The sequence below is a fragment of the Ochotona princeps genome, chromosome 27 (genome assembly GCF_030435755.1).
Source record: "Ochotona princeps isolate mOchPri1 chromosome 27, mOchPri1.hap1, whole genome shotgun sequence".
NCBI classification, from domain to species: Eukaryota; Metazoa; Chordata; class Mammalia; order Lagomorpha; family Ochotonidae; genus Ochotona; species Ochotona princeps.
Genome location: NC_080858.1, coordinates 4488576 through 4558107, shown reverse-complemented (window position 1 = coordinate 4558107; position 69532 = coordinate 4488576). Strand labels below are relative to the sequence as shown.

The 69532-nt window shown below is 46.7% G+C and overlaps 3 protein-coding genes across 11 annotated transcripts; 2 read left to right on the top strand and 1 right to left on the bottom strand.

Moving 5' to 3' along the window:
* Positions 1 to 23336: 23336 nt before the first annotated feature.
* On the top strand, positions 23337 to 46549 carry PHC1 (polyhomeotic homolog 1). Of its 4 annotated transcripts, XM_058655708.1 has the most exons (16): positions 23337 to 23669; positions 26223 to 26380; positions 27685 to 27795; positions 30235 to 30315; positions 30808 to 30957; positions 31539 to 31694; positions 37556 to 38048; positions 39278 to 39510; positions 39886 to 40047; positions 40516 to 40663; positions 40898 to 41109; positions 41594 to 41708; positions 43558 to 43666; positions 43886 to 44036; positions 44706 to 44937; positions 45867 to 46549. In XM_058655708.1, exons 2-16 carry the CDS (start codon positions 26267 to 26269, stop codon positions 46019 to 46021), a joined length of 2622 nt encoding a protein of 873 aa, XP_058511691.1. In that variant the 5' UTR covers positions 23337 to 23669; positions 26223 to 26266; the 3' UTR covers positions 46022 to 46549. The 4 variants fall into 4 exon arrangements, with proteins under 4 accessions (XP_058511691.1, XP_058511689.1, XP_058511688.1 ...); XM_058655706.1 differs by having other exon boundaries at positions 31563 to 31694; positions 39278 to 40047; XM_058655705.1 differs by having other exon boundaries at positions 23338 to 23669; positions 39278 to 40047.
* Positions 46550 to 46815: 266 nt separating this feature from the next.
* On the bottom strand, positions 46816 to 57045 carry M6PR (mannose-6-phosphate receptor, cation dependent). Of its 6 annotated transcripts, none has more exons than XM_058655709.1 (8): positions 56926 to 57045; positions 56220 to 56295; positions 53667 to 53891; positions 52193 to 52359; positions 51190 to 51299; positions 50755 to 50885; positions 48688 to 48814; positions 46816 to 48273 (listed from the first exon to the last, which is right to left on the bottom strand). In XM_058655709.1, exons 3-8 carry the CDS (start codon positions 53882 to 53884, stop codon positions 48151 to 48153), a joined length of 876 nt encoding a protein of 291 aa, XP_058511692.1. In that variant the 5' UTR covers positions 53885 to 53891; positions 56220 to 56295; positions 56926 to 57045; the 3' UTR covers positions 46816 to 48150. The 6 variants fall into 6 exon arrangements, with proteins under 6 accessions (XP_058511692.1, XP_058511695.1, XP_058511693.1 ...); XM_058655712.1 differs by having other exon boundaries at positions 56220 to 56291; positions 56926 to 56947; XM_058655710.1 differs by lacking the exon at positions 56926 to 57045 and adding an exon at positions 56610 to 56758.
* A 4867-nt stretch (positions 57046 to 61912) lies between these two features.
* Positions 61913 to 68528, top strand: KLRG1 (killer cell lectin like receptor G1). The gene is made up of 5 exons (XM_058656012.1): positions 61913 to 62017; positions 65571 to 65675; positions 66743 to 66912; positions 67998 to 68098; positions 68393 to 68528. Exons 1-5 carry the CDS (start codon positions 61936 to 61938, stop codon positions 68499 to 68501), a joined length of 567 nt encoding a protein of 188 aa, XP_058511995.1. The 5' UTR covers positions 61913 to 61935; the 3' UTR covers positions 68502 to 68528.
* The last annotated feature ends 1004 nt before the right edge of the window (positions 68529 to 69532 follow it).

Here is a 69532-nt window from a genome sequence, read left to right as displayed (position 1 = left end):
TAAGCCTGATTCAAATTGTATTATACCCAATTCATAGTCTTACATATCCTGCTTTTTGTACCCTTTTTGCTGAAATAGTCCTCTACCAACACACATGTGTATCATCACGTGTTGTATGTTCTCTGTCCATACAGCTGTCCTCTTTCATTCAATCCACCTGTCAGTTGGTTTCAGGTGCTGTGCTCCCTAAAATCTCGAACTCTGTCACTTCTTGGTTTGACATTTTTTAGGAGTTCCTGGGAATAAGATTCTCTCTTCGGGGCCCAGCACAGTGTCTCAGTCATCTAAATCCTCCACTTTGCAAGCGTCAGCATCTCAACTGAGTGCTGGTTTGTGTCCTGGTTGCTCCACTTCCCTTCCAGCTCTTTGCTTTATGGCCTGGCAAAACAGCCTTGGGACCCTGCACCCATGTGGGAGACCTGAAGAAGTTCCTGGCTCCTGGTTTCAGGCTAGCTCAGATCCAGCCATTGCTGCCATTTGGGGAGTAAACCAGTGGATCATTTTATCTCTCCTTCTCTCCTAAATCTGATCTTCCTTTCCAATAAGAATTTTTTAAAAATCTTTAAAAAAAAAAGATTCCGTTTTCTTTGCCAGCTATAGGCAACTGCTTAGGTTGTACCTACGCAAATGTTTCACTGCTGAGAGAAAAGCGGTCAGTGGCTAGTGGGCATTCTGGGCCTAGTTAATGTCAAATTTGTGTTAACTATATTAGTGTGCCAGTATATTTGCTTATCCTATTTACTATCATTATTATTTTTTAAAGATATGTGAGAAAAGGGGGCAATGCTGGGCCAGGACATGCCACCCCCGCCCACGAGTCAAGGGACAACAGATTCCCCAGGAAAGGGGATCTGGGGACACTTTAGAGCAGGAGCAGCTAAGGGCATGCTTGGCAGGGCAAGTATGAGTTCTGGGGGCTTCCACGGACCAAGCCATTGCACTCACAGGTAGGTAAGAGAGCTGAGATGGAGAGGTTTACAAGGGAAAACCAGTAGAGGATGTCTAGATCAGGCCAAGGCACCTGCCCACATGGAACTCCTGGGCTAAGCATCAATACATGCTGCTCTCTGGTGCATGCAAAAGCTGGGGCTGGGGACGTGCCCAGCTGGGTTAGGCCACAGTACCCACCTACAAATGTTAGGACAGGTGGGCTACATCAGGCTGGGCCACACAGCACCCACCAGAACATGAGAAGAACCAGATCTGGGGTCAGATTCTTAGGGGAATTGTGGATTTACCTCTGTCAGACTGCAGCACATACATGTTTGCCTGAGAGGTGGGAGTAGTGACAGACCAAACCAGGTTTGACCACAAAACTCACCTGACAGTGGCTGGGGTTAGAAGGAAGCCAGACTGGTCCAGGCTGCAGTACCTATTGGCATATATCAGGGTTGAGACTGAGGACGAACTATGCCAAGCAGAGCTGTGGCACGCACTGGCACACATGAGATTTGAGGCTGAGAGCTGGCTTGGTAGGCCAACTCTGGGGACTCCCCCCGGTAGGCTGTAGCTCCCACTGGTGAGTCCAAGAGCTGGGACTGTGAGCAGACCTGGGTGGGCAAGTCTGCAGTACCTACTGACATGTGTGGGCTAGATCTGGGGCTGGGCCAGCCTGGGTTAGGCTCCAGCACCCACTGGAGCTCATGAGAGTCAGAATGAGTGTAGGACTGACTAGGGAATGGCCTAGGCTTAGCCAGACTGTAGCACCTCCAGTGAGTGCCAGAACTGGGGGCTGGCCATGTTAGACTGGGTCACAGTACCTGCTGCCACTTGTGAGATCTGGGGCTGGGAGCAGGCCTAGGAGGGAAATTTCCTTGTTAGGCCACAGTTCCCACTGGTGAGCACAAAAGCCAGGGCTGAGAACAGACCAGGCTAGGCTAGGCAATGCTGTTGTACCCATTGGCATGTAGAGCAATTGTGGACCAGTTAGGTTAGGTTCAACATCTGCTGGCAAATTCTGAGCCTGGGTATGAGTCATGTCAGGCTGGACTGCAGCATCCCTTGGTAAGTGCAAGATCCAGGACTGGGACTGGGAGTGGGCCTGGAATAGGAACTGTTGTCACTCCCTTGCTAGGCTATACTTTCCACTGGTGAGCACAAGAACCAGGGCTGGGGATGGGCCAGGGTGGATAAATGAATATTTTTTAAAAATTAAAAATGGCATGAATTAAAATAAGCATGAGGACAGTTTTTAGGGATGTTCGCTGTGTTGACTGAAGTGGTAAATCTATGACAATATACCCATGTCAAACAGTACACTTTAAATATGTGCTTTTGATAGTACATCACTTTTGCATTATGAAGGCTGGTACAAATCTTTTTTTTTTTTTTTCAAGATTTATTTATCTTTATTGGAAAGTCAGATTTTACATAGAAAAGGAGATAGAGAGAGAGAAAGATCTTCCATCTGCTGGTTCACTCCCCAAGTGGCTGCAACAGCCGGAGCTTCTTACTGGTCTCCCACATGGGCACAGGGTCCCAAGACTTTGGCTGTCTTCAATTGCCTTCCCAAGCCTTTGACATAAAGCCGCCTTTGCTACAATGTCTCAGCCTCTCTCCCCTGTTCAAAAGTGCTTAGTGCTACTTGGATAATCGCAAACTAACCTCTTACTAAGACACCAATGTGCTGAGAGGAAGGAGTGGTGGGTTAGGTCTGGCTGACCCCACAGGATCTAGGTCACAACACTCACCTGGTTCATTTATTTCCTCTATGGGATTGTGATGTAAAGTCCTATATTATAATGTTTGGTTTGGACTTTGTTATCTTTCATCAGAAAACTCAGGCCCTGAATAAACAAAGTAACAATCACCTATATATAATGCCCAGGTTGGTGAGAGCCCATTTTTCCACCATCAAAATTCTCAAAAGAATAACATGGCTGGAGACTGGTGCTGTGGGGAAGTGAGTAAAGCCACTGCTTGTGGTGCCGACATCCCATGTGGGCACTGGTTTGAGCCCAGGCTGCTTCACTTCCAATCCAGCTCCCTGTTACTGTGCCTGGGTAAGCAGAAAAAGATAACCCAAGTCCTTAAATCCCTGCACCCACATGGGAAAACCAGATGAGGCTCCTAGTTCCTGGCTTTGGACTGACTCTGGTCATTGTGGCCATTTGAGGAGCAATCTAGTGGCTAGCAGATCCTCTCTCTTGCTCCTTCTATGCCTGCAACTCTGCCTTGAAAATAAAGAAACCAAAACTATATTTTAAAGCATACAGCATGGCTGTTCTATCACTGGCTAATAGAAGGAGAGTCTGGAGCACCGTGCATCCCCCGAAACCTATGCAAGAGCCAAACATGCACCTCTCCACTCCAACTACAATATGTAAGGTCTTTACCTGTAAGCTTTCCAGGAGTCCAGTAATTAACGGACATCTGCCTATACCCTTTGTCTGCACTTTGCAAAAGTAAATACCTACCTTCTTCTACTGAACCAGCAGCAGTAATTAGCCCATTGTGTGTCAAGCAAACAGACCCAGGTTTGGGGGGGTTTGCAACAAAGTGGTTGCAGAGGGAATCCTAGTCCTAAGTAGATCTTTTCCCCATGGCACACCAGCCCCGGCCAACAGTTGCTGCAAGGAGCTATCCTGAGCTTTCACATCACGTGTTAGTTTTGGGGACAGCCCTGATAGGTGGCTGTCCAAGAGGGGCCATTGACTCACAGTACTTTTGGGTGAAGGAAACGAGATTTAGGACTTGGGAAGATATTGTTGGTAGCAAGTTCACGCATAATGATACCAACATAATCACTTTATAAAGATTTATTTGGGGGCTCGATGCGGCATGGCCTAGCAGCTAAAGTCCTTGCCTTGTACGTGCCAGGATCCCATACAGGCGCCGGTTCTAATCCCTGCAACTCCACTTCCCATCCAGCTCCCTGCTTGTGGCCTGGGAAAGCAGTCGAGGACAGCCCAAAGCCTTGGGACCCTGCACCCATGTGGGAGACCTGGAGGAAACTCCTGGCTCCTGGCTTTGAATTGGCGCAGCACCGGCCGTGACTCAGAGCCCAGATGAAAGTACAAGGACTCCATACAAGTGAAGCTGAAGCCTGGTGTTGAGCTTCCCATCACCAAGTACTATCCTGGAGCTGACGTTGTGGTACAGTGGGTAAAGCTGCCATCTGTGGTAGTGGCTGCCAACCCATATGAGTGCTGGTTTAAGTGCTGGTTTCTCCATTTCTGATAAATCTCCCTGTTAATGCTCCTGGGAAAGCAGCGAAAGATGACCCAAGTACTTGGGCCCCTGCCACTCCTGTGGGAGACCAAGTGGAGTTCCACGCTCCTGGCTTTGGCCTGGCTCAGTCCCGGTTATTGTGCGGAATGAATCCGATGAAAGATTATTGTGTTCATCTCTTCTTACTTCTTTCTGTAACTCTGTCTTTAAAATAAATAAATCTTTTTAAAAAGTCCTTGAGTGAACAAGTGAGAATGGGAACATGACTCTTGGCCATAGTCTTTCTGATATAAACTTATAAACTCAATTTCCTTCGTATGATCACAACACTCCTATTGTGACTACACAGAAGCTTGGCATTCTGTTCGAGATTTGAGATTTATAAATCACATAATTAAGGACCATTACCCTGTGGGTCCAAATGTATATACTCAATTTTTAAATTGTATTGTTTATGATTTAGAAGGCAGGGTGGGGTGAGAGATAAAGAGAGAGGGAGAAAAAGCAAGAAAAAGAGAGAGAGAGAGAGAGAGAGAGAAAGAATTACCCCACTCCCCAGATACCCACGACACCTGGAACTGGGACAGACGAAAGCCAGGAGCCCAGATCTCTCACTTGGGTAGCAGGAGTGCAGTTACTTGGGGTCATTGCTTCTGCTTCCACAGTGCATATTAACAGGAAGCTGGAATTGGAAGTAAATCTGGAACTCAGGTTCAAGTGCACCAATGTGTAACGGAACTTCTTGGGAGATATCTGAACCATGATCAAACATCTGTCCTAATGCACAAAATAACAACCTTCCTGGAAATTTTTGTTGGTTCAATGTGTGAAATTTATAACATTCTGTACACCTTTGAATCCCAGGTCACAAAAGATATTTAGAGGTCTTTGATTGGGAGGAATCAGAGACCAAAGCTAGCTACTGTTTTTGCCGCAGGATTTCAAAACTCCCCTACCCTTTTGAAAGAGGCGCTTAATAAGACTTTTAAAGGAACTGTGTCTCCAAGATGGGATGCTGCTTCAATATGTTGATGACATTTTTGGCATCTAGCATCTCTAAATTCTATTCAAATTGAAGCACCATGACCACTTTATTTTTTTAAAATTTATTTATTTTTATTGCAAAGCCAGATAGATACAGACAGGAGGAGAGACAGAGAGAAATATCTTCCATCGATGATTCACTCCCCAAGTGGCCACAATGGCCGGCGCTATGCCAATCCGAAGCCGGGAGCCCAGATCCTCTTCCAGGTCTCCCATGTGGATGCAGGGTCTCAAGGCTTTGGGCCGTCCTCCACTGCTTTCCCAGACCACAAGCAGGGAGCTGGATGGGAAGTGGGGCTGCTGGGATTAGCCACTAGGACACAGCGCCGGGCCCACCACAACCACTTTTTTTTTTTTTTTAAGATTTATTCATTTTTATTGGAAAGTCGGATATACACAGAGGAGGAGAGACAGAGAGGAAGATCTTCCGTCCGATGATTCACTCCCCAAGTGAGCCGCAAAGGGCCGGTACGAGCCGATCCGAAGCCAGGAACCAGGAACCTCTTCCAGGTCTCCCACGCGGGTGCAGGGTCCCAAAGCTTTGGGCCGTCCTCGACTGCTTTCCCAGGCCGCAAGCAGGGAGCTGGATGGGAAGTGGAGCTGCCAGGATTAGAACCGGCGCCCATATGGGATCCCGGTGCGTTCAAGGCAAGGATTTTAGGCGCTAGGCCATGCCGCCGGGCCCATCCACGACGACCACTTTAAATATCTTGGCAGAACAGGTATATGAAGTGCCTCAAAAGAAATCTCACATTCCCGTGTCTTTAGTAAAATATCTGGGTTTTAAATTAACCCAAGTCAAAGAAATCTGCTTCCCAGCAGAGGTGGGAATAAGAGGTGGTACACAGTAATTTTGAGAATGGCTTTTTTCTGGGTTTCTTTTGAATCCTGATGTCCATTCCGGGTTTGTTGTACAATCTTTGCATAAAGCTGCATAAATAGCTCAGTAATTGCATAGTTGCTACTCACATGGGAAACAGGAATTGTCTTCATGGTCCAGGCTTGGGTCCAAGCCCAATCCCAGTCATCATGAGCACTTGGGGAGTGAGCAAACTGATGGAAGTTCCATGCCCCGTCCACTGTCTCTTTCAAATAAATTAAAAAAATAATGTCATTTTAACATATAGCTCCATTGCTCCCAGACCCCCTCTGGGGAGACCACGCATGACTGTAGAGAAATTATTGAACACATGTATTCCAACAGGAACTCTTCATGGACAGAAGCAGCTCCATAGGCCAGGCAATTCCAAAGTCTGAATGTGCATTAGTAACTCATGGAAGACTTTGGAAGTGGACATGTCGCCATTGGTGACCTCAGTCCAAACAGTTAAACCTCAGTCCAAAAAGTAGTCACATGTACTCTCCAACTTGGAAGAGGTAAGAGGCTAAACATTTCCACTGATTCCAAGTATTTTTTTTTTCTGTATTATATCCCACAGGGCTATGTGTAAAACAAAATAAAAGTTGACTTCAGGGAAGGGGAAACTAAAGTATACTCAAGAAATCTTAAAGTTTCTGGAAGCAGTACAGGAGCCAAGTAAGGTGGCAGTTACACAGAGTCCTAAGCATCAGACATCACTCTCTCCAGAGGAGAGAACAGGGCTAAACAGGCAGCGAAAGCAGCAGCAAAAACCAAGAACAATTTTGTGATGATGTTCACGGTAACAGACTCAACTCATGCCAAGCCAGACTATTTCCAAAGTGACCCAGATTGATTCCAGCAAGGAGGGTCTTACTTGCAGTCCAAAAACCTGATACATGCTTAATAAATAATTCTGGTGCTTAAACATTTGTTGATGATATGCCTAACCCTATACAAATCATGACACACTCTATGGATGGGCTGAAATTCTCCTAAAGGATTCAGAAATACTTGACCAATCAAAACATGCAGAGAATCGTATCAAAACGCATGACTGCATGACCTATGTTAAAATCCATCCTGAGGCAGGATTGTACCAACTGAGAATACCAGCTGAAGGAGTGGATTCCTAAAAAAAAAAAAAAATCAAAATACACCTACAAAGACTCTTCTCCAGTCCTGCAGCATCTTGCTTTACGCTTAACAGCAGGAAATATTCCTTACCTGTTGGCCTCTCGGAGTTGAAGGATTACAAGCACTAGGAAGGACTGAAACTGAATCCAGCATCAGAGCCTGCGATGGAGATATCTATCTTGGGCCCTATGCTCTCAGTCTCCTTCCATTAGCTTCAAGTTACATTGCCCTGCTTTGGAGACTGTAAAGCCATCTCTTATTGAAGTTTCTTCACTCTCTGGAGGGAGTGATGCATTGGTTCCAACAGGTTCCACTGGGTTCCAGACTACAAGACTTCTGAATCTATTTATCTTCTCTAGAGATACCATTAAAAAAATAGTTTGTCAACTTTCAACATTAACTTACTTTCATTTTATCTGAAAGGCAGACAGAAAAAGACAGTGAGATCTTCTTTACATGAGTTCACTCCCCAATTGCCTACAACAGCCAGTGCTAGGCCAGACCAAAGCCATCAGCTTGTAACTCAGTGTGGGACTCCCATGTGAGTAGCAGGGGCCTAGGTATTTGGGCTGCCACCTGCTGCATTCCACGGTGTGCATTAGCCGGAAACTGGAATTAGAAATGAGACTGTGGGACTGACCGTGGCATAACAGACTAATCCTCCACTTGCAGTTTTGCCATCTTATATGGGTACTAGTTTGAATCCCAGCTACTCTACTTCTGATCTAGCTCCTATGACCTAGGAAAGCAGCAGAGGATGGTCCAAATCCTATGGCCCCTATAACCGTATGAGAGACCCAAAAAGAAGCTTCTGGTTCCTGGCTTCAGATCAACCCAGCTCTGGCTGTTGTGGCCATCTGGGGAATAAACCAGCAGATAGAAGATCTCCATCTCTCTGTCTCTCCTCTCTGTAACTCTTTCAAATAAAAATAAGTACACTTAAAAAAAATAAGAAGCGAAACTGGGAGGCAGATCTCTCAAATGGCATTTAACCACTGTTGTCAGGTTCTCTTTTTGCTCTGTAAAGATTTATTTATTTATTTGATAGGCAAATTTTCAGAGAGAAGGAAATCTTTCCTCCACAGATTCACTTCCCAGAGGACTACAAATGGCTAGGCTAGGCCAGGCTGAAGCCAGACTTGCAGGGAGCAGCTCTGCTTATGCAGCACGATTCTGGCCCTGTTTCCAGAGGGCAGGAATTGAGCAACAGCTGCCTGAACAACTTGCTCTGCACTGTGCAGAACAAATACCCACCTTTCTCCACCCCCGCCCCACCCCATCCATGGCATCGACTCCCTGAATATGTGTTGGACAGTGGATCCAGGTTTTAGGGTTCCTATAAAAAACAATTCCCCCCCAAACCAAAAAGATCTAAAACATAGAAAATAAAAATATGGTGTCATTATGAGATAGTAAATGATTGGATGGTAACATCTTTTGTAAATACATGATTTCACTATTTTAAAAAGACTCATTTATTTTTTATTGGGAAGTCAGATATCCAGAGAGAAAGAGAGAGAAAGAGGAAGATCTTCAATCTGCTGGTTTAATCCCCAAGTGGCTGCAATAGCCACAGCTGAACCAATCTGAAGCCAGGAGCCAGGAGCCTCTTCTAGGTCTCCCACGTGGGTGCAGAGTCCCAAAGCTTTGGGCCGTCCTCAATTGCTTTCCTCGGCCGCAGGTAGGGAGCTGGATGGGAAACGGGGCTGCTGGGATTAGAACCTGCGCCCATATGGGATCCCGGTGCATGCAAGGCAAGGACTTTAGTTGCTGAGCTACCATGCCAAGCCCCATGATTTCACTTTTATGCTTCATTGAAATGTGATCTAATTGAATTATTAGCTAATAGATCACCACAAATATTTTTAGAAAATATGTATTTGTTTATTTTGAAAGTGTAAGTTACATAGAGAGTCAGAAATAGATCTTCCATCCACTGGTTCACTCCCCGATGGTCACAACAGCTGGGGTTGAGCAGGCTAAAATTATTGAGCTGTCTTTTGCGCCTTCTCCCAGGCCTTCAAGGGAACTGTACTATAAGTGGAGCAGCTGGAACATGAACTGGTATACAAATGGGGTGATGGCGTGTACTATAGCAATGGCCCTAAACACACACATATATGTTTGTATATATGTGTATAATACATGTGTGTATATATATAAATGTTTATATATATGTTTACATAAATTATGTATAATTTGAGAGGTCAGAGAGAGCGAGACCTTCCATTTGTAGGTATACTCCCTAGAGGACCACAACAATGCCCAGGACTGGATAAGGCAAAGTCAGGAGCCAGCACTTTCATCTGCATCTCTCAAATGAGTTTAGGGCCACAAACACTTGGGCCATCTTGTGATGCTTTTTCTAGGTCATAAGCAGGGAGTTGGATTGGAACTGGAGCAGCTGGGACAAGAACTGGTGCCCATATTGGGATGTTGGTGTTCTCAGGTGGCGACTTCACATGCTATGCCATAATGCTGGCCCCTTGGTGGTAATTACGATGGTCTCTTTTTCTTTTGAATTCTGGTCACCTTAGCTGCTGTGGAGGGTATTTCATTGTCAGTTTGATTTGAATTTGTGGTGTGCTTTTTAATGGTGTCTTAATAAATAATTGCACTTAATCTTAATGTCCAATATTCAAATCTTCTGTCACTGAATTTAATAACCTGCTTAAGATCACCTTCCTTCCTCTTAAGACCAAAATAGTTTCTTAAACTCTGTTTACCAAATTTTATGATGTTTTGTACACTTACTTTTGTAATCTGTCAAGAATTATTTATTTATATACGAATTTCCAATTTCCCCAGCTCACTTTACAAATACCACACTTTCTTCATTTTTTTATGATACAATGCTTGTTGTGAACATCTGCTGGTTTATTGCCGAAATGTTGGCAGCAGCAGCAGGCAACTGGGTCATGTTGAGCCTGGGACTCCAGGGCAGATCCTGGTCATGTTTTTGCACAATCTTGGGAAAATGCAATCCAAGACATCACCCACGTGATCAGGGTCATGGCTCCCAAGGGAGACAGAGGGCAGTGGATTGGGGACATGCTGCCCATTCACAGAGGCTCCTCTCTGGATCCGGCTGCTTGAGAGGCCTCTTGGGTAGGTGAATGAGGAGGCAGTCTCTGAGTATAGGCTCATTAACAATCCCCCCCTCAATTCTACAGAAGAGACTGTAATGATGACATCTCAGGATCAATGGAAAACTGAAATGCACAATTAGTGTAAATACGGACAATGGAATCCTTGAGTAGGTATAATCTTCTAAAAATCTTCTTATCACAACCTGTTGTATGTTCTAGCTGTTCATTAACAATAGCTGTCAGCTCTCGGTACTTTACTGAGATGCCTGCCTCACCTATTAGAGGCTTCGCTAAACTTTTCTACCTTGCTTACCACTACTTTCTAGTTTTGTGGAGCAGGCAGCTAGTTCAATGCCACAAGCCTGGAAGCCACTCCCTCCCCCCCACCACCACCTAGGTGTTCCCTCCTGCCCACCTGTGACACTCACCTATCACCTGAGAGGGGGCGGTTTTGCATTATTGTGGAACCACTCCCCTTACAAACCCCCCTGAAGGCTCATGATAAGGAGTGGCTCGCCCTCTTGGTCCCATGCTTCCAGTGCTCTGGCACTCCGGCTTTTGGCCTCCCCAGTACCTGCTTGCTCTCTGGCTTCCCACGGACAAACTCCGAGGACAGGTATCCCCTGAGCATGGCCCCTGTATGTCTGTATTCCTCACCCTCTGTTCATTGCTTGGGCAGGACAGTAAAGATGTTAATTCTAAGCTGCTTTGTATTTCTGATTTGTGTACTATTGGGAGTTCCAGGAGAGATGAGGCCTAGCAATAATGGAATGTGGTCAGAGAAGCCAGGGAACGGTGAATGCCTGCAGCTCTGTAAGTGTGCCCCAGGTTATTTGTTGCATGTCTCTTAGGATGACTTATATTGCTGGGGAAACTGGGACATAGGTCTTCAGTTTAATGGATGGACTTGAGGGTCATGACCATTTGTTCCTCTTGGGGTTTCAATTGACTGGATTGCTATATAGATTTGTGATTTGCTATTTCTAGTGGGCCGTGTTATTACCAAGCTTGGTTAATAAAGACTCCTTAGTATATCTTAGACTTGTCTGGCATGATCTGACTTGCACCTTGCAATACTACCTTATAGCTCCAATTCTTTTCTTTTGGGAAATAAGGATCTCTAGCCCAGCTATCCTCTCCCCAAACCCCCACCAGCATCTTATTGGCAAAGCCAGACGGATGAGGAGAGGGTCAGTGAACACAAGCTATCCAGCTTCAGATAATCACGAGGCAGGGCTTCTCGCCTATCCTGTTGGGTTATCTCACCAAACCAGCCCTCTGCTCCGCACAGAACAGTCTTTTCCAAGGCCACTCTCAAATCCCATAGAACAGACAGCAAGAGAAGAATACCCACAACCAGCTCTATGCCCATTTGCCAACTTGAAGAAGATGAATAAAATAGAGTTTCATCTCTTCTACCCCCATAACATGATGGGTAACTTCTCTTGAGGTGACAAAGTTAGGTAGTAAGACAGAAATTAACTTGTGTGTATGTGTGTGAAATTAACCTATGGAAACCAAAATACCTGGAGAAAATAATGTAACAGCCTCAGAAGCACACCTTGGAAGCAGCTCAGTATTTTACACTACCAAATCCTGTCCACACTCTGATAATACAACAGGTGTTCCTAACCAGCCTCTGCCACCACAAGGAAAACAAAACACCCCAGGAGAATCCTCTCTGACTGAAATCAAGTGGGCTACCAATAAACCTTGGAAAGAATTTCAACTATTTCACACCCAGAAAACCCTTTGTCTAGGAGAAGAGGGTGGAGGAAGGGAAAACAGCAGGAAGATTTAGGCCCAGTATCTTTGGAAGCCCCTTTCTATATGCAAACTGGGCTTTCAGCTCTCAGTTCTTTGCTCACACACCTGCACAGCCTGTTGGGTAGATTCTCTTCATTAAACTTTGTTACTTTGCTTACCATCAAAAACAAGCAAACAAACATCTCAAAATGAATCAGTGTTTAGTCAGTGCTGACCAATGAGAACCAATGGGCTCCAATGGGTTCTCACAGCAGTCCTGATAGGTTACAGATAAGAAAAGGGAGGCTCACAGAGGTTATATTCCAGGCCCATGGCCAGTTAAGCAGTAAAGTTAGTGAGTAGCAGTCAGATTTCAAACCCAGATCTCAAAGTTCTTGCTGTAAACAACAGTAGGCTCAAACCATATATACGCTTGACTTTGCTTGCTAATGTGCTGTCTTTGTTCATCTTAGTATGTCCACAGTGTAATGTATGTGTATGTATTTGAAATAGTAGCTGAGAGAGAGAGAGAAGGGAAGAGAGATTTCACTCCCCGAATGGATGCAATAACTATGGTTTGACCATACAGGTCTCCCAGGTGGGTCGCAGGGACCCAAGCACATGAGCCATTTTCTGTTGCTCTCTCATGCCATTAGCAGGGAGCTGGATCAGAAATGGAAAAGCTAGACTGTAACTAGGAGTTCTTATCAGATGACAGTGTCATAGGCAGTGACTTTACCTGCTATGCCACAACATCAGCTTCATGAACTCAAGTTGTCTGAGTTATACATTAAAAGCTAAAACACCAGGCTATCTTTGCATGTTGAGACAGTAACATAAGGCTCACAACTGGCTAATTAAGCTACAGCAGGCACAGCCTGTGCAACACCAATGTGTTGCTTTCACTGCTTGAGTCATCAATAGAAATTATTCTCAATGCAAAAATCAAAGGCACTCTGGACATCCATGCATTTTTCGTATCTTGTTAAATTATAAGGGTAATACTGACAAAATTCTCACATTTCTCATGAATACTTTTGGTGTCAGGATCCATTAGGTTTACTTTTTCATTCAGTAACTTCAGTTAACATACCAATTCACATGCATAACATTCATTCATCATCAAATAATGTACCTCTAACTTTCCCCAGCATGTTGTAAACCTATGTTGTTGATCCAAGAGAAGCAAAAAGCTTAGTACAAATTTGTTACTACAAACGAAACCATCAACCAAGTTCATTATATTGATAAAACATACGTTTCTCTGAGAAGTACTGCCTATCTTTAATTAAAAATTGTCCTCAGAGACATGTTTTCTATATGTATACATAGTTGGGTGGATTTTTGAGTGCGTTTATACTCAGTTGGAAGTGGAGAGAAAGAGAAAAAGATTTAAAAAGAAGACAACTGTGAAATTACAAAGCTTAGAGAAGTCGTTCAAAGCAAAGATTCGTAACCATTTTGCTGCTGCAACACTTATGAAGAAACATATTTTAATATGCAAGTTTTCTCCTGACTCCTCTCTCCTGGGGGCCCAGGCTTATTTCTAATTCTAACTGTCAGTATTATTCTCCCAACTAAGAAAATATGGAGTACGATCTTCATAGACAGCAATTTTTGCAATAGTATGTGAAGGATTAAAAAGAAAAAAATACACATACTTTGACCTAACGACTACACATCAAAAACTTATTCTACAGTTAGAAGTGTAACTATTCATTAGCCTTACTGTTTTATGGTCTTGGGCACGTAATCTAATCATTGTGAGTGTGTGTGTTTGTCTACACTGATACCTGTTCCAATGATACATTATGAAAATCTAAATTTACAAATAGCAAAAATGTCTATCAAAAGGGAATAATTCAGGACATCTATTCAAGGGAATTCTGGGCAAGAGTTTAAAAGGAGTATGACACCGCTAGAGAGCATCCTATGGAATAAATTCTTAGGTCAAAATCCTTGAAGACACGTTAGCAAATACTATGAACTCCACCTTGAAAGTATACTCAGTATTTGAGCACTTCTCATCGCTTCCATTGTTATCACACCAGTCATGTATAATAGTCCCCTAACTGATTTTCCTTTTTTTAACCTTGTCCTTCTTGCCTATTCCTAATGCAGCAGCTAGAACAGTCATGTTAAAATTTAGGTCAACTGGGCCCGGCGGCGTGGTCTAGCGGCTAAAGTCCTCGCCTTGAAAGCCCCGGGATCCCATATGGGCGCCGGTTCTAATCCCGGAAGCTCCACTTCCCATCCAGCTCCCTGCTTGTGGCCTGGGAAAGCAGTTGAGGACGGCCCAATGCTTTGGGACACTGCACCCGCGTGGGAGACCCGGAAAAGGTTCCAGGTTCCCGGCATCGGATCGGCGCGCATCGGCCCGTTGCGGCTCACTTGGGGAGTGAATCATCGGACGGAAGATCTTCCTCTCTGTCTCTCCTCCTCTGTGTATATCTGGCTGTAATAAAATGAATAAATCTTTAAAAAAAAAAAATTTAGGTCAACTCCCCTGTACCTGGGTGGGAGACCTAGAAGAAGGTTCTGGCTCCTGACTTCAGATTGGCTAAGCTCTGGCCATTGCAGCCACCTGGGGAGTGAACCAGTGGACAGAAGATCTTTCTGTTTCTTCTTCTTCTCTCTGTAAATCTGCCTTTCCAATAAAAAAAAAATAACGAATATTTAAAAATATTTAATTCAAATCACACTACTCTCAAATTCTTCCACTAGTTCTCAGTTGGAGGTAAAGTTCAAGTTGGGTTCTCTCATTTGATCCATCCCATCCTCCCACACTCTTACAAGTCCTTGAGGCTCTGACCTAATCTCTAATTTCTGTCTCCCTCTGGCCCAGTGACTTTGTGCTTCTTGTTCCTCTTGACACACTGGGCGCTGCCAAGCTAACGCAAGGAGCCAAGAAGTCCACCCAAGTCTGTGACGTCGGTGGCAGAAATTCAAGTCATTGTCTACTGCTTCCACAGCACTTCACAAGGATCTGGTTCTCAAGTTTGGGGTAACTGCGACTCGAGCAGGCACTCTGAGATGGGAAGCAGGTGTTGTAAGCGGTGGTTTGATCTGCCACAACACAATGCCTGCCCCTAGTTGCTGCTTTTTGAAATATGTTAATTGTCCCTTGTATGTTTCAAGATTTCCCAGAGAACACTGAAAAAAAAAGTACCAGGTCCTCTATATACTATGTTTGTATCTATTCATACATACTTATGACAAAGTTCAATATTAGCCACAGTAAGAGATTAACAATAACTGCTAATTATCAAGAACAATCATGATACACTATAATAGCTGTTCTGTGAACATAATCTCTCATAATTACACTTGTGATGATGTGAGAAGATACAATGGCTAGGTGAGGAGAAAAAATTGAGCGAAGGATACAGGCATTGTGATGTAGCCTTAGACTAGTGTGTAAGGGTTTAGAACCAGCACTGTTTTAGTCCATTTGATAGCTGAGATAGCCACTAAGGCACCAACACTGTGCAAACGCTGCACAAAGCAAGGCTTCCCGCCCCAGGCAAGACAGGGTGGATGATGCAAGACTTCTTTACGCTCCTCAAAATGACATGCAATTGAAAGCTTATAAATTACTTACTTCTAGAATTTTTTCCATGTAACAGATTTTTTTTTTGGATATTAAAACTAAGAAAACAAAAACTATGTCGTTACCCAGAACTCAACGAGCAACTTCAACTACCAGTGTGTTCATAGGCTCATGTGGGTGATGGACAGAGCTGAACCCCACACTGGAAAGCACACACAAGAGTCAGGTCTGGGATCACTTCAGGTCTTCGGGGATTTCTCCCCAACCGAACTGCTGGACTCAGAACTCCAACCACGAGGAGAATCGCAGGATCTGTGATCTGACTGTGGCGTACACATGTCAGAACTGGGCCTCTTCAGTGGCTTAGATGCAGTAGTGGACAGCATACCCAGATGAACATGGAGGCTATGGCAGTCCACTGGGGCCTGCAGAGGACATCAGGTACCCTAACAGAAGAAGGAGGGCAGAACAAATTGGTCTATTACCCCAGCCAAGGGTTGACAGCAAATATCTGGACTGTATCAGCCAATGGGCCTTGGAAGAATTTCCTCACCCTTGGATTGGTGAGATCGACTGCATTTCAGAACTATCAAACCATCTGAGCAGAACTCTTGGTGCATGCTACACATTGGGGATCCTGGGGTGACACTGGGTGGTCGTCGTCCATTGCCAGTACTGAAGCTGTTGGGATGTGGGTGTGTCTTCTCCCCTTTACTCTCCCCTTCCTCCAGATACAAGAAGAAGAAAAAGAAAACTTGGGAACAATGATCCTACCCACTTTCTCGATCCTTCCCTCATATGTAAAGTTCATCAAAAAAAAAAAAAAGTAAAATAAGCTATGTCATTACCAAAAGAGACTTTTTAGGTAAAAATAATAAAACTCACATGCTTCATAGAAATGCAGATAGTTCAAATAATCCAGTCAGTGGGCAGAAAGCAAGCACTTGAGTTCTGCAGCTCCGATCTTCTGCTCATTTCTTTTTGCTGGAATTTTGTGTTCATTTCTTCTGACTGCACGGTGTAGTGATGTTGACATTTACTCATCCTGGCTTTGCTCAGTGCTGGGAGCCAACCTTTTCTTAGTTGCAGGATCTGCTACCTTTTTTTGCCTCTTCTGCCACATTGTGGTTTAGACTTCTTTGGGCCTCTCAAGTTGTGGCCCTCTAAAGTTGTGGTGATTTTGACATTGATTGACGTGGCTGCTGGCCTTGGGTTTCTTTGTGTCCATCACTGCGGACCCCTCCGGGCAGTCTGGCAAGAAGGGCCTCAGTGGCACATAGTCCTCCTCTCACTGGTCAACCTTGGCCACCTTCCATCACTGCTCATGGGTAGGTTCTTCTTGCCTTAGGAAGGTGGGACCCTTCACCTACCCTAGGGCCAGCATGGTGGGGCCTGGCCTTCTGGAACGTTCTGCCACCTCACCCTCACTGCTCATGTCATTCTGTTAGTCACGGCATGGAGGGCCCCTACAACAATAACGACGCTCAGGATAGTGACATCTGATATGTGTTTACTGCCTCGCACAGGTGCTCAGCACTGCCTCTGCACTCCCTTTCTCCTCCAAGCATGTTGTGCTCCTCTGGTCTCGGCCTGGTTGCTCGTGTTGGCTGCAGTGATGGTGGCTGAGGTGGGCGGCAGTAGCTGCAATTTCTTGCGGCATGCAATAGCAACGGCGGCCATGGGGAGGCCCAGGGCCCTCTGAGGTCTCCTCTCTTCTCTCGCTATGAATCGGGCTCTTGTCAGCTTAATTTTCAAGCCAGACACAGAAGCCAAGCATGTAGAAGAAAGTTTTACTTCCCTACGTCAACTGAAATGCTAGTTTTGTATTGCTGCTGCAATGATCTGCTACAGATGCACTAGTTTTTAAAACAACAGGTTGGAAGTCTGCACGCACCTTAATGAAGACCAAGGCTTGGGTGCTCTTCCCTTAGCTTCTGGGGAAGGAGCTGTGTCTGTGCTCCTCTAGCTCCTTACATCTTCAAAGCTAGCAGCGGCAGGCTGAGTGCTCTGACATCACATGAGGCCACCAGCCTCTTCCGCCTTAATTCCAATCGCAACTTTCATTTCCTTTTGCTACGTGGCATAGCAAAATTATGGGTCACAGACCGGGACATCTTTGGTGGTTGAGGAGCCCAATTATTGTTCCGTTCAGCACTACTCATTAGTAGACCGTGGGAAAATAATATGCACATCTATGTCTTTTCCTTTTTTTTTTATTTTCCAATTTTTTGCATATATGTTTCCCTGGTATCTTCGTGGATCTATAAACAGAGCTGTTTTCCTGGTTAACAAAGGCAGAGTGGGCCTGCTGCAGCTGGCATTTACAAGGGCATATGCCAACCTCCTTTGTGCAAATATTTCTGTGTGTGCTAAGCATTTTAAATATTGTTTGCACTACGGTATTTTCACACACTGTGAAGGACGAAATACACTAATGGGTTTTGGAGTCGGGCAGGCAATAAATCGAACTCAACTTTTGGTGATCCCTTGGACCCTGAGCGATTTACGGAAACATCATGAGCTTTAATTTCTCATGTATAACTAGCTAAAAAGATTGTTGAGAGGGTTGGTTTTGTTTTTCCTTTTAAATTTTTTCCTGTATGCTTAGCTTTCTTGGCCCAGGGCATAAAACTCCAGACAATAAAATATTGTGGTTGGTCCCAACATGGGATTGTACCTGCAACTGAAGATCACAGCACATATATATTTTTTTGAGATTTATTTTATTTTATTGCAGTCAAATATATAGAGAAAGGAGGAGAGACAGAGAGGAGGATCCTCCGTCCAATGGTTCACTCCTCAAGTGACTCCAACGACTGGAGCTGTGCCGATTCAAAGCCAGGAGCCAGGAGATTTTCCGGGTCTCCCATGTTGGTGCAGGGTCTCAAGGCTTTGGGTCATCCTCGACTGTTTTCCCAGGCCAGAAGCAGGGAGCTGAATGGGAAACAGGGCTGCCGGGATTAGAACCAGTGCCCACAGGGGATCCCGGCGGGTTCAAGGTGAGGACTTTAGGCACTAGGCCACTGCTTTGGGCCCAGCACATATTTTCTTAAGACAGAAAATGAGCCTTATTTCTTACTTACTTAGATCTGAAAAGCCAAAGAAAGAGAATGAAAGAGTTATCTTTCCTCCACCGGTTCTACAAATGCCCACAATAGGTGATGCTGGGCAGGGCAGAAACCCAAGCACCTTAGCTATCACATGTTCCCACCTATGGTGCTTGTTCGGAAGCTCGGGCAGAACTTGAACCCGGGTCCTCAAATAGGACGCAGATGTCCCAAGATGCTTCTTATCTCCTGTGCCAAAGACTCAGCCCATCAGACACATTTGAAACCTAAAAGAGGTCAACTCATTACACAAGGGAATGCTGTTTTCATATAGAATGGATACATGTATTAATTAAACCCATTAATGCACATGTTCATTAACTAAATTGGGACTTAATAAAAGTCATGGTAAGCTAAATACAAGCTAGAGTGAGGGTGTTTGTTGCAGTTAAGCGGCAGCTTAGGACACTTAGATCCAACACTGGAGTACTGATTGCAGTCCTAGCTTCCCGGTAATGTTCCTGAGAAGGAAGTAAATGATGGCCCAAGGACTGGGGTCCCTGACCCCCACGTGGGAGACCCCGATGGAGTTCCTGTCTCCGGACTTCGGCCCAGTCCAAACCTGGCGTTTGGGAGCATCTGTGAAGGGAATGAGTGGATGAAAGGTCTGTTTTCCCCTTTCTGTAACTCTTTCAGGTAAGTTAAATTTAAAAATTAAAAAAAAGAGAGAGAGAAAGAAGAAAGAAAGAAAAAAAAAGAAAGGGCCCGGTGCAGTAGCCTAGTGGCTAAAGTTCTTGCCTTGCACTTGCCCTGGGATCCCATATGGGTGCCGGTTCTAATCCCGGCAGCTCCTCTTTCCATCCAGCTCCCTGCTTGTGGCCTGGGAAAGCAGTTGAGGACAGTCCAAAGCCTTGGGACCCTGCACCCATGTGGGAGACCTGGAGGAAATTCCTGGCTCTGGATCGGCGCAGCACCGGCCGTTGTGTTCACTTGGGGAGTCAATCATTGGACGGAAGATATTTCTCTCTGTCTCTCTTTGTAATAAAAATAAATAAATCTTTAAAAAAATATACTGGGTTGCTAAAGAATAAGGATTGTATGAGATACTTCATGAATATCTCGTTTATGGCCAAATGTTATTCTGATGCCGAAGCCTCTGTTAGGCTCAGGCTACTGAAGGATGTACGGCAATATCTCTATCATTTGACTGCAGTGAAGAATGGTGTATTGGGCTAAAAACAAAGAGTTAGTTTAATTTTTACTTTGAGGAAAGGGATTATGGTCTTTGAGTGGTGCAGGATGAGATTATATTTTCCATTTGACATTCTTTCATTTGAAAAAAGGGCGAGAACATTCTTTTAACTGACTACTATTTATTGGAAATCTACTTGCTGGTGGAGCGGTTACGGAATGTCCCTCTTCTACATATATCTTTCCCTTTTCTTTCCTTCTTCTTTGCTTTTTCCTCCTTCCTTCCTTCTTTATTTGAAAACAAGTGTGAAGTGACAGAGATCTTTCATTCGCTAGTTCCCTCTCCAAATGCCCCAAGAGCTGGGCCAGACTGAAGCTGGCAGCCAGGAAGGCGTTGAGTCTCTCAGGAGCATAACAGGAACCCCAGTGTTGGGCCATCACCTGCTGCCTTCCCGTGTGTACAACAGAAAACCAGACCAGAGGAATAAAGCTGACAGAACTTGAGCCAGGCGCTCCAGTACATGATGTGGGTGTTCCCAAGTAGCAGCTTTGTCTGCTGTGCCACAACAACCCACCCCTAAAATTATTCCTCTTTTAGGCTACAGTTTTCTCCACTGAAAATTGAGGGACATGGATCATTTTCCAGTTCATTACTTCTTCAAAAATCTAAGATTCTAGGTATTCGTTTAGTGTTCATTTTACTTCCTCCCAACTAGAACTCAAAGTGGCATTCAGAGCTGTGGTGGGATGGCATTAGGGCAAGTAGAGAGAGTGTGGGTTTCATACTGTTTTAGAGTGAAAGTTACTACTTTTTTCTCTATATCATCCTACCCATATTTGTATAAGAACACTGCCACACAATCTCACTTGATCACGCTAATGTTACTAATACCTCTAGACCTCCTAGTCACAACGTATTGCACCAGGCTGGGTGTAGCAAAGACATTTAAAAAAATGTTTCTTCACCCTCCGGTTGATGTGCAAAATTACACAAGCTGTCCTTCCATTTGCTTCAGCTGCTGTCAAATCGTTGATTTCCTGTTAAATGCTGATCTCTGCTTGTTCAGGTGTCCCCAGGACAGGCGACCTAGGTAGGTTTCTACACCACACTGTGAATGCATTTCCTTGTCACCCATTAGGCAAATGGCCCTCAGTGTTATGCAAAGTAAAGAAAAGTTCCAGCTTCTATTCAGAACAACTCTTTGGTTTGAAAAGGGAAAGCCTAAATCCAGCAGCATCATTAAATGAAAATGGGAAAGTTCAGCAAAGGTTAAAAAAAGAAGGCAGTTGAAGATTCTGTCAGAAACCCAAATTGTTTGGCTTTGTTTAGTCTGAGGTAAGCTCTTCGGTGCGGTCTGTAGCTAATTTAGTTTCTGAAAATAACTTTCTTATGTTTGGAAGTTTTCCTCTAGCTTCAGCTTGCTGTTGATATTTTCTTTTTTTTCCTACTTAAAAAAAAATGTTTTACTTAGATCCGTGACTTTGGAAAACTGGTCTATTTTGGAGCGAAAATGAACTTGAGTCCTATGAAATAGAACTTTCACCAACAAACTTGCTGATAAATCACTCTCAGGCTAGTTTTTTTAATCAGGTGCTTAATAAAACGATGCATCCCTGTGTTATTCCCTAAGGGCATCTTAGTCATTCAGCTTTTCCCAAGAGGTACACACACAATAGGAAAGGTGGGCGGTAACTGTGTTCATGGTACTGGGAGTTCCACTTCTAGCAGGTCTGAAATATGCAATGGCCATGTACCCCCTCTGGACGCAAGTTCTACGGGCTACTGGGAAGACTGACGCACATCCGGGGTTCTTATCCTTGGAAGGTCTGACAGACCTTCCTTGACTAACCTTGCCATGCAACCCATGAGTGATGTCCTTGACACGTTGTATCATTTGAAAATGATGTGCAGATAGATCCTTTCTGGTACTCTGGAACGCAGAGCAGCTCAACGTGTCCCTTCCTCAGCCTCTGCAAGATAGCCTGAAACTTTTTGGACATGCCCAAGTTCTGGGTTTGAATGAAGCCACTCCAGAACTTTTTTCAGGTCACGCCCTGCCAACACTTTGCCACCTGGCCTGCCTACAAACCCCTTTCACCTCTTCACACCCCACGCCTTCCCAGTCCTTTGGCTGCCCTCTGATTTCTTGCCTCAGTTACTTGTCTGACTGGTTCCCAGAAGCCTGGCACAGATCTTTCTCTGACAGAAATCTGGCTACTGCCAACGAAGATTCCCAACACTTGGCAATTCAAACCTGCAGAGATCCAATTTATAAATAAAGAGAACACGAAATCTTTTTTTTTTTTCTTTAAATCTTTCCCTCTAAAAACAAATCATATGGGCTGTTAGAAGAAAATTGCCGGCTGGAACAGATTCGAAAAAACTCTGACGCCAGCCGAAAACGGACCAATCCTGGTTACGAAGCCACAAGACAGTCCCTCCGGTTTGGAAAGCTTCACCTGGGCCGTGATCTTTGTTTTGTGCACGGGATGAAACCCGAGTTTCTCCAACACTGCCTGGCACCTGGTGCGTGCTTCATAAACATCTGTGGGCACCAAGTCCGAGAGAATTAAAAAACGGATACACTGACACGGAGCAACACGACAAAGGCTACCCCCCATCCCTTTCACTGCTGCTTTCCCAAATAGGGCCCCATTGTTCTGCATCGCTGGATACCCTGCCTTTCGCCTGGTTTTCTGTCGTTCTCTTCTGTTTGCACCCAGTGACACCGCCCCCCAAAAAAAGAACACTCCAGATCTGCATGGCATGGAAGGCCGGTTGCAGGCGGTCGCAGCTTGCAAAGGCTCGCCGCTGGAGCGCAGCGAGCGGGCTTTCCCGCTTTCTGGGAGTTGAGGCGAGGGATTCAACAATCACCCGGCTCTCTCCTTCACCTCCCTTCAAAGTTTTTTTTTCTGCCCCTCCCTGTCCCTTTCTCTGCAGTCTCCGCTCCCCGAGATCGCCGCGTTTTTGTTTTTTTTTTTTTTTGAGGGGGTGTGTGCCTTTGGCTCTTCCTCCTTCTCTGCCTCCGGTCCCTTTGATCCTTTCTTTCCAGCCCTTATTCCCAGGAGCTCCAGAAAACACCTTCTTTCTCCCCTTGCACGTCACTTCCCTCCCTACTCCCACTCCTCTCCTGGAGGTGCGTTCCCCACTAGAGGCCAGCACTTTATCCTCGTGTTGTCCCTCCCACCGGCGAGCACCACTCTTAGAGAAAGAAAAGGCGGGGGAGGAGGAAGGAAAAAAAATGAGGTGAAAGAAGGAGCAAAAAAAAAAAAGAAAGAAAGAAAAAAGAAACCCCATCCCATCCTAACCCAACAGCAACCCTAGGCTGGGGCCTGGGGGCGCCGAGGCCCGGGAGCGGCGTCGTCATGGCAACGGGCGCCGGCAGGAAACGAGGGCCGCTCGGGAGGGCGCCGAGGGGAGGGGGCGGACCGGGGGAGGGGTCCGGCTGCCCCGGAAGCACCTCCCCGCCAGCCCCCCACCCCCTCCTCCATCCCGGCCCGTGAGCCCCCCGGCCCGCGAGCCGCCCCCCCACCCTCGTCGGCCGGGCAGGAAGTGACAAGGCCCCGAGCGAGCCCCGAGGCCTGGCCCAGCCGGGCGGGGCGGGGAGCGGCGGCCGCTCCGGGCACCTCCCACCCCGCCCCTCCAGGAAGGGGAGGAGGCGAGGGGAGCCCGCCGCCGACGAGGCCCGAGCGAGCCCCCCGCCCCAGCCTGGCGGCGACTCGGCTCGCGGAGGGGAGGGGTTGGTGGCGGTGGTGGCGGCGGTGGTGGACGGCGCGCGGCCCATGAGGTGGACGCCCCCTCGGGAGGACGCGGGTGCCGCGAGCCAGGCGCGAAGGTAACCGGGCGGGCTGGGGAGGGCCAGGCGCTCTGGGGGCTTGGCCGCGCGGGGCTGCATCTGCAGCCCCCTCAGTGTGTGTGTGTGTGTGTGTGTGTGTGTGTGTGTGTGACGCCCCGGGTACCTCCCCCCAGCTGCTGTGCCTGCCTGCCTGCTCTTCCCTTTGGCTTCCCCCCAATCCTCCCCGAAGGTTTCGCTGCCCGTCACCCACTGCTTTTTATTTTTTTTCTCATTCATTTCTTCTGCCCCTGACTTGGGGTCCCTTCCCCCCCTCCCCCGAACATGCTGTCTAGTACTCTTACCTTTGCTGCTGCTCGCGGGTCCGTTGGGCTCTGGACTTGTGCGTCCCTTCTGCCTGTCTCCTGCTCCCTCTGGGGGTCAGCTCGCTCCTGGCACACCCCGCCCCCTTGCCCTGGTGGAATTCGTGGCTCTCTGGGGGGGGGGGAACCTCAGGGTTCTCCGGACAACAGGGACCCCGCTCCCCCCGGTGCCCGCAGACCCCGTTCTCCAGGTTGCTTCCTCTGTACGAGGCAGAGTTTAAATGCTTAGGGGGTAGGGATCGCGTAGCTCCATTGCAGTTTGCTTTTCTAGCCCGTTTCTAGAAGTCCGTGCCCACCCGTCCTCCAGTGCCTGTTATCAGGAGGAACGGGACTTAGGCACTGCCCGGATCCCCAGTGCTCAGCTTCGCACTCCTCTTCCAGGTTAATTCCAAAAGTTACCATTCGCTCTGCCTTTGCAACTTTTTAGGAGGCACAATACTGATCCCCCAAATGTTTCCATGTCTGGGTGACAGTTCCCCCTGGTTGTATGGAAAGAAGTTAAGTGGAGCCATTTCTATTTGTGTTCTGTTTCACAGTCTGTTAAGAACTTGTAAGATATACAGTTGGGGGTGGGGAGAGGGTCTTTTTTTTTTTTTTAAGACAGTTTATGGGCTTTTTCACACGTGAATGTAGGAGTTACTGTCCCCGTGCGGTCTCCTGGCTCGGAGTCCAGCCAAGTCAGTCCAGGCTTCTCTAAAACTGTGCTGAACTCTAACCCTTACCCACTTTTCTTTTTCCTTCACATGCCGATTATGAGGATTCATGGGTCTGTATCTGTTTAGTGCTTTCATATTTTGGCAAAAGTTGTGGGGAACAAGTAGGTTGGCGTTGAGGCTGCGATGCCTGCCCCTCTGCCCTTGGAGGGGGGGGATGAGGATGTATTTGCACTGACATTGGCTGTTCTTCAGTGAAACCCAAGCGCTAGGGAGAGTTCTTGGGGAATCGTGCTGTGATCAGAGGATACTGGGAGTGCCAGAGTGAGAAGTCTCTTCAGCTTTAGGGCTGTGACGGAGCAGTGTAAATTTTTTGTGGACTCTCTCATTTGTTAGATGCCATTCCTAAGATAAAACCATTCACCCTAATAAATTCATTATCTGCCTTTAGCAGAAATTCTAGTTGGAGGTTAATATTCCTAAACGTGAGCTTTGGTGGCCAAGTAGCAAATATAACGATAGTCTTAACAAAAGGGAAAAAAAAAAAAGAACAGCAAAAAACTTATTTAGCACCCATTTGCAAGGCAGTTTTGTCTTGCTTTGTATCTTCTGCCTCTTTGCTTTGTCTCAGTGATGTTTTCACATGTGTCTTGCATCCCTAGTGTGCTCCGCGAGGGTGAATTCTGACACTTGAGAGACTAAGTTGACTCTTACCCTCCTGAAGAGTTTCATCTTTGTGTGTTTAGTGTGTTTTGTCTGCCTATGAAAATGGTCCTTGACATAGAGTCTGATGTATGTTCCTGTACAAATACAGAACCTGAGGTGTAGGAAAAGCTGCGCGCTTAGGGGAGTGGAAACAGTAGCCTGAGCTGGATCAGCCAGTTGGGTGGTGTGTGGGGTGAGGCCAGCTCAACTATCTTATAGTTTTATTACCTTCCAGGAACCATGTCATACTGGTATCTTGAGTCCCACCTCTGTGAAGGAAAGATGAAAGAGTTGTTACACTTAGTGATACTGCCTTATCAGATTTCTTGGTTTGAAGAAGTAAAATGAATGAGAGTGAAGACTTGGTGTTCACTAGGGCAGCTCGTTCTTAACCTCAGGAAGCCCATTGCTGTAGTTCTAGAATACAGGTGGTAACGTTCCCATGGGGCACTGTGGCATACAGGTGAAGTGTGTAGCCCAGGGACAGGGGCCAACTCCAGCAAATGGTAACCACTGTGAAGATGATAATGGTGCAGATGCAGGTACAAACTGAGTTGACAGTGAACTTCAAACTGGAAGACTTTGAAACTGTTAGAAAGTGTCTTTAGTGTTGTCAAGGACCATCTTAACGTTCTGTCCATTTTACTTGATGACAGCCGGGAGGTTGTTTCTTTTGACAAGTGGGAGCATTTCAGAAGATAGTGTGGGGAGGGGAGGGTTGTTAAGGGCATATTGCAGAGGTGGGAGTTCTGAGCTGAAAGCATGGTTACTGGAAAAAGAAGATGTCTAGGTAATGGACTGTATTCTTGGGTCATGACACAGATGGCATGCAGGTGGAGGTGTCAGTGTTAACCCTTTATAATGTTTCTGTCTAGGTCTTGAGTCCGAGCACCACCCTTGGGCACTCTGGGACGCTGTCATGGAGACTGAGAGCGAGCAGAACTCCAACTCCACCAATGGCAGTTCCAGCTCTGGGGGCAGCTCACGGCCCCAGATAGCTCAGATGTCCCTGTACGAGCGACAGGCAGTGCAGGTGAGTGTTGCCTTGGGGTAGGCAAGGACACTGGAGGATTATTGTCACAATTCCTTGCCAGCCAGATGGGGAGGTGTTGGGATTGTTAATGACCACAGTTCTCTCGAGTTAATGGCAGTCTTAGGAGTTTATAAGCAAACAGAATGAAATTCATTCTTTCAGCTCAGTATGTGTCTAGCTGGATTCTAACCATATTTTTCTTCGTATGGTGCCCATCTGGTTTGTGGATGCTATATGGCTTGCAACACCATCTGGGCTGGTCTTGCCAAGGCCAGGATAGGCAGAACTTTAAATTCATTAACCATGCAGCAGGCTAAGTTTGAAGTAGATGCTGTTTGGGCTGTGAGTGAGGTAAAATATCTAAGTGAACCTTGACAGAAATGTGTCCTCTCCTACTGTCCCTAGATGGTAAGTTTTTCAGTCTTTGTTTTTTACTGTAAGTTACCCAGAGCAGTGGCCATGTCACCTGCCTCCTCACAGATTTGCTTCTAGACAGGTAGCACATTCCGTGTTTGGAAATGAGGCCTGTTATTTTACAAAATAGTTTGGTTGTTACATTATGTATTCTGTTAGAATAGTTCTAATGATTAAAGGGTTCAGTAACATCCAGTTAACACTGAAAATGAAGTGCCAGTATCCTTTTTAAATGTTTGTTTTCATCTACTTGATTGGTGGCGTAACAGAGAGATGGGTTTTTCATCTTGTGGTTCGCTTCCCAGAAGCCCACAATACCCAGGGCTGAGTCAGACCAAAGCCAGGAGCCTGGGACTTTTCTCTGGGTTTCCTACATGGGTATCCGTGGGGTTCTGACTGGCATGGTTACGGGATGTGTGTGTTGTGAGTGGTAGCTTAAACCTTGTGTTACTGCCTGTTCTACAGGTCACTTTATTAACACTTATCAGCATCGTACTGCAGGTACTGGGAAATGTCAATTAGTTAAAACCTCACCTGATTGAATCTTTCAGAAGCCGTTGTTTATGCTATTTTTTCATTATTTCCGACATTTTAGGTATCAGTCACCTTAACTAAATATAACTGGGATATACTTTTGGTTTGAAAAAAAAAATAATTTGAGAGGTAGAGAGACCTAGTGTCAGAAGAAGTAACTGCTTCTCTGGGTTTTAGAGGACTGTGATGGACATACTGGTTCTGCTGTAACAGTGTGGGAATGGGATGTGGATTTCACCCAGTCTCCCATTTCCCTTGGTGTCTGTCCCGCCCACAATACCCTTCCCCTTGGCTACAGTGAATCGCAGAGAGTGAGAGTTCTGTGTCCTGACCATTTTGTCTCTTTCTTCCCCCAGGCTCTGCAGGCATTACAGCGGCAGCCCAATGCAGCTCAGTACTTCCACCAGTTCATGCTGCAGCAGCAGCTCAGCAATGCCCAGCTGCACAGCCTGGCTGCCGTCCAGCAGGTGAGAGGTGGGCAGCCAGCTGGCCTGTAAGGGAGGGGGTCGGGCACTGCAGGTGGGTGGGGAGCCCTCGGGGCCATCCTGCGTTCTCTGTGCAGCCAGGCTGAGAGCGCAGTCTGGTTTACCTCTTCCTCTTAACGGAGGATGGATGGGTCTTAGCTTCTGGAGCTCCATGTGAACTGTGGGAGAATCACGTTTTAGAGGTAGAATGGTTCTGAAATACACCGGAAGCCAGTGGCCGGCTGTTGCTATTGAGTGCTTAAAATGTGGCTAGTTCAAATTGAGATATGCTACAAGAATTTAGAACTTGCCATACCTCCTAAACGTGTAAAATTACTATGGGCTGGCTTGAAAACAGAAACTTGAAAAAAGTGGAAGTGAAATAGCAATACCTTGCTATTGCATAAAGCAAATATTTAACAAACATACTAGTAAATATTAATGTCTTAAGAAATATTAATGCAGCTCCCAAAGTCTCCATATTATTATCCTGTATGTGCAGAGAAAACATTAGAGTTACATTCCCCTGGTATAGTTTATGTGTGTGTGTATTTAAAATTACTTCTTCAGAGGCAAAGAGAGACAGACAATTGGGAGACTTGGAGGGAGCTGCAGTCGGCCGGCTCACATCCTGTATGCCCACAGCGATAGGACTGAGCAGGACTGCAGTGCTTGGGGCTGGGCTGAGTGGAGAGCTGGGAGCTCAGTCCAGGTCCGTCTCCCACACCAGTGGCAGGAACCCAGTTACCTGGACCATCATCTACTGCCTTCAAGATTGGCACTAACAGGAACCTGGAGTTAGGAAATGGAGCTGAGTACCAAACACAGGCATCCCTGATGTGCCTGCTCCTAAATATGTATGTATCTAAATATAAAGAAAATCAACAGAATGTGAGGGCAGAAGGCAGATTAAAACTGTAAGGAAACTTAAAAGAGTCCTTGTTTCACGTATGCTGGCTCAACTGGCTCAGCCTGCACCTGCAAGTGCTGGCATCCCATGATGGGTGCCAGACAGTTTGTGTTCCAGATGCTCCAGTTCCCATCCCGAACTTCTTGATAATGGCCTGGGAAAGCAGTGGATGATGGCTCAAGTCCTTGGGACTCTGCACTCACATAGGAGACCTGGAGGAGGCCCCTGGCTCCTGGCTTTAGATCAGCTTAGCTTTGGTCTCTGCAGCCTTTTGGGGAGTAAACCAGGAGATGGAAGATCTTGCTGTCTCTCCTTCCTTATAAAAATCTGCCTTTCCAGGAAAAATAAATAAACCTTTAAAAAAATTTTTTTCACTGAACTGTTCCATGTGATTTCCTCTAAGACAAACTATCCTAATGAAAGGGCCTATTGGAAAGGTAGAGTCTTGACGTAAATTTTCGTCTTCCAATAAAGGAATAATTAATGGTAAACTCAAGTCTTCAACTTTATCAAAGTCAGAATAAGAAAAAAAAAAGTCAAAGCAATAATAATGGTAAAAATTCCCTATGGGACAAAGTGTGCATTTGCTTAGTGCTTGTTATAAAAGCAGTGTGTCCCCCAACATTGATGTTCTTGTGTTATAATCTGGTGATTCATACAAGCGCAGGAATCCATCTGAGCCCTCCCACTGCCCCTGTGGGATTTGGGCTGCAGGAGAACTGATGCAAACTTGATATTTTTGATACTTTCTCTGCTATGAATAATAAAGGAAAAGTTTTCAAATGCAAAGTTTAGATGAATAAAGTAGAAAATATCTCAGTAATTGTGACATACTTGTTATGATGTGTTGAAATGACAGTGTTTTAGGCCTGTTGGGTTAAGTAAAATAACGTGATTGAAAATGGTAGTTCTCCATGAGGTAGCCCACCTCCATGTCCTGCTTCTCCTCCCTGGTTGCATCCTTGCACTTGGGAAAGCGAGGATGGGGCCTGAGTACAGCTGTGGGTCCCTCTGTCCCTAGCCCCCACTGGAGACTGGAGTTCTGGGTCCGGTGCTAGTGCTGGGTCTCTGCTGCTGCGGGCCCTGGGAATAGCGCACCTGTACTGAGCCCTGTGTTCTTGGCATCAGCCTGATGGAGCCCTGGTGTCGCAGGCATCTGCAGAGTGGAGTCGTCGGTCCTCTCTGCCTTTCAAACAAATTAAATACATTTTTTTTAAAAGTTACTTCAAAAAAATTGACTTGAATGTTTATTCTTACTGTTAAAAAATGTGCTGTAGAAAATGACGTACGTGCCTCACAGTGTTCAGTTTGGAAGATTGAATCACCTAAAGACAGCAGACAAGCTCCTGTGTGCCCGGGAGGGTCGTGGTGTGGGTTGTTGGGTTTGTAGCGTAGTCATGTGAGGGTTATTGGGAGAGCGAATGCATAGTCCGTATAGGTTCTGTTCTTTCCTGCCATTTTCGTGTGTTTTGTGTCTATGATTGATTATTGAAGATGAACCCCCTCATGGTCTGCTGTTTCCATTTCAACAGGCCACCATTGCTGCCAGTCGGCAGGCGAGCTCCCCAAATACCAGCACTGCCCAGCAGCAGGCCACCACCTCACAGGCCTCCGTGAGTGTCGCCTCTCCTCCCCTTGTCTCTGGGTGAGATGGCTTTGTGTCGCTGACCTGAAGGGGCCGATTGTGCCATTGCTAACTGTTCCTGGGTAGAGAAGGGTCTTCGGAGGGTGGGTAACCAACCTGGGAACCGCATAGGGGTCTTTGCTGAGGGGTTCTAAGGAAGGAATGAAGAGTCCTGGGGAACAGGAGGCAATGACAAAGGAAAGGGAAGGAGTTCTGGATTCTTCATTGATGTAAAATCTGTCCTGTCTGATTCTCAACTGTTAACATTGCTAGTTAGCAATTTTTTTTCCCACTTCCTACTTTGGTAATAACCTGAAGAAGCCAGGATGATAGTTTGGGGGAGGGACTTACTAATTACTCATTTCCCTCCAACACCATGGAAGTGAAATACTCTTCTTGCTGGCCTTGTTCTGAATTTGTCAATCATGTCTATGGTTTTCTTAACTTCTCCTGAGTCCCGGCTCCTTTCTGTGCCCTGCAGATCAACCTGGCCACTACGTCGGCCGCACAGCTCATCAGCCGGTCCCAGAGTGTGAGCTCTCCCAGTGCCACCACCTTGACCCAGTCTGTGTTACTGGGGAACACCACCTCCCCACCCCTCAACCAGTCCCAGGCCCAGATGTACCTACGGGTAAGTTCACAGACAGTCACCACATGGTCCCAGCAGCATGACTGGTTTGTCATTGTCAAAGATGTGATTGCATGCTTCCGTGTTTACCCGTAATTACTCAGATATTCTGAGGTAAGCTGATCTACTTTCCATGCCATACTTTCTCTGGAAGTGATGCTCAGGATTCACTGGTAACCTGTAGGCTATACTGAGGTCCTAACGCAGAGGATGCTGACTTTTAAGTTTAGCTAAGTTAGAAATGTTAGATATAGTCTAGCCATTAAACCTGTGGCTCAGCTGTACAAAATCCAAGTATTACCTCTCAACTTACTTCCTTACTAGTGCTTATTCTAAAATCCACATCTCCGTTTCTTTGACGTTTGGCTCTTTGTTATCAGCCTGTAAGGTTCTGCATATTCTAGGTTTTCTTCTGGATGATTCGTCACTTAAGGAGAATGAGAGGTTCTGGGTTGGTGTGGAAAGGGGCAGGGCTTAGCCGTTTAATATCCTTTGTTTATTTTGTATTGTGGTCCTTCCCTTCCATTTCTTCTGTCTTTTCCTCTTGTCCTCTTTGCTCTTCCTCTTCCTCCTCTCCTTGCCAGCCACAGCTGGGAAACCTGTTGCAGGTAAACCGGACCCTGGGCCGGAATGTGCCTCTAGCCTCCCAACTCATCCTGATGCCTAATGGGGCGGTGGCTGCAGTCCAGCAGGAGGTACCATCTGCTCAGTCTCCTGGAGTCCATGCAGATGCTGATCAGGTCAGTGGCAACCACTTCACCTGTGGATGGACACTGGGGAGGACGAAGGGGATGACCACGGACCGGGGTCCATCCTCTTGTCTGTCAGCATTTCTCATATTCCTGTTTTTGTGTGTCTGTGTGTGTTTTCCCTTTCATTAATGACTGTGAAACTTGGATCTCTTATAACTTCTGAGTTGATTAGAGTTAGAAAGAGAGGTAGATTTGCCTGGAAATAACCCTGTGGACCTGGGAAGTGTGTTCTCAGTGCAGGGGGAATCTCCTAACTCCTTCTCATCCTCTGCGACTTTTTTTTTTTAATCAGAGAGTCTTAATTCTCTCCCACCGTGTTGTCTCCTGAAAGTGAGGGGTTGCTGAGTGAATTCTGTTTTTAGACATGAAGCTGACCTGGTTGAGTTGCTGGAAGAGTGTGTGATTCCTTTGCTCACGAGTTACCATAGCTTTCCACTTTGAGTCCCCTCTTGTTCACTGCTTCTCCCAGTGAAAGTCTTGGTCACTGTACTTTCCCTGACTTGTTTTTCAAACACATCTGTTTTCATTTTTAGCTTCTTGTGTATATCGAAGGAATACAAACTTAAATCTTAATTATAGAACCTATAGTTATTTCATCTTTTTCGTTTTACTGGATGGCAAGTAAATGTTGACCTCTTTCTATTGCTGTGCTCAGATGTGTCCTAGATGTTTGGGAGGACTGAAAGGAAATGTGAATCTGATCTATGAAGAGCTTAGACAGTAAAAGTGCTCAGTTGAGTGGCAGCAGCTTGGAGAAACCCAAGAGGTTAGCAGGGAGTTGGCTGTGTTACTTTGCGGGATATTGAGTGGAATCTTGAGAGATGTAGAGCTTGATTTGGAATAAGAATAAAATTGAAGAGAAAAGCAAGTTGTAAGATAACAGATCATATATTTCTGAGTGTGTAAGGTGGTGGTTAGGGATGACAGGCTAGATTAAGTGATGGTCATGGCCTGATGGATAGCGGAGGTCATTGCGAGGCAGGGGACCCCAAAGGCAAATCAAGGAGACATGAGATAACCTCACCCACGCAGGGACCATCACTGGCTCCTGAACAGTAGTTTCATTAACAGAATAAGGAAAGTGCTTTAGAAACAGTCCTCCGGGAACATGTTCCCGTGGAAGCATAGCGAGCTTCCTCAGAGGTCATCTCGGCAGAAGGTAAGAATAGGCTGTGGTGGAAGTGAGTTACTCCCGCTTCGCTTCCCTATCCAGCCCTCCCTTTCATGCGTCTCCTCATTAATCACATGTCTGAGTGTCGGGTTACTGTTGACAGGTAGCAAGGGTTAAAAGCATGCGTCTGAACTTTGGGGCAGTTTCCAGCTTTGCCTTACTCCGTTAGGTCTTGGACATCTGTGCAATAGGTGTTACAGTATTCCTACCTTAGGGTGTTGTGAGAACTACAGGATTTGGTGTGTGTAACTGCCTGAACTTGAGTGTTGTCGAGTGTTAACTTTTATTATTAGTGGATCAGACATTCTTTGGCCTCGGATGCCCAAGAAAGTTGTGATCATTGCATTTATGGTAGTCGGGGAGCACTGAAGCTCCAGGCTGGAAACCGCTGGCTGTCTAAGTGGTATAACGATTACTTAATTAGAAAGGATAAGGTACTCCAGGCGGTGACATTTGATTTTGGGTTTGTAGGAGTGGCAGAGTGTTGAAGGCAGTCAAACACTGCGTCTCAAAGCTCCCGGGGGATAGGAGCTGCTTTGGCTGAGAACCGGAAAAAAGGCATATTTCCCAGGGTTTGGCAGAGTGAGCTCGAAAAGAGAGGGGAGCGGAGGGAAACCTCATCTTTACAGGTCTTAGAGGCTGTGTGTAGGGCTGGTGCTTTGTGAAAGGGCCATGGGAGGCTCTGAAAGGATTTCAAACATGTGGAGAAATGTGCTGACTCCCCCTGTGGGGATTAAATAGAAATGGGTGAATGTGGATACAGGGAGATTAACAGGCCTACAGCAGGTTAGAAGGAAGCTGGTGTTTGGATTAGGTGGGTGGCACGTTGGAGGTAGACAGAAATGTGTAGATTTGAGAATGACTTAGAGTTCTTGAAAGCAGTGAACCGATTCAGTGGCTGGGCAAGCTGAGGCAGAGGCCAGAAGAGATCGGAGGCCACACACTGCAGTGGAATACGTGGTGGCGCTGCTTACTCCGTGACAGGCTGTGGAGAATTGGATCTAGAGTGAGGTTGTGCTGTGGACGTGCACATTGAGGAGTGCTTGTGAGCCGTCCGCAAGGAGATGTGAAGATAGCCAAAATCAACGGGGTGTTGAGAACTGCCAAGGAACATGATGGGGATTGAAGAGAGCATTTAGAATGGCACCTGCAGGCATAGGATGAGCCCTTGGAAGGTGGAAGTGTGGAAGGGGGTGGCGGGCTAACCAAGGGCAGTGGAGAAGAGTGACGCAGGGAGAGGATGGAGGGTCCAGACTTGAAGATGAGTGGGCCGACTGTTCAGAGACGTGTGTGTGTGTTTGTAGAACGGGGCGTGCTCCACTCTTCCAAGTACAGAGGGAAAGAATGCTGGACCTACCACAGAGTCGATGCTGCTGCAGTAGGGTTGGGGATGAGTCCAGAATAGTACACGTTTGACAAACAAATGACGGGAATGAGTGCAGTGAATATACACAATTAAGAGTCTGGGTGGGTGACAGGAAGGGAAGGTGAAGCTGCTGGAGGGGGACATGTGGTCAGACATGACCGCAGGAGGAAAGCCCTACGCGGGGAGAAGCTGTAGAGCCGAGGCTCAGTTGGCAGGGTCAGTTTCAGGAGGAGACGGGGCAGACAGGACCCGGAGCCTGGAAAAGGACTATAGGAACGACAAGAGATGGGTGCAGGTGGTGTGTAGGCTGAGTGCTGGAAGCCATGAAATAATGCTCATAGGGTGCTGTCTGTGTTTCTCTGCAGAGGTGGAGTGAAGGGAGAGTGAGCAGATCATGCGGAATGCAGGGAGGGTACGAAAGTCAAAACAAACCACGTGTATAAAGGAAGCTGATTTGAGAAACTAATTCCTAGTGATACTGTGTGCTCCAGTACCCAGTCCTGATTTTTTTTTTTAAGGTTTATTTATCTTTATTTGTAAGGCAGATTTTACAGAAAGAGAGAGGTCTTCCACTCACAGGTTCACTCCCCAAATGGCCACAGTGGCTGGAACTGAGCCAGTCCGAAGCCAGGAGACAGGGGCCAGGAGCTTTTTCTAGGTCTCCTGCATGGGCCAACCTTCTCTGCCTTCCTGGGTCAGAAGCAGGGAGCTTATGGTATGCTTGGCACTGCAGGTGGAGGAGTAGCATGATGTGCCGGCCCCTCCTGATATTCTGACGCATAACTCTCAAGTGCCACCTTCTGTCGCTGCCTGCATCTAACTTATTATTTTCACTTGGATCACTGGACTGGTTTTCTAAATGGTTTTGTTCAGCCTTACCTCCTTACCATCCTCTTTCACATTATTATTAATTTGAAGAGCAGAGTGACACAGAGGGAGAGATGGTACCTGATTCTAGAGCCTGGGAGTGTCCCACTGCCCACATGGCTGCAGTGGCTTGGGGGGGTGGGGCCATAAGCTCAGGCTGAAGCAGGAACTCCCCCTGGGTCTCCCATGTGGATTCCAGGGGCTGAAGTCCTTGGGCTGCCTTCTGCGGTCTTATCTGGAGTATTAGCAGGGAGCTGTATCAGAAGTGGAGCAGCTGGGACTGGACCCAACACTCCGATACGGGAGGTCAGCCTTGCAGGCAGGTTTAACTTGCTGTATGCCCAGCCCACGATAAATATTTTCCAATGAGAAGGTACACATCATTATTAGTATTTTGTAGACAGAACTTGGGAAATGATAACATTTGTCTCCCGACACTGTCCTCATTGATCTGTCCCTGACCCACTTTTAGTTCCTGGGTGATTTTTGATAATATGAGAAGCAATCCCCAGTTCCACGCACTGACCGCCCTCACTCAAGAGTAGTTACTGGATGCTTATCTTTTCCCTTGTTCTGTTTTTATATAGTTAAATTGCACTGTGTATGGGTGTGAAACATAGCTTTTGTTAAGGAAAATGTCAGCCACTCACAAATAGAAAAAAAACTATGGATCCTTACATACCTGCCACGAAGCTCCAGTAATGATCACCTCAGTTTGTTTGGGTCCTTCTCTGCCCATGTACTTTGGAGCAAATCCCACAGATCACATCTGTTTTCACGTGTACTAAATTGACCAGGTCCTTGTTCAGTTTGGAATCTTTTCAAGAATGCATTCTGTTTGTTATTAATGCTACTTGCAATGCAGAGAGGGACAGAGAGCTCCCGCACCTACTGGTTCATCCCCCGGTTGTCTAGAAGGATCGGGGCTGAGCTGGGTTGAAGCAGGGAACTTGAAACTTGATTCAGCTTACCCACAGTGGTGGCAGGGGCCTGGGAATCCACTGCTTCTTGGGCTGCGTTAGCAGGAAGCTAGATGAGAAGTGAATCCATCCAAGGCACTGTAAGCTGCAGTGTGGGCACGCTAAGCCATAGCTTCACCTCCTGGACCACAGTGCCTGCCCTCAGAATGCTGTCTCAACAGCGTATTGTCAAGGTTCTTTTGTTTTTTTCCCTTTCATTATAATTCATTGATTTCTATATAATCTCTTGTGTGAACAAACTACTGTTAATTCATTTTATATTCTGTACATGGTCATTTGGGTGCTTCTAGGCCCTTGCTGCTAAGAATAATGCTATCTGTAAATAATCCATACATTTCTCAGGTACACATGGTAAGAGATTATCTTGTGGAATTCCTGGCTGGAGGGTGAGTAAATGTTTTAACTTCAGGATATCATCTGAAGTTTTTTTTTTTTTTCTTCTTTTCCCCATGCTTGTATCAGAAATGCAGAAAAAGGGCCTGTGTGGTAGTGCAGCAGGTTGGGCCACCATCTGCAACACTGGCATGCCAGTGGCAGTTCAAGTCCTGGCTGCTTCAGTTTCAATCCAGTTTGCTGCTTATGTGTCTGAGAAAGCAACGGGAGATGGCCCAAGTCCTTGGACCTCTGTCAGCCACATGGGAAGCCCAGAGGGTGTTTCAGGCTGGCCCAGTCTTGCCATTGTCACAATTCGGGGAGTGAACCAGAAGATGGAAGGTCTCTAAGTAAATGTGGGGAAAAAATGTATGAAAGTGATTTAAACTAAATGAATACTCTTTAGTGTCTTTGTATAGTCAATTAGACAGTCATCATTTCTTTCCATGATTTGCATACCTTGTTGATGTTGGGAACACAATGAGTAAGAAGATAAACTTGCTATTAATAGTTTAATGTTCAGACTGTCCCAAACATCTTAATGATCTAGCACATTTTTACCTCCCTAGCCCCAGCCTACCTTCCTAGCTTCATTTCTTTCTGCGCTCTTAGCTCTGGAAACACAATGAAATGCTTTCTTGGTTCTGTGGCCTTGTAAATGCTGTAAGTCATGCCTTTCTCAGAGTGGACGTTGCTTGTTTTAGATCTGACATGACTTCCTGGGTCTCCCCAGTTTATGCGTATGGTTACATCATAATTGGTGAATCTCTGTATTTTCTGGTAGGAAGTACACATTAAGAGTAGGAACTGTTTCATTCGTGCCTTCTCAGTATCTGGTAGATGTTGAATGAATGGAGAGGAAAGGGAAGATGTCAGAGACATTAAAGAGAATAAATGGCCAAATTTGATGACAGGCTTAATAGTGAAAGAAGATGAAAAATCAGGTGTTTGATTCCTATATAGTCTCTCTGGAGGACTGGAGGCCTCTAACATATATCGTAAAGGAAGGGGAGGGGTATGAGCTGAGTCACAGAAATCTAGCCTTCATGCCTCCAGTCCTCCTTTTCTCAATCCATTTTTTCCTATTTTTCAGGTTCAGAACTTGGCAGTGAGGAACCAACAGGCCTCAGCTCAAGGATCCCAAATGCCAGGCTCCACTCAGAAGGCCATTCCTCCTGGAGCCTCCCCTGTCTCTAGCCTCTCTCAGGCCTCTAACCAGGCCTTAGCTGTGGCACAGGCCTCCTCCGGGACCTCAGGCCAGTCCCTCAACCTTAGTCAAGCTGGTGGAGGCAGTGGAAATAGCATGCCAGGGTCCCTGGGGCCAGGGGGAGGTGGCCAGGCCCCTGCAGGTTTGGGTCAGTTGTCGTCCTCAGGGATGGGCGGTGGAAGCTGTCCCAGGAAGGGCACTGGAGTGGTGCAGCCCTTGCCTGCAGCCCAAACAGTGACTGTGAGCCAAGGCAGCCAGACTGAGGCCGACAGTGCAGCGGCCAAGAAGGCAGAAGCAGATGGGAGTGGTCAGCAGAACGTAGGCATGAACCTGACACGGACAGCCACACCTGCCCCCAGCCAGACACTTATTAGTTCAGGTAAGCTGTCAGCACTCATGGTGTTCTCTCAAAACTTGTTTCATATCTCCAGAGTGTATTTCTTTGCTTTTGTTCTTGTCTGTTTCTCTTGACCCTGGAGAACCGCAAGGGGAACATTCCATCAGCCTTGAGCACAGCTCAGGGAGAGGAGGCTAGGTAACAGCTGTGGGGCTTACCTTGTCCCGCCAAGTCTAGGCAGTCTGCCTTGTCCACATTCTTGGGCCCCGTGTTCTGGTTCACTCACTGTACCCTTTTATTCACCTGATCGCACAGAATTTTCTTGGAAACCTCTTGGATGAGCAGATTGCGGTGCTCATGTGACTTAGGACTCAGTGTAACAGATAGATTCATGTTCTGTGTTTCATGGTAGTCTGTGCAGTGTAGAACAACTGCCTGAGAACACTGAAGGTTGGCAAGTACAGCCATGGTTTAATATTAGTCAGCTCGTGGTCATTTCTATCAGTGCTAAAGCATGATAAAGGATCAACAGAATAGTGACCCTAAGTAATTTACACTTTCTTCCAGTCTGTGGGTAAGACAGGGTTAGACACGTTTGCCTTAGTTGGTGGTCTCGGTCTTTGGTTCTAGCATTAGCTCCTTAGCAGTTGATGTGTTTTAGAGAAATTGGCCTACGAAAAACGAAGAGTTAAGTAGTCATTGGTATTTTCTTACTGTGGCACTTATATTTTCGAAGAGCTTTCTTTTCACAGTGTGTGTGTTCTCTGACAGTCTGCTGAAACAGAGAGAGGTAGGTGAGGTCAGAGCTGGGGCTGCTGCCGACTCTGGAGGCTCCTCAGATGGTGACCTGAACTGACAAGGAATGCATGGGAAGAAGTTGGATTCTCTACCTCTAAGCACTTCTTTCCACAAGTGATTTTTGGGTGTCTAGCACACAGAGCTGACTGCTGGGGAAGTGAAAACGAATAAAACGTGGACTCTGCCCTTGAGAGACTCTAATGATCATATGGAGGAAGAAGAGGCCGGTAATTCTCTTTTGCTAAGTGCAGGTTAAAAGATGGGAGATTTAATTGCAGGACTTACACAAACACAAGGAGTTGCTGAGGAGTGCTAATTAATTGGCCAAGGGAGTTCTTTGAGGTCTTGAAAACAAGAGACTAGAGTTCATTGGTGATGCCTGATGCAGTGGCAGGAGGATGGATTAGGTCATGTTCAGGTTCACTTTCACTTTAGGATGATTTTCTGCCTTTTTATTCTCTTTGCCGCTGCAGCCACGTACACGCAGATCCAGCCCCATTCACTGATTCAGCAACAGCAGCAGATCCACCTGCAGCAGAAACAGGTGGTGATCCAGCAGCAGATTGCCATCCACCACCAGCAGCAGTTCCAGCATCGGCAGTCTCAGCTCCTTCACACGGCTACACACCTCCAGCTGGCCCAGCAGCAGCAGCAACAGCAGCAGCAGCAGCAAACTACAACCCTCCCTGCCCCCCAGCCACCACAGGTCCCACCTACTCAGCAGGTCCCCCCTTCTCAGTCCCAGCAGCAAGCCCAAACCCTTGTCGTTCAACCCATGCTTCAGTCTTCAGCCCTGTCCCTGCCACCTGACCCAGCTGCCAAGCCACCCATTCCCATCCAGTCCAAACCACCTGCAGCGCCCATCAAACCTCCTCAGTTGGGGGCTGCCAAAATGTCAGCTGCCCAGCAACCACCCCCCCATATCCCTGTGCAAGTGGTGGGCACCCGGCAGCCAGGTACAGCCCAGGCACAGGCTTTGGGGTTGGCACAACTGGCAGCCACTGTACCCACTTCGCGGGGAATGCCAGGTGCAATGCAGCCTGGTCAAGCCCATTTGGCCTCCTCACCACCTTCCTCCCAGGCTCCTGGCGCCCTGCAGGAGTGCTCTCCTACACTGGCCCCTGGGGTGACCCTTGCTCCTGTGCAAGGGACAACGCATGTGGGAAAGGGTGGAGCTTCCACCTCCTCGCCTGTCATGGCCCAGGTCCCTGCCGCCTTCTACATGCAGTCTGTGCACCTGTCGGTAAGGGAGGGACTGTCGCCTGTGCGAGAGGACCTGGGGCTAGTGGGAGTAAGAGTTTAATAGGGGAGTAGAGAAGAGGTTAATACTAGCACTTATCTATCTGCTCATTTTATGAGAGACAATGATGTATGTACACTTGTTCCTCCTCAATGTATCAGTGAAATCACTCTGGGTTTGTGTTCTAAGTGACATCGAAGTATTGTCAACTGAATTAGTCTTTGGGGGAAATGTTAGTTCTTGATTGGTGCATAATTAAAGTAAACTCTAGGTCAGAACTGAGTAACACAGCATTTTCCTTTGTCCACATGCACAAGTTAACACTTCTTGGGGATTGTCAGGAATGTTAGTGTACCATGGGAGGCATACATGAGCAGTCTAGTACTAACAGTTTTCTGTAAAAACAGGGGAGTGATTGTGGTTCCTTATAATTCATCTCAAACCCTGGTTTGTTTCTTATTCACTTCCTAGGGTAAACCTCAGACATTGTCTGTTAAGCGCAAGGCCGAGTCTGAGGAGGACCGAGACGATGTCTCCACATTGGGTTTGGGGCTTCCACCCAAGGCGTCTCCTGCAGCAGAGAGCCCGCAGGTCCTGGAAGAGAAGAGCAGTCTTGGAGGTGAGTGAAGGACTTCTCAAATGCTCCCTAAATTCTTCCTGAATGAGCTCCGAAGGGTAGATCTGGCTTGACAGAAAATAGGCCCAGGCATGGTGAACAAATGAGAAAATCTAAATACAAACCATCCAGGTGGATGATGAGCGTGCATGTAGCGGAAGATGTGGCTCGTCCAGCTAGTTGATGGATTACTTATGCCATCTTATGTCTGTTCTTAAATCTGTGTTTGTTTTCCAGAGAAAGCTGAACCAGTGGCCAGTGTGAATACTAACACCCCAAGCAGTGAACTCTTAGCCTTGACCCCTGCCCCGTCAGCTCCACCTCCTACGCTAGCCATGGTCTCCAGACAGATGGGTGACTCGAAACCCCCACAGGCCATTGTGAAGCCCCAGATTCTCACCCACATCATTGAAGGCTTTGTCATCCAGGAAGGAGCAGAACCTTTCCCGGTGAGAGCAGGGCCGAAGGTGGGACTGTCCGATAGCTGCCATGTAGCTGCCCTAGCATGCCATTGCCAATAGAGTGCTTCCATGTGGCATGAGGTTAGGGAGGAAAAGGAAACTGGTCTAGAAGTAGGAAGAGAAGAAAATCGCCTTTATAATTTTTAGTAAAATAAACCAGGTTGTTTTATAAGGAAAAAAGTTGTAGTGGAGAAGTTAGGCTTTGTCTAGGTTCTGTGAGTTGCAGAACAAACTAGAGCACTCAGGTGGCTTAATTGTTAGGTAAAATTAAGTAAGGAGCCACGGTAGGGAGCCACTGCTGTCCAGTGGCTGATCTGAAAAAAGCAAAACCAAGTTAGACTGGAAAGCCAGATGGAAAGTGATTCTCTGGGAGCCAGTCTTGGCCCCCCACTGAGAGAGCCCAGACAAGGAAATGACAGTGGGAAATGTTGGAGGAATCGGGCTAACTGAACTGTCACTTTTTCTGGGACAGGTGGGTTGTTCTCAGTTACTGAAGGAGTCTGAGAAGCCACTGCAGACTGGCCTCCCAACAGGACTCAGTGAGACTCCTTCAAGTGACCCCTTGGGAGGGGACAGCCCGTCTGCTGGTGAGTAGAGACCTGGAAGCAGGTGTCTGATGGGTCAGCATGAAACGATACTTACTTACATAAAGTAGCAGTTAGATGAAGTCTGTCGAGACACAGAAGCCATATTTGATATTGGAGCATGTGGATTCACACTAAAATAGTTCTCAAGCAGACTTTTATCAAGCAAAAATAACCTGTTGCATTATTCCTTACTGTAAAGATAAGTTTGGGGCTCATGTGGCGTAGTACCTAAAGCTTCCCTGCCTGTGATGCTGGCATCCCCTATGGGCTCTAGTTTGAGACCCAGCTGTTCCACTTCTGATTCAGTTCTTACTAATGCACCTGGGAAAGCAGCGGATGTCGGCCCCAGTGCTTGGGCTCTGCACCCTTGTAGGAGACCCAGAAGTAGCCATGGGCTCCTGGATTTGGTCTGGCTTTTGTGGCCATTTGGGGAGTGAACAGGTAGAGAGAAGCTGATCTTCCTTCCGCTGGTTCACTCCCTAAATGGCTGCAACAGTTGTGGCTGGGTGAGGCTAAAGCTGGGAGCCTGGGATTTCATGTGAGTCTCCCATGTAGATGGCAGGGGCCGAAGTTTGCTGAGCCATGCTCTGATCCATTCCTTGCTGCTGTTGAATATTAACAGGGAGCTGATCAGAAGTGGAGCAGCCACGTCTTGCAGCAGCATCACTCACAGTGCTTAACTTATTATGCCACCATGCCAGCCCCAGCATTGGTATTAGTCACTTAATCTTAGCCAGCAGGCTGAGAGGTAATGACATTGATGATCTCACTTTTCCATTCTCTTTATCTTAGATTTTGTAACATATTATTGGAGACTCTTACATAATATTTTCTCTAAGCATTAGTGGCAAGGCACTCTCCTATTCAGAAATGGAATTGTATCTGTACCCTGAATTTGAATTACGTAGGATATAAATAGGAAGACTGTTTTTTTTTTTTTAATGAGAGCAAACTTAGCTTGCCTACTTACTTTTCAATAGTGTAAATCCCGGAGGGGTATAATTTCACACTTCCCAGGAAGCTTGCTTCCGAATTTGGTGCAAACCATTTCCTTGTCTCCATGAACGTGAATGCCCTTGCTCCAGATGACAGTGGTTTTGTAGGGTTTCCAGCCAGGAGCCACTGCTGTCTAGATAGAATCGTTTCACCTTGAGCATAAACACCTTCCATTATACAAAGAGCCGTGTGTTCCCTTTGGCTTTGGAGATCTCACCCATCACCAGCCCAAGTGGCCTTGCACCACAGCTTCTGAGAGGGTTTGCTCTGTCAGTCCCTCGCAGGCTCCAGGATGGTGGGGAGAGGAGTTGGAAATGCTCTTTTTTTTTTTTTTTTGAAAGATTTAGTTATTTTTATTACAAAGTCAGATATATAGAGAGGAGGAGAGAAGACAGAGGAAGATCTTCCATCCGATGATTCACTCCCCAAGTGAGCCACAACAGCCGGTGCTGTGCCGATCTGAAGCCAGGAACCAGGAACCTCTTCTGGGTCTCCCACGCGGGTGCAGGGTCCCAAGGCTCTGGGCCGTCTTCAACTGCTTTCCCAGGCCACAAGCAAGGAGCTGGATGGGAAGTGAAGCTGCCAGGATTAGAACTGGTGCCCATATGGGATCCTGGCATGTTCAAGGAGAGGACTTTAGCCACTAGGCCACGCCGCCGGGCCTGGAAATGCTCTTGATGGACAAGTCTTCATGGGACTGGGTTTCTGACTGGGTATTTTTGGGATCCTCAGGTTGCGTAGGTCTCTAGGGGCACACCATGGCCACAGTTGGGATCTAGCTGGGAGAGTGATGAATGGTGGCCCAAGGGGCAGCAGAGCCCTGGGGTGGCTGCAGCCATGCCTTATTTTCCAGAGCTGGATAAGAAGACGAGTCTCCTCAAGTGCGAGTACTGCGGGAAGTACGCCCCTGCTGAGCAGTTTCGTGGCTCCAAGAGGTTCTGCTCCGTGACTTGCGCTAAGAGGTACTGAAGGTGCCCCCGCCCTGCTCTCTGCCATACTGGCTTCTCCGTCCAGCGTCACTCTGCTTTCCCGTGAGGGCTTTCAGATGATGCTTTGTGGCTCATTCCTTGCTTTCATTCTTTTCCGAAATCGATCTTTAAATATCGAATCCCACTGAGGGTAGGGCAGGCAGATAGCCCTGCACAGTGCCTTTGACCCTGGCTCTGTGCCTTGACCCATAGGTACAACGTGAGCTGTAGCCACCAGTTCCGGTTGAAGAGGAAAAAGATGAAGGAGTTTCAAGAAGCCAACTATGCTCGTGTTCGCAGGCGTGGACCCCGTCGCAGCTCCTCAGACATCGCCCGGGCCAAGATCCAGGGCAAGCGCCACCGGGTGAGAGGCTGTCGCAGTTACCTTTCAAACAGGGCTTTTCCCCCCTTTTTTTTTCCTTCTCCCCCTTCTTTCCTTTTTGTTTTTAAATTATTTTTATTGGAACGGCAGAGTTACAAAGAGAGAAAGAGAAACAGAATCTTCTTTCCACTGGTTCACTCCTCCATTGGCTACAACAACCAGAGCTGGGCCAGTCCAAAGGCAGGAGCCTAGAACCTTTTGGGTCTCCCACATGGGTGGACAGACTCAAGCACTTAGGGCATCCATTGCTACTTTCCCAGAGCAGCTGGAACTTGAAATGGTACCCATATGGGCTGCTGGTACTTAGGCTGTGGAGCCAGCCACTGAAACTGGGCTTTTTCTCTTGTGCTATAGGGCAGTGCCTCTGACTGTGTAGATGGGTGTGAGACCAGAACTCTTGTTCACCTTAACCTCCTTTGTAACTCCTTTCACCTGAACACTGGTTCCTGTATCCATTAGTCCCTACCTTGTATTTGAGAAAATCTAGATCCGCTTTTAGGACAACTGGAATCAAGGAAGCAATAGCTTGTCCTTGGGCCTTTGTGCAATAAAATGCAGGTTATTGTATTGTGTGTTAAAGTTAGTTTCTGCCTTATGCTTAATAGAGGGAAACTGAAGACACTTAACCCTGACCTGTTGTTTTCTGTGTAGGGTCAAGAGGACTCTAGCCGGGGGTCAGATAATTCCAGTTACGATGAAGCACTCTCTCCAACATCTCCTGGGCCGTTATCTGTACGAGCTGGGCACGGAGAGCGTGACCTGGGGAACCCCATCACAGCTCCACCTACACCAGAATTACATGGCATCAACCCTGTGTTCCTGTCCAGCAATCCTAGCCGTTGGAGTGTAGAAGAGGTGTATGAATTTATCGCTTCTCTCCAAGGTACTGCTGGCCTCTCCAGCCTTTAATCCCCTTAAGTCATTCCATGGGCCTCCAAGAGGGACTGTAACAGCAGGGGCCCGAGTGTGGCAGTACATGAAGGCTCAAGAAATTTATTCAGGATGCTTGCCAACAGCATGGTTTCTGAATTTCTTTATGGGTGGATGTTGTCTTCTAGTATCTCCATGACTTTACAAAGCCTGATTTTCTGTCTTCCAGTTTATCACTATCACTTATCTATACCTTTTGCGTGAGGTTATATATACTTTCATACAGTTGCTGTTTTTGAGGGGCATAGAAAGGCCAGTCTCCCCTCTGCTGGTCCATTTCCCAGATGGTAGGGTTTTGGGAGGAACTGAAGCTGGGTGAACTTAGTCCAGGTCTCCTGGTGAGCAGCAGGTCCCCAGTCCATGGGCCATCAGCACTGCTTCCCAAGTGACAGTTGGGAGCCAGAGGTGGCTCTCAAACAAGGCACTCCAGTGTGGATTAAGGACACCTCAACCACTAAACCCAGTGACCGCCTCAGAATTTTCTCCGTTGGAACAGTAGAAACTAAGAGGCCATTGTTGCCTTACTCCCTTCCAGGCAGTTTAATGTGGAAGCTATTCTTGGCAGACTTTCCCACAGCAGTCACCTTACTTTTCTTGCTATTGGTCTGAATTCTTGGCTCTTTAACAAAAATGTCTCCAACTAAAAGAAAACATGTATGTAGTTTGTGTTTTCCCTCTCTGCAAGTTATTGGAATGAAGTTATTTCTGTGGTCTTCATCATGGCCATTTTGTTTCAATACAGCAGTTGCTCTAATTTGCTATTAAAGTTTGCCATGTCAGATTTGGAATTAACTATTATTAGGTACCCGTTCTTTAATATTTACTTTAGGCCTTCCAGTGCTACCATGCAGTTTCTCATAAATTCTCACCATTTCCTTCTAGGGTGCCAAGAGATTGCAGAGGAGTTTCGCTCCCAAGAGATTGATGGACAGGCCCTTTTATTACTAAAGGAAGAGCATCTTATGAGTGCCATGAACATCAAGTTGGGCCCTGCCCTCAAGATCTGCGCCAAGATCAACGTCCTTAAGGAGACCTAAGATGACTCTTGCACAAGTGGGCCCAAGGCAGACGCTCCCTTCTGTGTGGGCTGTAGTCTGGTGCCAACAGAGACTGCAGGGAGGACCGCTCAGATCACCTAACCTTCTGAGGGGACTGTCGGGACAGGGAAGAAGAAATGTGAGGATTTGTTGCTGGTGCTACATGTGGCAGCTCTGACATTTTCTCTGGGTTCTGCTTTACTTTTGAACCTCATTTCACAATGCTCGCCATTCTCTGCCTGCAGAGGCGGTCTAGAGAAAGAACTAGGGCTGCTCAGAGCATCAAGAAAGGGTCTCGGTTCTCCGGAGTGGCAGTATATAGGCTGTGCTGAGGCAAGGGATGGGAGGAGCACAGATTTGCCTCCCCAAGGGGAGAGGTAGGGTGGCCCGTCCCGTCTTCCCTCTGGATTGTCCCCCTTGTGACCACTCCCTTAGTGTTATTACTTCCTGCATCCCGCAGGGGCACCAGTCCGCGGAGATCTGGTTGGCATCATTCAGATTTGCTGCAGGGACTCCCAAGTGTATGACACGTGTCCGTTGTCATTCTGTCTACATCCCTTCCAACTTTTTTGTTACCTTCTTTGTCAGTTCCAACTGCTCTGTCCTATAGCTTTATAAAACCGGAGGGCGTGCTGCTGAGGTCAGGAGTGTAAGTACCTGCCTTGGCGTTGTTCCTTATACAACAAAAATATTAAATATTTTTTTCTTCCTGAGTAAAAGGATGAAAATGGGTCTCGGTTGTCTTACTCCATTTCAGCGTCTTTTACACAAATGACCAGGCCAACATATCTTGTTTGTTTGTTTTTTAACATTACATATTTTTGTACAAAAAGTGGTGTATTTTTTTGTTTTTTAAAACACCAAGATGGGGAGGAATGCAAACAAATTAACAAAGATGCTTTTATAACATTATTTTCCTGTTTAGAAAAAAAAAATCATTCCAATAGTACTGAAAAGTCTAAACATGAATTTTCATTTGCTTCTCTAAAGGCTTCTAGAAGGCCTCGCCTATTGATTCTGCCCCCCTTGTGTCCAGTGGGGCCATGTCACCTTTCAGTGGCCCGGAAATCCACTATTATAGAAAGATCAGCCCAGGTTTCTGGGCCTCGACAGGAAGATGGGAACACGAGAGGATTATAGGATTAAAAACCTTTCCCCACAGAAATGTGAGCAAGAAGACACTTCCCTGAGCCAGCAGAAGGGACAGGTGCAGCAGCCGTTCTACACTCGGAGCGGAGGACAGCAGAGCCCCATCGTCCTGCTTCCGTTCCCTTTTCTGAAGATTAAAAGAAAGTTTAAAATCACATGCCCGTGAAGAAAAGTGCAAACATGTTTAGAAATACTGGTAGAACAAGAAAAGCTGTACAAATGGGAGGAAGAAACCATCAGAAATTTGGCCATCAGGTAAACAGACTACTAGAGTCCTTGTAGCATAGGCAACCGGGCCAGTTTTCTTTCCCTTGAACCTGGATTAGGTGTTCTGGCTGTATATAGACCAACAGCTTCAAGTCCACCACTCCAGGGTCACCCCAAAGCCAACAGGTGATGTGCTGTACCTTATAATCCTGTGGTTGGGAAAGTGTGTATTTTTCCTGTCTTAATCCCAGTGGTGGGAGAACATGTCAAGAACATCCCAGGCTCAGACCAGATGGGAGTACCTGGACTGCCTCCAGGTAGTTCCAAGCAGCAAGAAATCACATCCTGGTTCTCATAGAGACTCTTGCAGCGCACAGAGTAATGGCAGGAAAGCAATCAAACCTGTATAAATAATATCCTCTGCGTTTAAAAGAAAAAAAATCCAGTGTCTAGAAAATGTGTAAAAATGTGTTTTAAAAAGAAAGGGCCAAGGGACTCGCCTGCCATTCCCTTCTGCCCTTCTTCCTACTTGGACTTTCTCGACACCAAGTGATAGTCTGGTAGCCTGTGTTCCTAGGCTCTGGCATATCACACCTGTACCGCTGGAGGAAAAAAACTACAGGAGCACGGGAAGGCCGTTGTGGTGAGTAGAGGATACAAATCAAAAGCGAACTGGAAAGCAAGAGCAATGGGCTGAGTGGACACTGCCTGGGAGATCTGGCTGAGGATGCTTTGGTTTGGGGGACCAAAGAGGCTGGACTCCTCCAGTGTGATCACATTGGTAATAAATGGTCATCCCTTTCTTCGGACTCCTCCCCCAGCTGATCGTCTCCCACACCACGATACGCAGCAGGCACATTGCGGGGTTTAGAACGGCACACGAAGTCACAGCCATCCTGGAGGGGGAATAAAAGGAAAATACGTGGCATAGAGACCCTTAGGAGACGACAGAAAAAGTGTATTTATGGTCCGAGATGGTGGCAAGGACTCATGCTCTCCAGGGATTATGAAAAAGACCCAAGCAAGAATTAACCTAGATCAATTTATGAGAAATAGAAGTTTTCTTCTAACTGGGCCTTAGCTCCCCACGCAGACCCCTTAGGAGCTGTTGGATGTAGCGGAGGGCATTAACCAGTGTGTCTGCTGTGTCCTCGCGAGACCAGAGCATCTGCTCTGACACTGGGCCTGCCTAGCTGGGACTTCTGTGGCTCCAGCACTCGAATCGTGCGCCCTCAGTCTCAGTACAAAATCCCTGGGTCACCTAACCCTGAACACGGGCTACAGACTCACGCAGCTGCCCCATTACTTACTGCTACCAGGTTGCCAAGATCCTGCCAAAAGGCTAGGTGGGGAAACTGCTCCATCCCCTTGGCTCCCACCACCAGTCGCTGGTACAGGAAGCCTCCGATGATATAGACGGCGACAAGTGATGCGAACCTAAAGAGAAAAAAGTCATGTGACCCCAGTGTGGTGGCACCTGGTAGTTCACTCCCTTATGGTTCCGGCAGCCAATGCTGGGCCAGGGTGAGGCCAGGAGCTTCCTCAGAGTCTCCGTGTGGGGACAGGGGCCCAAGCACCTGTACCGCATGCCACTGTTTATTCCCAGGTGTTGGGAGCGACAAGAAACTAGAAGAGCTGGGGTACAGACTGGCACCTGGTGCTCTGCTTCGGATTCTAAAGTACACAGCAAGTAGCAAGAGACGGCTAAGTGGGAGACCCTCAGAGAATTACAGGCACCATCCTTGGTCACTGTGGCCACAGTGCAAACCAGCACATGGAAATCTCCGTCACTCTGCCTTTGAATTATAGAAACAAAAAAATCTGTCTGTTTACAAAGATGTGACGGGGGTAGGCACTTAGCCTAGTGACTGAGAACACTGCTGAAGGGGCCAGTATTGTAGTGCAGTATGCTTTTTTCTTTTTTAAACTATTTATTTTTATTGCAAAGTCAGACAGAGAGGAAAATCTTCCACTGATTCCCTCCCAATGTGAGTGCAACAGCCAGAGCTGAGCCAATCTGAAGCCAGGGGCCAGGAACCAGGAACTTCTTCCGGGTCTCCCACGCAGGTACAGGGTCCCAAGGCCTTGAGCGATCCTTTGCTGCTTTACCAGGCCAAAGCAGAGAGCTGGATGGGAAGCGGGGCTGCTGGGATTAGAACTGGTGCCTAAATGGGATCCCTATGTATGCAAGGTGAGGACTTTAGCTGCTAGGCTACCACCCCAGGCCTGTGGTGCAGTATGTTAACCTGCCACCTACAATGCTGGCATCCCATACTGGAGTGTTGATCCAAGTCCTGGCTGCTCCACTTCCCATCTGCCTTCCTGCTACTGTACTGGGAAAGGCAGACGATAACCCAATCGTATGGGTTTGTGCTGCCCACATGGGAAGGGCAGCTGGCTCTTGGTCTTGGTCTGACTTCACTCTTGTCATTGTGCCATGTCGGGAGTGGCCCAGTGGCTAGAAGAGCCATGCCCTCTGTCACTTTACATTCCAAATAAATACATTTAAAAAAATACATTTGTTAAGATTTCTGCATCTTGGAGCTGGCATTGTGGCAAAGTAGGCTAGGCTTCTGCCTGTAATGCTGGCATTCCATATGAATGTCAGTTCAAGTTCTGGCTGTTCCACTTCCCATCTGGCTTCCTAATATGCTGGGAAGGCAGCCGATGAGGGTCCCAGTGCTTGGGCTCTTATACTCTCACTGAAGACCTGGACAAAGCTCCTAGCTCCTGGCTTTGCTCTGGCTCATCCTAGGTTGCTACTGCTATTCAGAAAGCAAACCAGTAGATGGAAAAGCAATCTCTCCTTCTCTGTGACTTTCAAATCAATAAACTATATCTTATTTTTAAAACAGCATGTCCACACCTCTCTGTACCTAGTTTGATACCCAGCTCCAAACAATGCAGACCCTGGCTCAAGTGAATGGGTTCCTGCCACACATAAGGAAGTCGTAGCTAGAGTTCATGGCTCTCAGATTGGGCCCAGCTCAGTCCTGGCCATTGTGAGCATTCAGGAAATGAACCAGTGGACAAGAAGACACACTCTCTCCAAAGAAATGAAAATTTGCCAGAAAAGCTACATGGCACAGTAGGTGATTCTTACCTTGCAATCCAGAAAAACAGCCATTTCCCCAAAGTTCTAATCATCTAATACTCAGGTAGTATTAAAAACTACCCAGCTGTCCATGAAAATAAAGCATCACCAAATGCAAATTTTTGGGGCAGAACACATTACCTCATTAAGAAATCTGGCGCAGAATGTTCCAGCCAGCCTTTTCGTATCAGCGTGCACACAAACACACACACACACATCTGGGGGGGGGGAGGAGACAAGGAAGCAGACAGCCGAGTGTCATGCAAACACGGAGAGTACTCACGTGATCAGTAAGATGGAGCCCACACTGAGATGGGACACCTCCGGCGGGCAGGCCAGGCTGCTGTCCAATTCAAAGAGGTAGAAACAGTCTTGAACTTTGCCTCGCTCTTCGGACACAGGGTTAAAATTGTCCTGCAGCCCAGGGCACAGAAGACAAGACACGTGGTAAAGGGTTTCACTCTCATCCAACAAGGGGGAAACAACTCCCAATCACCTGCTTCCTTCCTGATCAGAAGCCCAGTTACCCCAGGCACGGGGACCACAGTCTGACAGGGGGACTGTCGGCCCAGCCCATTTGGATCTGCCCCCTCAGTCAGTGGTCGGACCCTCCAGTGTCCTCCCTGGGCTTGGCCCAGCCCATCTCAATCTGTCCCCCTCAGACGGTGGTCGGTCCCTCAAGTCTCCTCCCTGGGCTGAGGGACCCCGGCGCGCTCACCGCCAGCGTGTGTCGGTTGCAGGAGATCATGACCACTGCACGGCGCTGCTCCTTGCCACAGTGACGGTCATATTCGTCGCCCCCTTTATAGATCAGCATGATCCAGTCACCTGAGCGACAAGGCAATGGTCGTTAAGGGGCAGGGGAGGACGAAGGAGGCAGATCTGGGTAACATGGCAGGGCGCAATTACTGAAGCAATGACAGTGGTTTTCATTAAAACAACCCTGTCAACGTGGGCTCTGTGCACCAGAAATGCCAGGCTAAAACTGACCTCTTTACAGAGTTTTATATTCCTTTAAGACCTGGGAATCCCTTCCTCTCCTGTAGCATTCTGTGCGTTCCAACTTCTCCCGCCAACTGTCATTTGACCCAACCCTCATCTAAGATGAAGCACACAGGGGTTCTGCTTTCAATTTCGCTTCTGAAAACAACAACAAAAGTGAAATGACTTGTTTAAAATCACAGGACTAGAAAACAGAAGCGGGCTCTAGCTCCTGGTCATCTGACTGCAGGCCCAAACTCCGCACGGTAACTTTATGATTACTATTTTAGAGGAGTAACTAGCTGCACTGGAGATTTGATTTATCTGTTCCTGGCACTGAATCAGACAAGTCCTTTGCAGCCAAATGATTATAGGACTTATACAAAACATCACCACCACAGCACTGTTAGTAGGAAACTTTGGTTTGCCAAAGAGCTTCATCTCTTAACATTTAACTGCAGACTCCGACTAAAATCGGATGAGAAATGGTGGCAAGTTGGTATGACTACATCTGGCTGAGTAAAAGGTCTGGAGGTTACACACTGCTGTCTGGATTCTGCATTTTTCCTAAGATTTTCACTGGCCCAGTCTCTGGCTCTGGAGCAGCCGGGAACCCAGGCACCCTGTGGTTTACGCCCACCATGGACGACACACAACAGAGAGCCCCTTCCGGCCATGACACGCGGGACCATCTGAGCGATCGCCCGGCATCAACACTCAGTCCACACGGAGGGCCTTACTTCCATTGAAGATGTGCGTCTCGTTGAGCCGCCCCACCACCGTCTCCTTCCCGCTGCTTTTGTCAATCTGCACCAGGCCTGCCCCGGACGTGTGGTTGCCGGCCTCGCGGCACACCCTGAACTTGTAGAGGTATGTGTCTGAGCCCTGGCCCACCGTGCTCTCGAAGCTGTGGAGACAAGTGAGAGCAGAGTCAGGCTGTCAGCCTCCCTGTCCTTTACAAAGGAAAAACAAACAAACAAACAAGCAAAAAAAAAAAACCAAACAGGCTGCACTTCTGATGTGGCTCAATGTAGGCCAATCAATACCAGAGACTCATGAGCCTATCAGATCATTTTAACTGGTGATAAGGATTCATATAAACCAAGATAGATATTTCAGATAATTCTAGAAAGCCTGTTCTAGGCTGCTATTTATCATCAAGGGTGTCTATTTTTCCTTTCATTTATTTAATCGTGTCTCGGCCTTTTGACTAAGATCAAGGGTACTTATTTATTTTCTGATACAGTTGCACAGGCTCAGGGATTTCCCCTTCATCCTCCCTCACTGATTTGCCTTATATTTCTACAATAAACAAACAACAGTCAGAAATCCATCATGTTTTTATGATACACAGCAAGTTCTAAGCTGGGGTTTTAGTAGCAGGGTGCACTTCTCTCTCCCTGAAGTGGAGACCAGCTTGTAGAAATGCAAGCATTATTCCATACCTGCCAAGACACTACAGGAATACACAATGGTCGAGTCCAGCATCCTAATGTCAAGACATTTAACAGTGTCCATCTTGGAGCTGGACTCCCATGTTTCTCAAGGGCTACCTGAAGGTTCCTGACATTCATAATACGGACAGGCCTGACACATTTGCCTGAGGAAATCCTACCATGGGGAGGTACCAAACGATGCCTGCATTTCTGCAAGCTGGCCTCATTGATCAGCTACATTTCAGGGAAAGAGACGTGCATCCTGCTCCTAAAAACCTGGCTGTGGGGCCCGGCAGCATGGCCTAGCGGCTAAAGTCCTCACCTTCAATGTGCCAGGATCCCATATGGGCGCCGGTTCTAATCCCGGCAACCCCACTTCCCATCCAGCTCTCTGCTTGTGGCCTGGGAAAGCAGTCGACAATGGCCCAAAGCCCTGGGACCCTGCATCTGTGTGGGAGACCTGGAGGAAATTCCTGGATCCTGGCTTCAGATCAGCATAACACCAGCCGTTGTGCTCACCTGGGGAGTGAATCATCACATAGAAGATCTTTCTCTCTGTCTCTCCTCCTCTTTGCATATCTGATTTTCAAAAAAAAAAAAAAAAAAAAAAAAAAGAACTCGCTGTGTATCATAAAAAAACAGCAAGATGGCATGGCCACATAAGACCCAGGTGGCTGAGGTTCAGTTGAGAGCGTTTCCCACAGGGGTTACTGCCCACGTATCCAGTGGGAAAAAGAGGGGTTTGAACCGGCGTCTCCCGCGGCCCGTCTTCAGTCACCTTTTGTTGTACAGTGGTGTCAGCCTCTTCAGGAGCGCTAGCTCCTTCTCGGACTCTTTCCCCTTCTCTCCCACCAGGTCACATGTTTTTTCTTCGGTCTGCCAGGAGTCTCTCACGGCCACGGCCAGCAGCAGCAGCAGCCCAGCCCTCCAGCAGCTGAGCAAGGGGATCATGCTTCGGGGGGCACCGGAGGATGAGGAGGGGCAGACGAGGCGCATGAACTGGCTGCAGAGAAAGCAGAAGCGACAAACGGAACGTTTTACACAGCTCTGGGAAACTCAGAAGCCTATGACTACTTCATAACTACCGCTGAAATCAGTGCTCTGCCACCAAGGAAATGCCCACTTTTCTATTTAAAGAGGGACTTGGAAAGGTTCACTTGCAGAGAGAGCAGTCTGAACAGCTGGCATGCTGACCTTTCCTATCGTTGTCTAGGCATACCTAACCACCTTCGGATTCACCACGAGTGTGGAAGAGAAGTGAACACAGCCACCAACACCTACAACTTTATCCAGTTTATTGCTTCACAGAGATTTAAGTTACGGGGAGAACTCAGTACATCAAAACAGCTGGTCCTTCACTCCGTTGGGTCCCAAATCGCTAGGATTTCTTGCTTTCCAGTAACGATGGTTGTCGCTATACTGATGACAACCCGAGGCGAATTCCCGCTGGTGTACTAAATCCCACTCACTCACTACTCGAGGGCTGGAAAGCCATGGCTCTGTTTCCCAAACTCATTTGCTTTTCTCAGGCTCATCCTCACACCCAGGACATCTTCTAACACTCCGCCACTGCTGACAAGTTCAACCAACCACACCACCTGTCCCAACGACAAAGTTAACGACACCACCCGTCCCAACGACAAAGTTAACGCTTCTGTTTTTTTTTTTTTTTTTCACATGAATAACACATTGGTGGTCAACTGGCTTCATCGTCGCTTTGGAAGCTAAAACTTGAAACAGACGAAACTTAATGGGTATATATGAACTTACAGATGGGAACTTGTAAGCCCCAGCCTGGAACTCTGAACACGCACTATTCCTGTTTGCTTCCAGGGTTAAATTCCCACAGTCCCCGTGGACAACAATATTTGACAAGTTATCTGCCGGACAGCACGTGCCCCAGTTCACCACAGCAGGTTTAGTGATTCACTAAGCTTATTTCCAAAGAATAAGTCTAGCCAACCAAGAGGTTCTCCCTAACACATTTATAAGACCAAACCCACAATTGTCAGCAGCTTCCTGTAGAACACCTGCCTTTGGCCAGGCTCGGTGGAAAGCACTAAAACATCAAGCTGCAAATATGACTGTTCCCATTTCATGGATTAAAAATGGAAAGACAGGAGGTGCAGTGAAGCCCGCTAACATGGCCCCAAAGCTCGTGGCCTGTGCTCTGCTGCTGCGCGCCTGGATCTCCTTTCAGGACAACGTCTTGGGGGGGGGATGGGGCGGGCAGACAAGGCTGGGCACATGTTCTGACAGAGCCACAGGCAACAGGGAAGTGACTCTTCACTCAGTCTACCAAGGAAACAAAAACTGACCTCAAACTGCGGCCGAGCTACCCATTACTCAATGTGACTCGCTGATTGCCTGAACAGAATCGCAGACTGATTCAGCAGGCAATTTCCATTATACTCTCTCAGGACCTAAGTTAAAATGTCAGCCCTTTGAAGTGAGATTTCTTCTGGGTCCAGTGCAGTAGCCTAGTGACTAAAGTCCTTGCCTTGCATATACCCTGAGCTCCCATATGGGCACGGGTTCTAACCCTGACAGCCCTGCTTCCCATCCAGATCCCTGCTTGTGGCCTGGGAAAGCAGCAAAGGACGGCCCAAGGCCTTGGGACCCTGCACCCACATGGGAGACCCAGAAGAGGCTGTGGGCTCCTGGCTTCGGATCGGCTCAGCTCTAGCCATTGCAGCCCCCTGGGGAGTTAATCAGCGGGAAGAAGATCTTCCTCTCTGCATAACTGACTTTGTAATAAAAATAAGTAAATCTTAAAAAAAAAAAAAAGAAAAAAACTAACGATGTGCTACCCAGGAGCCATTCATTTTCTGGAGGGAAATCTCACATGGACAGCTGTGTTCTTTTGGTCTCAAAGTGAGTTCTCCATCTGCTAACAGAGGGTGATTTCTGCTCCCGAAGCCCAGAAAGGCAGTTTCACAGAACAGCAAGGATGAAGGGGTGAAGGCCCTGCAGCCAGCAAAAGCTGAGCTCAATTCTGCCTTGGCCCCTCAGCTCCGCCAGGCGGGGTGAGAATAACCAGGAAAGGAGATGAGGGGTCCCTCACTCTCAAAATTCCTTCCTCAGCCACTCGGGCCTGCTGGCATAAAGAAAATGGCTGGAAAAACAGACGCACCACAGGGGCAGCACAATTAGGAAGGGGACTGGGCGCCAAGGCCTGGGCGCATGCTGCCATCACAGACTGCAGGGGACCCTTATGGCAACGAGGGGCAGGACTTGAAATCCCGCTTGCATGTTTAGGATCCATTGGGACGAGACTGGGACTGGGACCGCGGGGCTGGCTTGGGTCACCTTCCGGGGTAATGGCTTTTACCTTCCTCTCGTTCCTCACGTGGCACCCTCCTGGAGCCCTCTTCTCCACCCGCTTCAAGGAGAGCAGCCCCAACTGGCTGGAAAAACAAAACAAACCTTCAAAACTCAAGCAATAGCTTCAGTAAAGCTGTCTGCAGGGAGGAACCTCTGGCGATGACGGAACGCCCCTACTCGCCAGCACCCCCCATCTTTCCTGGGGGGAGGGTCTGCCAAGCTCCTCGCCCGAGGCAGGGGTCTAGCAAGGACCCAGTCCCAGCTCCACCGGGGCTCCGTGCCCCCCGGCCGGTCCCTCTCTGGTGGTCCTTTGGGAGGTGGGGTCTGCAGCCCCTCTCCCGTCACCCCCACTCTGACTCAGGGAGCCTGACCTGACGTCCCCGGTTGCCCCACTCACGTGGCGCGGACGACCGAGGCCCCAGGTCCTCCCTGGCGAGTGACCACCGGTTAGCGAGCGGCCAGCGGCGGACCCCGACTGCCCACTCACCCTGGCGCCTCGCGGGTGGCCCCCCAACTTCGGGAACCGGAAACAGGAAGCGCCAAGCAGCCACTGGGCAACTGCTCCTCCCGCCAGACCCCGCGGCCTGCGACCCTTTTCCCTTCACGGTCCCAGAACGACAACCCGCACTGCTGATTGGCCCGTATCCCAGGCCTCGCTCCCACCAACTCCAATCACGAACGAGACTGGCACATTGACTTTTTTTTTTTTTTACCTTTTCCGAGGTTGGCTCTCTACCAATGGGGTCCCAGAGTCGTACCTCGGGGGGCCCTCTCGGTTCGTGCACCCCTCCCGCCCCCAACCCCCGTGACGCAGGGTCACGCGTGCTCACGTGACGAGCCGTCTCCCAGGCAAGGGCGGAAGCGAGGAAGCGGAAGCGGCCGGCCCTGCGTGGCTAACTGGGAGTTGTAGTTCTCACGGGTCGGTTCCAGGCGCCTGTGCAGAGGAGCACCTGAAGGCCTGCAGGAGACGCTGTTTTTCTGTCTGGCGGGCTCCCTGTCCTACAGCGCCAGGGAGCGCCAGGGAGCACCCGTGGGCGACGCAGCGATGGGGTTCTCACTTCTGTTTTATACCTTGAGGAGTTGTTGTTTTTATTGTTCGCCTCGTAGCGTTTTGCTTAGTGAGCAAGCTCTCTGCAGGCACCAGGGTGGGAGGGGATTCCTCTCCATGGCGATGTGTCCCCTGCGTCTCGGGGACGTGAGCTTGGCGTCTATGCCTTTGCTGCAGCTCCCTGCGTTCTCCTCCAGCCTTCTCGGCCACCTGACAAGTCCTGGCTGTGTTTGCAGTTGCGGCTGCTGTTGACGGCGCATGTCCACCAACTTCTCTGCCTGCCCTGGCCTGGCCTGGCTTGGCAACATTATGCTGTCCCTGCGCTTTTGTATGTGCCTTAAGCGAGTGTTAATTCTCTTAGTCTTCACACCAGCGTCACGAGAAAGTAGGAAGGAGGATCGGAAAGTTTGGGGGGGGGGGAAGAAACGGGATTAAAAGATTATTTCGTTGCAAAAGACGTGTGTAATCCATGCCTCGCAGGGGGTGTTCAAAAAGTGCATGGAAAATGTGTATTGTTAAAAAATTATGCGTTTTCAAGTTTCATTCAAGATCTTTTAATTCCATTTGCTAAGTAAGACTCGCTAGAGGTTGAGTGTGGGACCAACTCAGCCGGGGTTCTGCAGCTGTTGGGAAATGGGGCTTGTATTCACAGGTGGGCATGTCAGCTCCTCACTTCAAGCTCTCAAGCACTCACTACTGTACCGACCACGCATCATTCAGTATTTGTTTACTTGGGACATGCAATTTAAGCTAGGTAGGAGTCATCTGGTAGGAGGTTTCCTTAAGGAAAAAGTTTAGGGTCTGGCGCGATGCCTCCATTGGCTGGCTAATCACCCCCTTGGCAAGAGCCAGGATCCCATATGGGTGCCAATTCATGCCCCACCTGCTCTACTTTCCATCCAGCTTCCTGTTTGTGGCCTGCTGCTTCATTCCCCAAGTGGCTGCAGCTGCCGGAGCTGAACTGATCAGAAGCCAGGAGTCAGGAGCCTCTTCCTGGTCTCCCATGCAGGAGCATGGTCCCAGGACTTTGGGCCCTTCTGGACTGCTTTCCCAGGCCACAATCGGGGAGCTGGATGGGAAGTGCAACAGCTGAGACAAGAACCAGCACTCATATGTGATCGCAGCACTTGAAGGGGGAAGATTAGTCAATGGAGCCAATAAATCTTTAAAATAAATCTTTAAAAAATGAAGAAAGTTTAGCAATTAAAATTATTTTAAATTGAGGATTATATTTGGTTATCTTTCTGATCATAAAACCAGTTTGCAATCAGAGCACAGAACGGGTGAGTGCTGGGGTGCAGTGGATGCTGAGCAGCCGCCTGGAAAGCCCAAATTCCATATTGCAGGTCCCCTGGGCTGAGTCAGGCTTGTGCTTCTAACTTGGCTTCTTGTTAATGCACACCCACTGGGGGGCAGCAAATGGTGGCTCAGACTCTTGGGTCCCTGACACCAAGTGGGAGACGCAGGAGGGGCTCTTGGCTCTTGACTTTGGTGTGGTCCAATCTTAGGTTTTGTGGGCCTTTGGGAAAGTAAGCCAACAGGTGGAAGATCTGTTTATTTCTGACTTTGTTTTTACCCTGGAGTAAAACAAAAGTAATACACAAGCTCGCCAACAACTGGTGTATTTCCTTCATGAATAAATGCCTCACCTTTTCAAAACATTTAATACTGCAGGTATTTCACTGCAAGGCTCAACATGATGTGTTTCAGACCCAACTGCCTTTAGATCTTTAGGTGACTCTGTAGGGTCATCCCAAACCCTAGGAGAGGGTTAAAAAAAAAAGTCCTTAGATGACCTGCTATTTATATCTGGTGCTGGTGTTGAGTGTCGCTGTCCTGCAGCAATGGACTTGGTGCATGGAGCCGACGATAACATGCGTGGACTCTGACTGCTGGTCCAAAGCCAAAGTTTATTAGTGGCATCAGACTTCACACAACGTGGGTCACATAGTATAAGGGAGGAGATACTGAGCTTATCAACAAAACCCATTAACTCTTTCTATACTTTTGTTTGGAACTCTTTGGTTTTGTATATTCCACCAAGTGTTCTCATTCCCGTGCTGTCTACTCAACTGTTCTCATACAAATAACATCCATTTAGTTATAGAAATGGTACACACTCAGTTGTTTTCATGCAAATGTTATCCTATCAATTGTAATCCTGTGCTCCCTGACCTTCTAGGGTCACAATGTCCCTTTACAGTTGAGTATCTCAAGTGTCTGTTATCTAACATCTGGAACACCTGTTACAAATGTTCCTGAAAAAGTCCAGATGCAATCCTGTTTGGGCTACCTTTATCTTTTTTATTTCCCCTTTTGTCTCAAGACCTGCAGATCCATTGTCTTGCATCTACCTAAAACCACACTTTAACCTGTAAGTCTCGCCAATAGATTGTACTTTATGTGATCTTAGGGTTATTTATTTATTATTTTTGTCTTTTGTTTCTTTCCATCTTTGTTAGCCAGTTTTCATAACCAGAGCACAGATGTTCACCATTCATCAAGGTGGCCATGAAAACACCTCCACGGACCCACTGGGGGCAGCATACAGGCTGGGCAAATGGCCTTTCTCCTCCTCTTCGCAGAGCCTCTTCTCAGCAGGTTCCCAGCCTTGCATCTGTCCCTCCAGCTTATCTCGTTGGATACGTTCTGACAACACTTTGGCACATTTTTTTAAATCCAAGCATAGTTTTTTCATTACATACATGTTAACGAATCTTATCAAGACTCCTCATACTTCCCAAGAACAAGGGTTGTCTTACACCAACAATTAGGAACTCTGAAACAGCACCTAATGAACAATCTCTTTTCGAGTCATTACTTCCCATTTCCTCAGCCCACAGGCCAAGTCAGGGTCACACACACACTTAGTTGTTACCTGACTGTAAAAGTGAAGCATACAGGCCATGCATTTTTTATTATTATTTTATTTTTGATGATGTTTACACAGTTGGTTAGGATGGGAAGGGTTGGTGAGCAGGAGAGGCCACTGTTTCTACAAATTCCTTATCTCCTTCCTATATCTAGGGGGAGAGGGGAGACAGGGAAGAAGCCATATCCAGCATTCCAACTGCCCAAATACCCAGCGATGGGGAACAGCCACCTGGGTGCTGGAAACTAGCCTAATCTGGTGTGCCCAGACCCAGTCCACATCCAGGCACAAAGAGATTGCAGCCATGTCCAACCCCGATCAAAAGTGGAGCTAGGACTCAAATTGACCCTCTGATACGGAATGTGGCAGGTGTCTTAGGTGACAACTTCACCTGCTGTGTCACAGTGCCTGCCCCAGATTTCCTTTTTTTTTTTTTAAGATTCATTTATTTTTATTACAAAGTCAGATATACAGACAGGAGACCAGGGACACAGAGGAAGATCTGCAGTCCGATGATTCACTCCCCATGTGACCGCAATGGCTGGTGCTGTTCCGATCCGAAGCCAGGAGCCAGGAACCTCCTCCAGGTCTCCCACGTGGGTGCAGGGTCCCAAAGCTTTGGGCCATCCTCTGCTGCTTTCCCAGACCACTAGCAGGGAGTTGGATGAGAAGTGGAGCTACCAGGATTAGAACCGGCGCCCATATGGGATCCCGGCACATTCAAGGCGAGGACTTTAGCTGTTAGGCCACCACTCTCACCATTTCTTTTTTTTTAAAGGCTGAATAATATTTCATTGTACATAAGCTGTACTTCTAAATCCATTGACAAATATTTACGTTGTTTCCACATCTTAGTGACTGAAAATAGTGCCACAACAGATATGGAAGTGCAGATATCTTGTGGATATAATGATTTCATTTCCTTTACCCAACCAATAGAACTCTTTATTCTTACATTTTCACAGAGAGAAGGAGAAACAGAGAGGAAGATCTTCTATCTATGATTCACTCCCCAAGTGGCCACAATGACTGGAGCTGAGCCTATCGGAAGCAAGGACCCTAGAGCCTCTTCTGAGTTTCCCATGTGGGTGCAGAGTCCCAAGGCTTTGGGCCGTCCTCGACTGCTTTCCTAGGCCAGAAGCAGGGAGCTGGATGGGAAGTGGAGCTGCCAGGATTAGAATCAGCGCTCATAAGGGATCTGAGTGCGTTCAAGGCGAGGACTTTAGCCGCTAGGCCATGACGCCAGGCCCAACATTCTTTATTTAAATGAAATAAAAAATCCTAAAATTCACATGGATCCATGAAAGACTTCCAAAGGATCAAAACTGGAAGCTTTGCATTTCCTGATTTTAAGATATATTAGAAAGATGATCAAAACAAGATGAAAGGCAGATGAAAATATAAATCTAGAATAACCAAACAGACTGGGGGGCCTGGAAACAAATCCATGTGCTTGTAGTCAATTGATTTCCAACAAGAATGTCAAGAAGGAACCACTCTCATTTTTGTTATAGTTTTCCTGATCAAAACTGCTAGACTCGAAAGCAGTTTTTCTTTGCTAAGTACAACTAGGTGAGATGGGGAGTTGGATTAGTATGTCTCACATGAATCCTGGAAACCGATGGATCATAAAAAAAAAAAAAAAAGCTGACAACTTAGGCTATAGGCAACGTCACCATTTGAATCATTTCCTGCAAGCTGACTTCTGCTTTTGTCAAAGCTTCCTGCTAGCAGTTCAGTGATGGGGTTGCTTCCTCACGCGTCCGTAGTTGAACTGGATCCACCGAATGTGTTGACCTGGAGATGACTGACAATGTTATTTATTCTGTACTGGAGTTGCCTTCGGGAGCTCAGGCCCTGAGTGGCCACACAACACAGCAAAATGGTGAGTCACTCAAGTTAGTGTGGGAAGCTAAAGGGGAAGGAGAGATGGGGAGTTTGGAGTAGAGGTACAGAACTATTGAGAATGATTTGAAGAAGTACTTCTGGGTAAGTTTGAATTCAAGAATCCCATTGTGAACATTTGGTATCTTGTCCAGGATTGGATCAAAAGTCTTGGGGAAATTCTTTTCTTTTTTGGAAGTTCTTTTCTAACCATTGATTTCTTGGGAAGCCAAGCTAGGACAATGCTATCATTTATTATTCCCAGACTAACCAAGAACTTGGTGTGAAGGACTTTAGTTCTCCCTGTATTTGTGTTTGTGGTCATTTTTGGCTGCTTAAGTTCATGGTATTTCCTTTTTTTCTGACTATGAAATGAGAACACCAATAATTTTACACATGGGTAGTAAGTAAGATACTGTCAGTAAGAAAATTAATTCACATTTCTGTGAGTTTCACCCCACTGTGTTGTAGATGTTGGGATTCTTTTGAGATTTGAGGACAAAAACCTCCTGTTTCTACAGAGCCATGAGAGACAGCTATCTCAGAGCAGTGTATAATAGTATAAATGAGAAAATTAATATTTGATTATATTTAAGGCAGCAAACTCCCAGAAAGCATATCCTTTAGAGTGCCTCCATAAATTCTCTCTCTCTGTCTCTTTTTTTTTGGCTACACAGTTTTAACCATATAGCTTTCTTGTGAAAGTATTGTTATAATTTACTAAATCATTCCAGTATATTTGGGCATTCAGATTTATTTTGATTGTTATAAATGATAAAACAGTGAAAAATCTTTACTTGAGTGTATTTATATGTGTGTGTGTATATATATAGCACATATATTTATACAATGTACAATGTATATTTATATATAGTATATGTGTATATGTATTTTCACCTTTTCTATTGTAATTGTGCTAATTACCAAGGATTAGAAGCATTAAGTCAACAGAAATATATTTCTTGAAGCAGAAAGTCAAATTCACACGGTTATTGATAAGTTGGAATTTAAAAAAAAGATTTATTTATTTTTATTGGAAAGCCAGATTTAAGGAGAGGAGAGACAGAGAGAAAGATCTTCTGTCTGCTGATTCACTCCCCTCGTGGCTGCAATGGCTGGAGCTGAGCTGACCCGAAGACAGAAGAGAAGAGCCAGGAGCTTCTTCTGGGGTCTCCCATGTGGGTGTAGGGTTCCCATAAGTTGGAACTTCTGTTGAGATGTGAAAAATCATTTTACTCACTTTCTTGAATCAGATGGTGGTTACACAGAAATAATGATGTTTTGTTACCATTCTTTCTTTTAGTATAATATCTGAAAGGAATATTCAATTGTTTAGATGTTTTCCCATGGCATAAATGTAGTTTTTATGTCATTAGAAATCTTTTTCATTAGTTCAAATATTTACGATGCAGTATTTTTTCTTCAAAAAGCCATCTCTCTTCAGGAATTTCTTTTAAGTTCAGACTCAGGCTGGCACCATGACTTAACAGGCTAATCCTCCACCTTCAAGTGCCGCTATTCCATATGATTGCATGTCTTGGTTGCTCCACGTCCATCCAGCTTCATGCTTGTGGTCTGGGAAAACAGTGGCGGGTGGCCCAAGTGTTTGGGCTCCTGTACCCATGTGGGAGACCTGGAAGAAGCTCCTGGCTCCTGGCTTTGGATCAGCTCAGCTCTGGCAGTTGTGGTCATTTGGGGAGTGAATCTGTAGATAAAAATCTCACTGTCTCGTCTTCTCCCAAAAAGAAAAAGTTCAAACTGTGTTCTAAGTATATAATTTCACAGAATAAATTATATAAAATTTAAATAGGAAAGTAAGATTTAGATAGGCAAAATTAATTTCCACATGAAAGGTTACAAAATAAAGGTGTCAAACTCAGGATTTAAATATCATATCTATACATTTTTCTTTATGCATATAGTTGCTATATCATCAGGCTCTGAGATACTTAATGATTTGAAATAAAAGCTTGGGGAAAATATTTCTTTTTGAAAATATTTTATTGGAAAAGAAGATTTACAGAGAGAAAGAAAGACAGAGAGAAAGATCTCCCATCTGCTGGTTCACTCCCTAAATGGTTGTAATGGCTGGAGCTGAGCCATTCCAAAACCAGGAGACACAGGCTTCCTCTGGGTATCCCAAGTGGGTTTAGGCGCCCAAGGCTTTGGGCCATTCTCTGTTGCCTTCCCAGGCCACAAGCAGGAAGCTGGATTGGAAGGGGAGCAGCCAGAGCACGAACTATCACCTGTATGGAATGACGGCATTTCAAGGCAGAGGACTAACTTGTTGAACCACTGCACTGAACCTGAGGGGAAAACATTTCTATTTTCAACTGTAAACATTTGTTTTTGAATATAGGTATTATACAACATTGTTAATATGAGATAATGTCCCACCCATAAACATGAGATTAACCTAAACTCATTGATCTTCCAATAACAAAGCAAAACATATTTTCTCATCTATGTAAGGTGAAGGTTACTTTGTTTTCATTGGAAGTTTAAGTAGATAATATATTCCTCTGAGTCAAATTCCAAGGGCACAGATGAAGAAAAGTCCTTGTCCGCAGGGGCTCATTTCTCCATTCCAGCGGTGAGAAGAAAAAAAATGTTACAGAAGGTGTGCTTGAGATGTTGATATACCTATTCTGCCAAGGGTTTCTTTCCGTTAAGCATGCGTTTTGAAAATAGCTCCATATCAAAAAGTAAAAATGCACATTTCTCCTTTTCCTTTAGACATTGTATATTCGCTTTATGAATAAATCAACATGTATTCAGCCAATCTTTTACGGACAAACATTTAGGTCATAATTCAATCTTTTTTTTTTTTAAAGATTTATTCATTTTATTACAGCCAGATATACACAGAGGAGGAGAGACAGAGAGGAAGATCTTCCATCCGATGATTCACTCCCCAAGTGAGCCGCAACGGGGCGATGCGCGCCAATCCGATGCCGGGACCAGGAACCTCCTCCAGGTCTCCCACGTGGGTGCAGGGTCCCAAAGCTTTGGGCCGTCCTCTGCTGCTTTCCCAGACCACTAGCAGGGAGTTGGATGAGAAGTGGAGCTACCAGGATTAGAACCGGCGCCCATATGGGATCCCGGGGAGTTCAAGGTGAGGACTTTAGCCGCTAGGCCACCGCCGCCGGGCCCATAATTCAATCTTGTATTTGTGCCATAAATGGCCTTACATCTGTAACATCTGGCATGTGGCTGAGTCTCTGCAGGAAGCGTTTCTCAAAGGGCAAGCTCTGCGCTGAAGGGTAAGCGCCTTGGCGATGCTTGCAGGTGCGGTGGAGTCGCCTTCCGCACGAGCTGCCCCAGTTTGTGTTCTCATACCCTCTGAGCCACAATCTCACAGGCTGAAGTGTTCTTTTACTTGACAACTGCTGTGTGTTTCTTGGTGGGTTCATGGTTAGCTTAGATTTCAGGGCTTAATCCTGACAGATCTGGGCAAGGGTTTAAGAGTCTGGGTCAAATGGGCCTCCTTTCCTGCCCTTCTCTTCCGTCAATCTTTCTTCTAATTTGGGATTTTGTGTTGGATCTTGTTGCAGCTTCTTCTGCCAGGCCTTCTCTTTCTTTCCTTGTGGCAATAGCTCTGGGGTTTCTGGCTGCAGTTCTTGCAAGTTTACTGCTGTACCAATGGATTTGGGGCCAAGGTAAGTGTGACGTAAACCATCTTTGACCACATGAATTTGCATAAGGATTTATTTCCCGAACAGAATTGTAATCAAGTTCTCTTAAAATCTTTCCCACATTTTTTAGGCCAAAGCCATATGGGAAATAATTCTGATCGCAGTATGTTTGTTGTTTTATATATGGCATTTAAATTTCATAGTGTGTCATAAGCCTTTCCTACTTAATATCATATTCGTTATGATAATTAAGTTTTAAAATAAATAACTTTTGACTTTTCACGCAATAGACATATCATAATTTAAGCACATTCTGACCTTTTAATTGTCATTAAGGTGCATTTACATTTTTCAGAACTCACTGTTCTAGGTTTAGCTTCTGTTGCTTCTTATATCTGGTTACTTGGGCCCAGTGCCATAGCCTAGTGGCTAAAGTCCTTGCCTTGAACGTGCCGGGATCCCATATGGGTGCCAGTTCTAATCCCAAAGCTCCACTTCCCATCCAGCTCCCTGCTTGTGGCCTGGGGAAGCAGCAGAGGATGGCCTAAAGCCTTGGGACACTGCACCAGTGTGGGAGACCTGGAAGAAGTTCCTGGCTCCTGGCATCAGATGGGCTCAGCTCTGGCCATTGTGATCACTTGGGGAATGAAACATTGAATAGAAGATCTTCCTCTCTGTCTCTCCTCTTTGTATATCTGACTTTCTAATAAAAATAAATAAAATCTTTAAAAAAATCAGAATCATTCAGAACACCAACCTTAATCTGACACCTTTTAATGGTGCATAAGAAACAGGAAGAAACTAGAAAGAACAGACTTCATTAGAATGTACACTTTGACCTTTTTGTCAAAGCTTCTTTGGCTGTGATCAAATCCTTGCCTTGTGGAATGTGTTGTCATTGGGATGGAGTCAGATATTCTGAGGTGTTCAGTTAGGGGATATGCATTATCATGTGTTCCTCGAAACTTAGATCTTGAAAGGTGATGGAGCACGGAAATCACTGGACTTGCCATTTTTGCTTTCATGTCCCCGTGTCACTTCCACAACTAAGTGGTACATACGCATATGAACCAAATCCTCTTCCTTTCCAGGCTCCAACCGCGCCCTTCGGATCAGCTGTCCTGGCTGCCCTGATTATTGGATGAGATACGGGAACCACTGTTACTATTTCTCAGAGAAGAAAAAAGACTGGAATTCTAGTATGAGGCTCTGCTTAGCCGAAGGCTCACACCTCATTGTGCTTGCAGACAATCAAGAAATGGTAAATACAAGTTGCATGTGGATTTTTGTTCCATCGTCTATCCATCCATCCATCCTGGTGAATGCTGTTCAAACATATCGCGTATCCTCTTCTGAGGAGCAAAATCTGTGACCTTAGGGGAGGCTGTCCCCTTCCCCTTTCCTTCAACTCTCTCCTCTCTCTTCCCTCATCCTCCACCTGTGCCTTTTTCTGTCTTCTGCACAATTTATCTTTACATTGTTCAATGTAACAACTCTCAGAGCAAGCCAGACACTTGCATGGATATGTGTGTGTGTGTGTGTGTGTGTGTGTGTGTACGCACATGCATGGATTTGCTGAAGGGGAGGAATGGTGATTAAAACAGGGAGAAAATAGATCGATAATACAGATCAATTTCAATGAAACATGGAGCCCAGAAACATCCAGGTTCAAGAGGAGGAAGCAATTCCTGTCTGTGAGCCATGGAACTTGAGAAGGAAGAAGAGAAATTCCAAGGACAAAGAGATGTAGCAAGAGTTTAAATGCCCCCTCCCTTTAAAGTTCATTTATTTGAAAGACAGATTTATATAGAGAGGGAGGGAGAGACAGAGATGTCTTTCATCTACTGGTCTACCCAATTGGCTGTAACAGTCAGATCTGGGCTGATCTGAAGCCAAGAGTCAGGAGCTTCTTCTGGGACTTTCATGTGGGTGCAAAGACCCAATGACTTGGGCCATCCACATATTCCCAGTCACATTAGCAGGAGCTGGCTTGGAAATGTAACAACCAAGACATGAATCAGTGTCCATATGGGATGCCAGGCTCAGGCAGAGGTTTAACCTGATATGCCACAGCATTGGCTCCAAATGCTTTTTTTTTTTTTTTAATGTTTTCCCTTCATTCATTGGAATGTCTAAGTAGTATTCTAACGTTAGTCTTACACTATTAGCTACAAGGGGTGGGCATTTAGTGCAGTGTTTCAGCTGTGCTTGAGATGCCTGCGTCCCACATTGGAATGTGCAGGTCTTGGTTTTACATTTGATTCTAGCTTCTTGCCAATGTGTACCTGGAGGCAGCAGGTGGGGGCTTCTTTGACCTTTCCTCCTCTTGTTTATGTTCTCCCTTAGCGCCTGCTCACAGGGTTCCTCTGTGAAGATTTTCACTGGGTTGGACTGAGGAAAGATCATGGCTGGAGGTGGGAAGATGGATCAGTTCTAAACTCTTCAAGGTGAGGGGCTTCAAAAGGATGCACACGAAAATAAGACAGAAGAAGGAAGGAAAGGCATGTGATTTGGGTAATAGTCTGAGGACAGCACATGGAGAAGAGAGGAGAGAGCCAACAGGGGGAGAAAGAGCAAGGAAGGTGGAGGAAGCAAAGTGGCTAGCCGCAGCCAGGAGAAAAGAGAGGCTAATGAGCAATTTTTATTCTGCTGCTTTGGGAGCTGAAGAGGGAGAGAGGATTTTGTTTTTCCCAGTTTTTATCTCAGCACTTTAGATGATGAACTTTCCTGGTTGCTTGCAGGATTCATTCTAATAGTATGGTACAGGCATGTGGTTCTGTCAACATCCATGGTTTCCAGGCCTCCAGCTGTGAAGTTCCCCTACGGTGGATCTGCAAGCTGAGCCTCTGATGGACAGCCCTTCGGCCCTGACCCTCAGATGTGTCACACACCCTTACAATGAGGGCCGCTGGGCATTGAGACACCCACGATGCATTGTCAATGTGTGCTGAAGCTACTTAGATCTGGTGTGAGAGGGAAGATTAAAGCAGCCTCCATTCTCTGCTGAATTTTCTTTGAGGCTCCTTAGATGGCATGCTGACCGGCTGAAGACCACATCTAGGCAGATTGGTGAAGTGAATTGGTATCTTTATAACTGGTGCTCAGACTGAAGACTAATGCCATTTCCCTCACACTTATTCCCACTCTCTTTGTAAAAATTACACTTCGTTCTGTATTATATTCTAGGCTGGCCCGATGGCTTATATTCTAAGCCAACCCAATGTAAAATTGTTTACTATTGCTACTGTAGTAGAGAACTTTTATGTATCCTGACAGGTTGATATGTTGCTTCTTGATCATCTATTTTATCCTAAGTGTAGTCCTTTTGGATAATACTTTGTTACAAAGAATAATGCTGATTGTAAGAATACAGCTTGTAGGGAGAGTGGGAGACCTGGAGGAAGTTCTTGGCTCCCAGCTTTGGATCGGTGCAGCACCGGCCATTGCGGTCGCTTGAGGAGTGAATCATCGGATGAAAGATCTTCCTCTCTGTCTCTACTCCTCTCTGTATATTTATCTTTGCAATAAAAATAAATAAATCTTAAAAAAAAACCTCACAGCATCCATAGGTGTGTATAAGAGCTGTGTGATACAAGAGAAAAAGAAAACAATTTCAACATTTATCCTGATCTCCTTCCTCCATACCTGATCTGAGGCCCACATGGACATGCATCCCTTTCAACTATGCAAACAATATTAAAAATAAAATTAAAACAAACATGTAGATGGGAGAGAGTAGCATGTGTTTATAACTTGAGGTGAAAAATTGGAGTGAAAGGGCTGAGACTCAAAGTGTACGTAAGAGAGAGGCTGTTTAACAGGCCAAGGCCGTTGAGGCAGTGAGTGAAAGAGCCCGTGTGCCCCTGGAGGGGTGGGTTCAC

What these genes read in the sequence shown, in the direction of transcription:
- PHC1 (XM_058655705.1), top strand. Translation starts at nt 26,267, where the DNA reads ATGGAGACTGAGAGCGAGCAGAACTCCAACTCCACCAATGGCAGTTCC. An exon ending in CCACCACCTCACAGGCCTCC is followed by an intron (nt 30,316 to 30,807) that starts GTGAGTGTCGCC and finishes TGTGCCCTGCAG; the next exon opens with ATCAACCTGGCCACTACGTC. An exon ending in TCCGTGACTTGCGCTAAGAG is followed by an intron (nt 43,667 to 43,885) that starts GTACTGAAGGTG and finishes CTTGACCCATAG; the next exon opens with GTACAACGTGAGCTGTAGCC.
- M6PR (XM_058655709.1), bottom strand. Translation starts at nt 53,884, where the DNA reads ATGCGCCTCGTCTGCCCCTCCTCATCCTCCGGTGCCCCCCGAAGCATG. An exon ending in ACACCACTGTACAACAAAAG is followed by an intron (nt 52,360 to 53,666) that starts GTGACTGAAGAC and finishes TTGTCTCCACAG; the next exon opens with CTTCGAGAGCACGGTGGGCC. An exon ending in GACGCACATCTTCAATGGAA is followed by an intron (nt 51,300 to 52,192) that starts GTAAGGCCCTCC and finishes CTTGTCGCTCAG; the next exon opens with GTGACTGGATCATGCTGATC.
- KLRG1 (XM_058656012.1), top strand. Translation starts at nt 61,936, where the DNA reads ATGACTGACAATGTTATTTATTCTGTACTGGAGTTGCCTTCGGGAGCT. An exon ending in CCAATGGATTTGGGGCCAAG is followed by an intron (nt 65,676 to 66,742) that starts GTAAGTGTGACG and finishes CTTCCTTTCCAG; the next exon opens with GCTCCAACCGCGCCCTTCGG. An exon ending in TCAGTTCTAAACTCTTCAAG is followed by an intron (nt 68,099 to 68,392) that starts GTGAGGGGCTTC and finishes GGTTGCTTGCAG; the next exon opens with GATTCATTCTAATAGTATGG.